The sequence below is a fragment of the Anopheles nili genome, chromosome 2 (assembly GCF_943737925.1).
Source record: "Anopheles nili chromosome 2, idAnoNiliSN_F5_01, whole genome shotgun sequence".
NCBI classification, from domain to species: Eukaryota; Metazoa; Arthropoda; class Insecta; order Diptera; family Culicidae; genus Anopheles; species Anopheles nili.
This window is the reverse complement of record NC_071291.1, coordinates 73,929,543-73,998,570: the sequence shown is the minus strand read 5'-3', so window position 1 is coordinate 73,998,570 and position 69,028 is coordinate 73,929,543. Positions and strand designations below refer to the sequence as shown.

General features: G+C 49.4%; 6 protein-coding genes across 6 annotated transcripts; 2 read left to right on the top strand and 4 right to left on the bottom strand.

The window, feature by feature from the left end:
• Positions 1 to 1,201: 1,201 nt before the first annotated feature.
• LOC128730149 (UDP-glycosyltransferase UGT5-like) lies at positions 1,202 to 2,975 on the bottom strand. Its single transcript, XM_053823182.1, has 4 exons — positions 2,963 to 2,975; positions 2,647 to 2,898; positions 2,167 to 2,584; positions 1,202 to 2,093 (listed from the first exon to the last, which is right to left on the bottom strand). Exons 1-4 carry the CDS (start codon positions 2,973 to 2,975, stop codon positions 1,202 to 1,204), a joined length of 1,575 nt encoding a protein of 524 aa, XP_053679157.1.
• A 14,057-nt stretch (positions 2,976 to 17,032) lies between these two features.
• LOC128720538 (protein yippee-like) lies at positions 17,033 to 18,287 on the top strand. The gene is made up of 4 exons (XM_053814212.1): positions 17,033 to 17,068; positions 17,743 to 17,960; positions 18,022 to 18,130; positions 18,198 to 18,287. The coding sequence occupies exons 1-4, from the start codon at positions 17,033 to 17,035 to the stop codon at positions 18,285 to 18,287; spliced, it is 453 nt and encodes a 150-aa protein (XP_053670187.1).
• Positions 18,288 to 25,850: 7,563 nt separating this feature from the next.
• LOC128731742 (WD repeat-containing protein 35) lies at positions 25,851 to 29,801 on the top strand. The gene is made up of 6 exons (XM_053824875.1): positions 25,851 to 25,874; positions 25,972 to 26,262; positions 26,328 to 26,897; positions 26,961 to 27,363; positions 27,427 to 27,530; positions 27,606 to 29,801. Exons 1-6 carry the CDS (start codon positions 25,851 to 25,853, stop codon positions 29,799 to 29,801), a joined length of 3,588 nt encoding a protein of 1,195 aa, XP_053680850.1.
• Positions 29,802 to 29,864: 63 nt separating this feature from the next.
• Positions 29,865 to 33,581, bottom strand: LOC128730148 (uncharacterized). Its single transcript, XM_053823181.1, has 7 exons — positions 33,142 to 33,581; positions 32,478 to 32,597; positions 31,479 to 32,316; positions 30,987 to 31,411; positions 30,677 to 30,914; positions 30,527 to 30,610; positions 29,865 to 30,452 (listed from the first exon to the last, which is right to left on the bottom strand). Exons 1-7 carry the CDS (start codon positions 33,579 to 33,581, stop codon positions 29,865 to 29,867), a joined length of 2,733 nt encoding a protein of 910 aa, XP_053679156.1.
• Positions 33,582 to 34,236: 655 nt separating this feature from the next.
• On the bottom strand, positions 34,237 to 40,676 carry LOC128730147 (uncharacterized). Its single transcript, XM_053823180.1, has 11 exons — positions 39,820 to 40,676; positions 38,282 to 38,584; positions 37,853 to 38,195; positions 37,534 to 37,785; positions 37,245 to 37,376; positions 36,372 to 36,807; positions 36,266 to 36,299; positions 35,617 to 35,857; positions 35,466 to 35,549; positions 34,572 to 34,946; positions 34,237 to 34,478 (listed from the first exon to the last, which is right to left on the bottom strand). The coding sequence occupies exons 1-11, from the start codon at positions 40,674 to 40,676 to the stop codon at positions 34,260 to 34,262; spliced, it is 3,276 nt and encodes a 1,091-aa protein (XP_053679155.1). The 3' UTR covers positions 34,237 to 34,259.
• A 1,768-nt stretch (positions 40,677 to 42,444) lies between these two features.
• Positions 42,445 to 47,328, bottom strand: LOC128720217 (uncharacterized). Its single transcript, XM_053813876.1, has 9 exons — positions 47,190 to 47,328; positions 46,777 to 47,116; positions 45,705 to 45,800; positions 45,519 to 45,632; positions 45,105 to 45,440; positions 44,434 to 45,019; positions 44,238 to 44,369; positions 42,899 to 44,155; positions 42,445 to 42,821 (listed from the first exon to the last, which is right to left on the bottom strand). Exons 1-9 carry the CDS (start codon positions 47,326 to 47,328, stop codon positions 42,579 to 42,581), a joined length of 3,243 nt encoding a protein of 1,080 aa, XP_053669851.1. The 3' UTR covers positions 42,445 to 42,578.
• Between the last annotated feature and the right edge of the window lie 21,700 nt (positions 47,329 to 69,028).

The following is a 69,028-nucleotide window of genomic DNA, read 5'->3' as shown; positions in this document are numbered from 1 at the left end:
GGTGTGATTATCATTTTCCACTCCCCCGACGAGGTTTCTCGGGAGGAAAAACCCAACCTGTCCGGTCGTTGACACTGTTTATTTACCGCTTACGTTCTAGCTGCCCGGTTGTGAGCACTCGAGGAGAAACCTTACCTCACCGGCTTAACAGCACTTTCCGAAACGGCCATTCACCCACATGTGTGTCAATCGATGGCGTCTTTATTTGTTTCACAGTAGAAGTCGGGAAGCTTTGTCGGGAAGCGGGGACCTAGACCAGGAACCAGGGCGTCGGGAAACCGGATTAGGCACTCGCATGTGTCACGTCAATCGCAAATCAACAACCACCGAAATAAAAACCCGTTCCCAATGGCCAATGGCTTCGGTGCTGCTTTCGTCGGTTCCGTCGCTGGCGGACACCTGATTCCACACGAATAAGCCCACACGCGAAAACCTTCATGGAACGCGGGCGGACTAATAACTCTCCCCGGTTTCGGCAAGGTGTCGAATGACTCCCGGCTGGAGGAGACAGCAGACCGGCGCCAGGCCCGATGGCAGGTGGGGCGAGTTATTCTACGCTATTCCTTTTTCGAGCTCCAAGCGATCGTCAAATTGCGACCGCGTTTTTTTTTTCTTTCGTCAATGCTTCACAGGTATTATTATTTCTATGATGCTCATCAAGAATTCATAGGTTCGCGCACCGTTCCGCGTTTAGGAAGTGGATTTAATAAGTGCCGCCCGGTTTGCGAACCGGTTTTGAGGGGCCCAATTTACAGTGCGGTTTTTGAGTAGTTGAGATGTTCGAGCCCTGGCAAGGGAAACGCACGAGAGGAGCAGCACACACGTACGAGGGGAGGTTCGAGTGTTTAATATTCGCCCGAAAACGGGAATAGCTTTTAGGGAGTTTTTGGTTTTGTGTGAGAAATGGCACACGTTCTTTTATTATTTTTTTTTGTGTGTCTCTCTCTCTCTCTCGGTTATACCTTTGCGAGGCTGCCTACCGGTTGTGAATGTTTAATTAAGTCTTCGCGCTGAATGCGAATCAAGTTTTTTTTTCATTGGATTAAAAATTACATGCGACGCGTTCGTGCTAATAAATCTAGAACGCCTGGATGGAGTCGCTAAAGCCGTTTTGCGCCGTGGCATACTTTGATCGTTGGAGCAAAATGACACGCGCGCGTTTAAGGGGGTTACAATTTGTTGTTAAGTCGTAGGGCATCATCTACTGCTGCTTCTTTTGTTTCGAAGGCTTTGTTCTCCTTCGCCAGCACCTGCGACAAGTGAAGGTGATAAGAGCACAGAACCCGAAGAACACACCCGCCAAAAACGCCAGCACATCCAGCGAATAAAGCTGCCAGAAGCTCATGTCGACTCCGGCGTACCGTAGATGAGGCGCTCCACGATGGCGGATGACATACTCCGTCCAGAAGACGGCCGTTTCCATCGCACTCGTGGGTCGATCGCGGAACAACGTGGACAATCGCTGTACGTTCTCGCGGTAACGGCCATCCTGGAGCACGGTATCGATGGCGTGGCCAAGCGTCTGCTCGGTGAGATTCGAGAACTGCAGCACGTACGCCCAGCCCTCTTCTTCGACCTTGGCCAGGTTCACCGGTTGATCACCAAACATGGGAATGCCAACGAGCGGTACACCGTGGTAAAGCGCCTCGGCGATTCCTCCCAGTCCACCGTGCATGATGAACAACCGCACGTTGGGATGCGCAAGGATATCGTCCTGAGGCAGCCAATCCCTTAGCATCACGTTCGCTGGCTTGTTGGGCATTTCCTGCACGTCCCACTTCCAGATGACACGTTGCTTGAGCTTGCGAAACGTTTCCAGGATCGCACCGAGCATTTCAACCGGCATCGATGAACCGTGCAGGTTGGTGCCGAGACTGAAGAGGATCACACCATGTTCGGCGCCCTCGATCCACTCGCGCACGTCTTCAGGCAGTGGGGATGGCTTTTCCTTGATCTGCAACCCACCGACTTCGACCATCGCCGGTATGTACGGTCTCGGTGAGCCTTTCGTGAAGTGGTGGTTTACGAACACAAGCGACACGTTGCTGCGGGCTGTCTCGTACGCTGGGTACTGATCCGGTGGGAACAGTTCTCTGGAGGTTACGTCAGAAAGCCACATCATCGCAACACCGTAATAGGGAATATCTTCAGAATGAACACACTTACTCGTACGTCACACGCTGATAGTACTTCCAGAGGGCGGCAAAGACCTCCTCCAACACGAAACCAGCAACGTTGGCCACTCGCTTCCCGAAGGACATTGGGCTTTGCAGCCCAAGCATCAAGTTGGGGGTGGTTGCCAAAGGTGCCGGGTTGCCAACCATTGAGTTAACCATCGCTACCGGGGCATTCGGACAGACGACGATCGTGGGACATTTCAGAGTGGCGACCAACCCGAGCACGGCATCACTCATAATGCCAGTGATCAGCAGATCGAATCCTTCCGGTTCACGCAGCAGACTCTGCACTTCGGGCGATAGGAGCGTCTTTTTGATGGGTATCGCACTGTTTTTCAACATTTGTGGCATGATGCGGAACATCGTCCAACGGGAGTTGCCATCCGCAAAGATGGTCTTGGTGAGATCTGTTTCGAGAAAGGGGTTTAATCGCCTAACTTTGGCCTTAAAGGGTTTGCAAAGAATCTACCTATTTCCAACGGATCGAGTGGGATCGTTATCTTGCGGTAGTTGGGCAGCTTTTCCGATTCGCTGTACGGACTAACCATCGTCACGTGGTGGCCTCGGCGAGCCAGCTCTTTCATTAGTGCATCCTGCACGATCACGTGGGATCGACTGAAGCTGGTGTTGATGCCCAATATCCTGTACCCGCTGGTGACCGTACATCCAAACGCAAACAACAAACACAGCGCCACAAACGGCACCGTTTTTTTCTCCATCACTGATATCGGAGAACAGCAGGATCAAGCACGTTGTCACACAATAAGAACTTACTATCAACTAACTGTCGGGATGCATGCTTTATAAGGTAGCTCGATCATCAAGTGTGTGCTTTTTTTATCAGTATCATTAGATTGCTCGACGCCACACTTGCTCTGATTATTCGCAATGGGTAGAGTGTGTTAGTGCGCCTGGAGTTCGTTTTTAAGAGACGTGATTTATTCATCTCAATGAGAAAAACACCAGTAGGTGGTTGTGTTTGGCGATGACTTGCAGATAACCACCACTTTGCTGACTCGTTTCCCCATTCGATTGACTGTAATCCTAGGCTCTGGCAACTGATATCTCAACGCTGCCTCGACGAAGCACTTCTCACTGTACGCTATCTAATCATACCCCACGAAGGTTATTGGCTAGCCACGCGTATGTTACCTGACGAGCAGCCAGCTGATCGTTTGACAGGTCTCGTTGCAATCGGCTTGCTTGGATGACTTTGCAAGATGGCGGCGAAGAAAATATTCCGTCAAATCATACCGGCTGGTGGTGGGAAATGCGAGCACCTTCAAGGTGCAAGCGGTGAAATTTTGTATTCTTTCGCTCGGTTAGACCCATCCATCGTTCCTTTATTGCTTGGTATGGCTGAACGATGGCCACACCGCTTCAAGATGGTACACCTGGCATGGCACGTTCAAGGCATCGGCATCTTCTACTGGAAGGATCCCTACCCGGTGGTTGGCAAACTAACCGGTACCAGCGGGAATGCATGAACGCACGATGCAAAGGATATGAAAGCCGCGTAACAAACGAATACCTCCCATGCGCATGCAATATCGATTTCACTTTCATGTGCCACACGCCCCGATTTCTACGAAAAGTGTCGTGGAGCCGCCGGTGTCTGCAGATATTGCGAGCAATTTACATGATTCGCATATTTGCAATCCCCGCTTCCATCGCTTGTACATTGTGCCGCTTTGTGCGACCACGTTGGGTTTCTTTTGTGCCTGGCAACATACCCGATCTGATCGCTGGTTCGAACGGTATACGTGCAAGGCACATAATGTGTATTAAGTTTTCCCATCCCCGAAGTGCCATGCGGGTGCCATTCTCGTCGTACGTGATGCGCTTATGGGTTCCTTTTTCCGTTTCGATTCGAGGATCATATCAAAACGGGCTCACATTGTAGAACGATGGTGCTTGAAAACAGTTGCAGCTCCGTTGTGCGATAATTATTCGAACCATCTGGCGTTGTGTGGTATTGCGTTGCGACCTACAACGGAACGTGGAAAACGACCACTTCGCTTAGGATAAACAGCAATAATAGCGTTCCGTCCTTTCCGGAATGGAAAAACAATCCAAAAGCGTGCAATCCTTCCACTCCAGCCAGTTCACTTGTTTGGCCTGGATTGAGCGTCCTTTCGCCCTCGTTGCGACTACCCACGAATGTCCCTGACCTGGACACGGCTGAGTGGCGGGTTTCGATTTCAACCGTCATCGTCTGTGTCCTGTATCGCACGTGCACAAGCAGCACAATTGGGCGCCCCCACAAGGAGCCACCTCCTGAGGCGTCTGAGGGGATTGCTCCAAATAAATCCATCAAACTCCAGCAGCTCCGAAAGCTCGAAATGAAAACGAAAACGAACGCCCACACCACCGGTTCATGCCGTGTCGAGTGCTCAACGTTCCGGTGTACTTGCGTTTTTGGAGCGCACCCCCAACGCGTTCCACCGTTTCCTTGCCGTGCACCCGTTAGCCCTTTAGCCTTTGGGCCGTTAATTGGATTACGTGATGCACTTTTGGGGAGTCGCCTGGTCTCCATTGCCGGTCCCGGGCCATCGTCAGCTGGTGGCGATAAAATTAGATAACTGTTGGCTTCTGCTACTACGCCGCAGTGCTATAAATGGGCAAGCTACACACAGAGAGAGTGAGAGAGAACGAGAGAGAACGAGAACAGGGGAATGTCCGCCGGACGTGGTGGCGTAACTGAATATTAGACTATTGGCCACTGCCCTATTTATACGCAGGCCCAGTCGCGACGACTATTAATAGAGCCCGGTTGGGTGGGCGATGCCAACCCAACGACGGTGCATTGCACGAGGCCCTTAAGGGTGTTTCCGTACCATTCTAATTACCCCCTGCACAAGGGGGGAAAAACGAGCAGAGTTGATAGTTGCTAGATTGTTGCTCGCTTTTCCCCCAAGCTTAACGCGGGATCGATTAAACCCAGCCCGTGACTCATAACGCACCCGCTTCGAGCCTAACGGGCTCACGTCGAAAGGGCATCCGGAGCATCTCGGTGTAAGAAGCTCGCACCACAAAGCGTCCCGTTTACGGTTGGATACCTTCGGCTGGACACCGTTACACCAGCCCCAGCGCCACTTCCTGACCACTGGCGAGCGAGCGGGCGTGGGAATTAAAAATTCCAATCAATTCCCAACAAATAAACACCGCTTCCCTCACGAGCAATCCTTGCTGGTGGCGTTGTTCCGTTAATGAGGCCCAGCGCCGGTTCGTTGATCTCATTCCGAGCGGAAAGCAGATTAGCACACGGCCGGCTGAGTTGGATGGTGCAGAAAGTCGCCGCCTACTGAGGATGTTCCAGTGAAAAGCGACACAATGACAGCGGTCGTTCGCTGTCATCCGGCTGTCATCTTTTGTTTGGAGTGATCTCTCTTTTTGCTTCTCCAGAATCCGCAAGGAGGGGGATTTTATTTTTGGACATCAACCGCCGGAGGTGTGTCCTTGTCGGCTCGTCGGCATGGTTGAGTGACGCCCCGGTGTAAAGTCCCCGCGTGACAGGGCCTCGGTGAACGACGCGTTAACGATACTTCCGAGTGTGACGGTCTGTTTCTGGGTCGGCAGGATGCAATTAGCGGTGTCACCACAAAAAAAGGATCGCAGGAAGTTTCACCAAGCTGCATAAGAATGAGATGTTACTGGTGAGTAGGATGTGTGCGCCAAACCACACGCGGTGCGATATGAATTTCCATCCCACAAGCCGTTCATTAATCATGTCCAACATCGTCGGTGAGCAGATAAGTCGCGCCCACCCACCCAGCCAACCCAGTGGTGTCAAACCAAAACCCCAGAACGTCATCAATCAGGGAGGCGATTGTTTCACTTTCACCGTACGGCTTGTGGCGCGTGATCGCACCACTGAGGCGTAATTACGCACACGTCCCGCTTCGGAACATTAATTCCGCTGCCTCTTCTCGGGCGCTTCATCATTTTATGGCCACTTTTTCTCGTTAGAGCGCCTCGTTTGCGGCTCTTGCTGAGGATCGGAACGTGCTTATTTTTTTGCGGCGTGATTTCCTCCGTTCGTATGGGTGATTTGCGTATCAACCGCCAATGCGATAATGGCGACGTCGTAGCAGCTGTTGCGATTCGTCCTCTTGATGCCGGCTATCTCACGGGGGCTTTTGGAAAGGATTTACAAAGTGCCGTTCTCGTTTGTGACGCTAGTCGCTAGTCGGAATAAGTACTAACCTTCCCTGCGTACTAACGCTCACTTTCCAGAACAGCCACCGTTGGGTCCTAAAACCGAAAGGCAGAGAATGTCCACACCGCCGTCCAACGGCTCTAGCGGGTGTGTTGCGAAACACGCACCGAAACCGGTTCCCAAATCCCATAAAATAGCACCACCGCAGGGTTAGGGTCCGTGAGTAGGCGGCCCGAGTCTAGGGCTCTCCTCGTCCGAGCCATTAGCGCCAAATCGAAAGGGCAAGTCCCCAGCGATATCGGTTAACCGTGTTTGTGTCGTAAAAAAACGGGTTTCTGTGGATAAAAAAAGAGCGGGCTTTTGGATTGAACGTACTAGGATGGTGGACGGAAAATAGAACTGTTGGCCGAGTTTTGGCGTTCGGTGGTTCGGTGGAAAAATAATAAGGACACCCCTGCCAAACGGTGGTGCATTTGCATTTCTTCGCCTCATAAGACTTGTTGAAGCATGCTGCGAGACAGCAACTGGAGGCCTTCGATCTCAGCTGGTCGGAATAAATTGAGTAGATCGGATTAAACCGCCTCGGTACCCCGGTGGAATTTGCATAAAGAGTGTGTAAATCGTTGGCATGATGCTGGAACCCATTAATCACCCTTCGGGGCTTTGACTTGCGTCACAATAATAGGTGCGATGTGTGACGTGCTTTTGCGGCATTATTTTACACGAGGTTAGTTCAACGAAAGCTCGAACGAGCTCACCTTCGCCGCTAGAAATTGATACTCTCCCCCTAAAATCCGTGGCCCTTTTGACTCACCAGAACTGTGTCATGTGGCGGACTGCCGGTGCCCTTCACGGTGCCGGTCGTGCCCTGGATTTTTTTCTGAACGTTCGCTTCCGCCTGTTCGGAACGGAATCGATTGCGACCTCGATGTGGTAATAAGGGCCCGTTAGGCGGACTGTTGCATCATAAAATAAACATGCTCCCGGGCGCGTATGTTTAATGTTGCGCAAAGCCGCTTCGGGAGAGGTGGACCTTGCCCAAGGTGCGCTTCCGTGGTGGGTAAGCATAAGCCACGGGTTTCTAAAATTAGTCGAGTATTTTACGAGCGCGCGGCGTACGTTGCCCAATCCCGTGCGAGGGTTGTGTATATTATTTTAATATTATTTCGAAACACCGTTTGGTTCTACATACGGCGCTGAGGGCATCGAGAACAAGATCTGAACTGCCTGCGCGACTGGAATTCCCCTGGGTTCGTGTTTCGTAAGACGATGAAAAACGCAACAACCTCAACTCGTGGTAAACGAGAACGTCCACCTCCTAATCGCATCGTGTCGTTCTAGTGGCGTTTATTTTTTTTTCTGGGTTTTATAACCTCCAACCGTGCTAGACGAAAGGGCGCACACTGGCCACGGTCAATTGTTTACCGGCGGAGTTCGCAGCTCGGATGGACGAAGTCGTCGGACATTAAATGCCAGAAGTGTCATCTAGCGCCGCGTGCTCCAGTTCCAAACTTTTGCCGCTCGGTTATAGCTTTACTTTTTAACAACCTAACTAGGACAGCAAAAACACTCAAGAACACACTTTATTCGTGTTGGCGCGCAGTCGTTGGTTGACATTTATGTGGCATTTCTGCTTCGGGATGAACTGATTCGTTAGTTCGTTGGTTTCACGCTTAAAAGCCATTGAAGGCGGCGGGATTTTTCCTTGCTCCGAAACACTATTTATTCTTCCAGCTCCAAGCGCAAATAACGTCAGAAAATACGCTTTCTATCTAATTACACGTCAATTAACCTTCTCGCAAACGCAACTCGTGCTGCGGAAACTGAAACCCGTAGGTAGATGAAGAAATTAGTGTCCTGATTGGCGGAACCGTGGCACAATCCCGTGGCGTGGCTTTCGGTGAAGGTTTACCAGCCGAGAGATCGGTTTCGTTTCCACCGAAAACGCCCGTGGGCCGTGATTGACGTGCCGTCGACGATGCGATGTCACAAATTTCCGTCCTCCATCGCTTCCCATTCCAGGCCGGTTACGCCGAATTGAGGTCGCGCTGGCGACACGATCTCGTACACGTGGAAAACAAATTTCGAACCAAATCAAGCCCTCCCTCTTTCTCATCCCGATCCACTTCACACTCACAAACCCCCTTTCGGGGAAACCCAGCGAACCCGGTGTGAAGTGTTGATTTTGTGTCTCGTGTGAATCGCCTTTTCGGAGCCGTCTTTTCGCTTCACGTATCTGTCCCGTGGGAGTCTCGAGTGCGAAGTGATGAGTTTAATTACTGCGTTTAGTTAACGAGGAAAACGGGGCGGGATAGAGATGGGAAGAGTTTCATCGAGCGTGCGGGCTCTAATTATTGACGGGTGTGTGATGGCGTTTTTCCATTTCGGAGAATATGTGTGTGTGCGAAAAAAGACCTAAATCTGGGGCAATCGCGTTGTTTTAATCCGGTGCCGATGAAATGTGGTTTAATTTCCTCCCCCAGGTGGAGAGCGGGTTAATTGAGGGGCGGAATTGCGTCTCCCATTCTCAGGACATGGTGCTTTTGGGAAGGCACGCCTGGAGGTGAATGTTGATGGCATGTTCTTGGAACCAAAACCACGCTTACTGCACGCCAGTGAGCTGATAGATAATGGAGGGAAAAAAAGGAAACTCTCCTCACGATAACCATTCACATCCCACATTAAATGCTCTTCAAAGCATCTGCTTGGAAGCAGGGTGAAATAACGATTCGTTGCATAAGAGAACCACCCTGTAAGGCCACCCTTCTTCCAACCTCGAGGCCGGCGGGTCCATGTGTGTATTTATAATTTGCATCCGCGCCAAGATCGTCTTATTTGGCGATCGGTGTTCGGATCAGTGCAGCCGCCGCCCACTAGCGAAAGAGTGAAAGGGCTTGGGTTTGGGTTGTCCGAATGTGACCAAAAATAGACGAAATCTAACCACGGGCGGTCTCCGGGGTGGCAAAAAGGGGGATAAAGCAACCACCCCATCCGAAAACATGGGGTGAGGAAATCTGCATCCGCCCAACGCGCCACCGAAGCCTTTCAACGGGTATCGTTCACTCGCGTAAAGTGGATCATCGCAGTTGTAAACCCCGCCTGGTAAGTGAATTAAGGGCACAACTAATAGAATAAAAAAAAACACACACGCACGCACGTAGAGGGAAAGCCAAAAACAACGCAAACAGCGCAACCGAGCGCTTGCCGCGTGTGTAGGCCAATGGCACAGCAAACAGCAATCGGCGTCCACCCTCGTGGGGTGGCGTTGCTTTGCGCGTGTCCCTCATGAGCGTGGGTGGGAGGGTCGGTGTGCGAGGGTGTGCGGGGAGGGCGAGAGGGTACAAAAATAACACACAAATCGCGAAACCGTACAAGAGCGTTTTGTTTGGTAAACAAACGGAACGAAAATACGGAATCGCCTGCAACCTGGTGTGTCTTCTTACCCGCGCGACAACGCGGTTGCTGATGGCGCAATTTTTATTTTCTTGAATCTCACACCTCCAACCCGCGGTTGGTGGTTTGTGGAAAGTGTGCCCGAGAAAGACGAGGAAAGGGGTTTGTTTTCTTAAGCCATCATCAATGGAGATGGCAACCCTCCCATGGCTGGGAAAACCGTTTCGGCCCGTCAGGGGGTGATGAAAATGCTTCCCGCGAGTGCCGGAATGAGATTTTATCTTCCACACACACACACGCACAGCAAGCAGTCGCACATTAGCGAGCCGTCAATTCGATCATTGCAAGGTGTGTTATTTCCATGTCGTTGGTTTATTGCCCACTTTAGGTGAAATCGGTCGCGATGAAGCTGTCACGAATCGCGCTTCCGGGGATGCCATTTTGTACACCGAAGGAGGCGCCCGAAAGGGTTAGACAGTTGCCATTGGCAACAGCACGGCCGCTCGGTGCTGTGACTAATGCGTGCCGTAAATACGCTTTCCTTCTGTTTGTATATACGCCAGCACCTTGCGCATTCGCTCCTTTCGTGCGTTGCAATGGGAGCGATATTCCATTACTAAAACAAACAGAAACGGTCATCAACATGCGCCGGTGGGTACGCATGACCGACCCCAAGGGCACGCGGCAGACCCGATTTACACACGCTTTTCTTTTATATGCTAATATTGCGTGTCTTTTTGTTTTGTTTAATTCGCCCCGCTACAATCGGGGGTAAAATGAAATTAAATTAAATTAAACCGCAACAGCTTTAGAGCGTAGTCGAACCCACGCGTCTGCAATGCGTAGTAGCAGCTGTTCGCTGCGCAACGTAAGAGTGGAGTTTTTTTTTTGTTGTTGTCCACCCTTGAGCGTCGCGTTATGTTTCTTATGTTTGGCCACGCGCGTGCATCGTCTCTGCTTCCCGCCATAATCAGCAGCGTCTTCCGCTCGCGCCCTACGGGATGACTTTTCGATCCTCGCGATCACCGGTTGTGCGCGATCGCGCGCTCATTCGCTATCAAGTCAAGGCCAACGTGTCTTCAACGCGCCCCAAATGAAGCCGTAGGGGTGAGTTCGGACGGGCGCTCGTTGGCTGGCTGTAAGGGCGCGTGGGGGCACAAGAGTAGAAGTGGAATAACATCAACAACAGCAAACCACAACAAGAGCCAGCCGTCGACGTCGTTGCCGCAAAACGAGCATATGTTTCGGAAAAGGCCATCAGCCGGCTGATCAACAAAGTTGTTTTAGGGGTGGAACAAGCGCGCAGAGAGGTGGAAAGGCATCAGCTCATCAACAGCGAACGCAATCGCCATTGACCTGACCGGCGGCGGTGCTGTAGTGTGTGGGCCAACGCATACACACGTGCAGCTGCGGTGGCCCATTTGGAGGACCTCGCATCGACCCAGTTATCAGCAGTCGTACTTGTGCGCGATATTACGCTTGGGTCCGTCTGTGCGGTTGCACTGACCGTGTGGTGGGATGTAAACAAAACGAGCTCTGAACGGAAACGGGAAGAAAAGCGTGGGCTTACCTACACGCACGCACGCCGTACGGACGCACGGTGAGCACGTGGAGGACGATGCTGATGACCCTAGACAAGCTTCCTGGCCTTCCCTTAGGAGCGTCTGTGGTGTAAGGAAATTAAAAAATGTAAAACCTCAGGAAACAAAGCGCTCCTAAGACGCGACACGTTCGCTGACCATGACCGGTGAGAAGTGACGCTGGGAATCCTCTTATCTTTGGGAAGGAAAACTGAGAACGACGAGACCGTCTTCCGTGACCGTTTTACGCCGCAAATAAAATGGCAAACAAACGGAGCGGCGGTAAACGTAAATAATCGCTCTCCACGCGAGTGATAAGAACGGCTGACGAGGCGAACGAGAAACGTCAAAACGCACCCCATACTTGACAGAAAGTGCATCTGTCTTGAGGTGACTCGGTTCTCCGTTGCACTCCGAGCTGCAGGATGGTCCAATTTCGTGTGCCATTTCCCGAGAGGTGCTAGAATGAAAACGTTCCCACACGGGGTGTCCTTCGGCCGAATGTGTGTGGAAAAGTACGAAGCGTGAGGAATCGAGATCACTTTTGATCACGGCGCCACTGCTGGACTGATGCCGTGATGTTAATTGCTCCCAAGCGATCAACACGAGCCCTTTGGCTGGTCGTTTTCCGTTTAGTGGGCGCCATTCGTTCAGCGTCTCAAGGGGAAGCTTTGTTCGCTGGGGGTAGGGGTTTGGTGCGCCTACACGTACACCGGACGGTGTCTGTCTCGCCTGCCCGACTGACGCACACCGGCAAACATTTAGGGGTGCGTAACGTAGCCCCATGCAGTCTCTCTTTGTGTGGCCGCTGAGAGAAGGAGCGCAAGCAAAAGGGGGTGGATTCTGGTGCGAAGGGAGACAAGGCGCAACCCAAACAACCTTTGCTTCGCTGTCTCGTTCCGCGTAGATCAAATGAGCGAGCAGGCGATGGTTTTCCGATCCCATCGGTAGTGTGGTTGTGTGGGATGTGAACATCGACCTCACTATGGGATGGTTCGTTTTCCTTCGTATAGGTCTGTAAGAGGGTCGTGGAAAATCTCGTCCTTGGTACAGGGGCCATCTTTGGATAGGTTTGACAGATGGACACAAATGTCAAACAACCATCCATTGATCTAGTATTCATTGAATGAAAGCAATATGGCGGATCAGCTTTCTAGAGCATGTTTGCTTCACTAGAATAGCACTTTCATGAACCTGTAAAGTAGGATGTATTTGGCAGGATTCAATCAGGATTCGAATGTTAATTTTTGACCACTTTTCTTACGCATCCACTGTGCCGCAGACGTCGTGGAATATACAAACAGCCATGCCACCACGATGGGGGCGCCGTTGTGTAAATGCACCCCAGACACGCACACTCTCACAAAATCTCCCCTACATCGCAACCACCCCAATTCCCAAACCACCCCTAGCGAAAGATGCTGGGCTGAGCATGGGGGGTTGCTGGCATTGTTGTTGATCGTGGTCGTGCGCGGTCTCGCTCGAGTGTTGGTGATGTTTTTGTTTGAGAACTCGCCTAGACGCGCTTCGAAGCCAGACGGGGGCCGTCCGTTGGGGGACGGATCGACAAACACAAACCGAGAGTGGTGTTACAACCGTTACAACCGTTGCCGTATGCAGTACGCGCGCACCAGGCAGTACGGAAAGCAGTTTTCGCTCGTTCTTCACCTTCATTCGCGTGCCCAATTGCGCGCCGCAAACGACGATCGTGTCCTGTCCGCTAAAGTGCCCTGCTGTCGCGAGATCGCCTCAAAACTCGAGTGTCCGTGGGGTAGTTACCTGCGGTCTGGCAAGAAGATCGCCACTTTTCTGCACCAGGCTCCAGGCTGACAGCTGTTTCGCGACTTTTATTGCGTTGCGGTCGGGTGAATTTCCGCTTTGGACACGCGTTTCGATGGAGTGAGCGTTGAGCGACGGATCGCAAGGATATACTAGAAGCAAACAATAGAACCTCTACCCTATACGGGAAAATCGTGTGCTAGTGTGGTAGAAGTGTGTCTCCGGTCATCCCATCCTCATCTCAAAAAAAGAAAAGCCACCCCTGGATCGACGTCAGCGGACGATGATCCTAAAGCTGGGCCGAAAACTCGCCCCCGAGATCACGAGCTTTGTCGGTGGTGCTCAGTGGTACCGGGCTCCGGTGTGGTGTTCCAGCCGTGGTGTTCCATTGACGTGCTCGAACGTGTTCGCTGAGGCTGGTCCGGTGTCTTGATGAACGTTCGCAAGTTCTCCCGTGCGTCCGGCAGTTGAGTGCCCTTATTTTCGGGGTCAATATCCGGTGGCGCTGCAGTTTGGCAGAGAATCTCCGGACGGCTTGGAGTGGAAACGGTCGCGTTTTCCGCGAGCGAACTGGTGGGAGAGCAACCTAGCACGTTAAGAGTAAGTTCTTCGCGTTACCCTCCGGCGCACGTCCGGTCTGTGGTGGGCTTTGTGTGTGAGTGTGTGGGTGGGGGAAGGGATGGTCGCTGAACCAGGGGACGAAGCGATGGGGGATGATCTCTTGCGCGTGAGGGTGCCTTACACTGGCGGTGGTCTATCCCACCTCGGATACCTGGGAAACCTGCGCGATCATTGGGTAGGAGTCGATCGTGGTCGTGGCTGTTCGTTTGCGATTTTTCGAGCTCTCCTTCTTCTTATCCGTTGGGCTGGGGGATCATCAGTAGTAGCCCCAGAAGCAGCAGCAGCAGCTTTGGGGTCCCAACCACCACACTCGGCTAGAGACTCGATCTGGTGGCGATGGCATTAGACTCCCGCGAGGTCTCGAAGGTGTTTCTTTTTGCGTTTCGAGCGCGGTTTTCGGTATCAGTCCGGAGGCAAACCAGTCCCAGGTTCCGTCGCCACCGCGTTGTGGGGCAAGTTTTTATTCCAACAGGGTGGTTAGAAAGAGCGAGAGAGTGAGAGAGAAAGGGAGTGCGAGCGAGAAGGAACCCACCGCGAAGGGTAGGTCGTCCGCCGACGAGACGAGAAATTGTGTCAGGCTTCTGGTGGGTTTAATACGTAATTTAGTGGCTCGAGCGCGGGCTCGCGCTCATGTGTGTGTGTGTGTGTGTGTGTATGTGGCCGTTCGATGGCGGCTGTGAGCGAGCACGACTTTACAGCTGATGGCAAATGATACGGTGCCCCGGTCGCGAGGGTCGCTTTGTGTTTGTTGCGATTTGTTGTGACGCGCGATATTCCACCCTTTTTTTTCTCTCCTGCGGTCGTGGTTTCGTTTCCTTCCTCCGTGCTCGCCTCCGGCAGTGCGGAGAAAGTTAATCACGGTCAAGTGGAGGGTGGGTTTTGAGTGGCGCACCAAAAGGGACCGTGTTATGGTTTTCTTTCTTCTGCTCGGGGGATGATTATCATCCCCCTGTGATATTATTGTGGTGGTGGCGTTTCGCACGCTGGTGTCGTTCTTGGGTTTCAATAGCTGCGCCAATGTCGTACTGCGCGTCTCTTTGCGGTCTTTTTTTGTTGTTTTACTACGCGCAATCACTTCCGGGCGGAGGATCTTTTCTCGCGATCGCCACCGGGGGGATTAAAGCTTATTTTTGTTGATTATTCCTCAATGGCGCACCGAGCACTCGTTTATGCGTGATACAACACAACGCAGAATAATATAATACACACTTTGCAACATTGTCCCACATTATTGCGTTGCCTGTGAATCCGCGTCGATCGAGATCGCGCAAAGCTTCTCACTGGGGTTGGTTGCGCAGCAAAAGAAAAACACACAACCCCCCCCCCCAGTTCAGCGAGAGAACATGCTCGATGGGAAACGGCACCGCAAAAGGCACCCGAGATTCCTTGCTTTGGAAGCCCGCACGGGAACACAGTTATGCCGTGGCGATCCAAACGTCGAAAGTTTGATGAACCCACGGTTTCCTCGTGCGAGCGTGTGAGCGTGCCCGGGAAGGAAATCAACCCGGTTGGAGGATGGGAAGAATTAGAAATTCATTCTTCGCTGTGCTCTGGCCGTTCGTTCGAGCGAATAAAAACCGCGACGAATGTGCAATCGCAGCCTGGTGATGGTGTTCTGGTTTTTCTTAGAGCTTTTTTTCAGCTTCCCAACCCCGTTCACGTAAAGTTACATTTATGTCATTCTTTTTGTTTTTGCTTCGTCAAAAAGTTGTTAAAATACCAATCGTCTTTATACCAGACGGATGGAATGCTCACAAGTCTTATGAACACCACTTGAGCTGAGTTGGGTGCTTTTGTTATTGAACAAAAATACAAATAAATTTCCACTTCGCACGACGACGACGGGCTTTCGCGAACGTTGAGTGGGTTAAATCATTCGAATTCCCCCCCACACCAGCTGGAACGTATTCTACGTCGCGTATAAACCAGTGTTTGCCTCAGTACGAGATAAGCTTTAAGCACACGATAACCGTTTCATCGGTGCCCTTTATTTTACCAATCTCCCCCGACAACGGTGCGCAGTGAAAGATATTTCATTTCCACTCCTTGACATTCACTGCCCGCTCGCGGTTATTACACAACGTGATTAAGCGCGAAAAAGTCTGCACAGAAATCGAAGGGGTTTGGAAGCAAAACAAAAAAACCTTGACACAGTGCGGAGTTGGTGACGGTCGAGCGGGGCCTACATTATTCCACCGGTGGGTGCATTGCAAGAAACTTTCCCACAGCTTTCGCTAGACGGCCGCATGTCCTCTATTTTGTCGGCCTGGGGGAGAGAGATGAAATATTGCACGGAATTTCGCGGGAGAAAAAAAACGGTTCCACCCGCGAAACCCTACGTCCTTGGACGTTAACGACTCAATGGATGGATAGTTTTCGCTCGGGAAGCAAGTTTTTTGCTGCCGTTTCTGAGCCGGATTTATGTGGAATTGTTTGTAATGATTTGTTGTTGTTTATTGGGTGGGGTATAATGGTCCATCGCCTTATCGCTGGATGGGCTCGATCGTACTTCACGAGGCAAGCAATCGATGTGTACCGGTCGGTTGTTTGTTTGTTTTTTTGCACGTAAACGTTGCTCTTATTTTTGTCCGTACACTGCACAATGTGATGCAATAGTCGCGGGTTGGTGTGGATAAGGTAACGCGGGTGAGAGAGCAGAGCCCATCCGTGAGAGTGCGGCGTCATAAGACGACATAAGGACGACGTGCGTCAGTTGTAATCCTGGCCCGGTTTCACTAAACATCTTTCCCGCTTCCTTTCATTGCAGATTTCCCGCACGGCGCAGAAGCTTTATCAGCAACAAAGTAGCAACGCCAGCAGCCATACAACCGCCCGTGAGCCGGGTGATGAGCAAGTTTTAAGCGAAACTGAGTAAAAACGAACGAGGTTTTTACTGTGCGCTAAATCTATCGACCCGGTTGCGTGTTTTTCGGGGCATTTCGAGCAAATCGTCCTCACGGGTTTGACGTTGGCGCGCGTTTGACATTTCGCCGATTTTTATGTCGATCGTAGTGTACGCTGGCCGAGCGTTGCCTAGAGACGGTGTTGTCGCAGCCGGTTTGCAGTTCAGCTAGCAAAACGAGTCGATCCTTCTCCGTGTGCTTGACTGGACGGGTGTCAGCTTTAACCGGGTAGCGAGTGAACCGGGCGCGATATACCCGGAGACAGAGAAAGACAGTACGAGTGGGGGAATTGGAAGCGTCCAACCGCGCGTTCCTACGAGTGTTCGTGATCGGATCGAACGTGTCACGAAATTTGCGGGCGTCTGGTACGACCCGCGGTCATCCTATTGCATCCTGCCAACCGTTCCAGGCAGGAGTCGAATGCGAATAACGTTCCTGTTCGATCTAATATTCCAGGTAGTTATCCATAACTTTAGAAAAGTTTCCTTACCACAGTTCTTTGGAGTGTGTTCCACAGTGTTCCAATAGAGCCGCCAACCTACGTACGGTGTGTAATGCTCATGGGTTCATAACCTCAAAATCATACCTTTTTACCACCCTAACCGTCTTCCGGTATATCCTTAACACCTCATTAACACTTCTGTATCTCTGTGTGGCCTACCAACCTCTAACCGTGCGAAAACACGAATCATTCGGTGCAGGAGAATAATCCGGGTCGAGGATCACAGGGTTTGGTGGACTTTGAGCGAGTAAGCGACCAACAGCGCCTCCAAACCGACGTTCGACGTCGGAAGCGACGAGCGTTCACCTGCGGTGGGTCCAATTTTCGCGCACGCACCGGTTACCCGTACCGTTTCCGGCCTGGAATCCAATCAAGAAAACGATCCTACCCAGGTACGAGCCGCGCGCAATTCGCTCATGCTCGCGTCCGCAGCTATAGCGGCTTTTGAGTTCTCCTTCATTTATTACCTTTGGCGTAGTAGTTGCAGCCCTATCCCCGTAGAATACCTTGTCTTGTTCCGTGCATGTGACGCTCCCTGTACTGTGTTGTACGCTAGATAGTAGGACCTCTAGGGAAGGTGTCGATAATCGTTTGCTATGACGGACTGTGTTCTTACTGTCCCCTTCAGGAGGCGGCCAACGGAGGGCACGCGAACGGGCAATCATCATCGGCGTCATCTTCATCGTCCGGAAGTGGCAACATGGTGAAGACATTCCAAGCCTACCTGCCGCCGACGAATCGAACGTACTCCTGTGTCCACTGCCGGGCACACCTAGCTAGTCACGATGAGCTTATATCGAAATCGTTCCAGGGCAGCCAGGGACGGGCGTATCTGTTCAACTCGGTGTAAGTAGCTCACGGTTGCGGTAGTACTTTGTGATATGCTAATCGGTATCATACCTTCCAGGGTTAACGTAGCCTGTGGCCAAGCCGAGGAACGTGTCCTGCTGACGGGATTACACGCCGTGGCCGATATCTACTGCGAATGCTGCAAGACGCCGCTCGGGTGGAAATATGTAAGTGAAAAAGGCTCCATTCACACTCCGGCTAACGGCAGATCACTGATCGTTCGTTCTTCCACAGGAGCATGCGTTCGAATCGAGCCAGAAGTACAAGGAGGGCAAGTACATCATTGAGCTGGCGCACATGATTAAAGAGAATGGGTGGGATTGATTTGCGTCGCCGGCGCGGCGCACCAGAACCAACAGCAACAGCAGTAGCAGCGGTGGCAGCTCGTCGGCAATCAACTAGCCCCGTACGAAACCGCCACCGCCGCCACCAGTGCGTCGCCGTTGTCGCCCGCCCGGTCCAGCCAACTTCAACCGCCAGGCTCCCCACGAGCCGCCAAGACCAACCGTTCAGGATTCGTTTCAGGACCACTCCGGGGTCCTCTCTGTCCGGGCTGCTAGCTGGTGAGGGAAAGAGAGAGTTAAAGTGAGGGACGCGTGAATAGAAGTCAGAGAGGGACAACCGTGTAGTGTCCCACCCGTCATTTTAGTTTACGGAAGCAACTTTCGCAATATACCAATCTGTGCGTACCTTATCATTTCGTTTAGGTTCATAGCCGTATAGTTTCGTTCGTGTGTTTTTGCCACCCTTCCGTATTAACGCGTAGCAATCCGTAAGAGTTTTATAATGCGCAGATAGCGGATAGCTGAAGAAGCAAAAAGGAATCGTTTACTTTTATCCCACCACGTTGAATTCCCCGGGATACCGTGTGGCGTGTACCCCAATTCATCAACTGCCCTTGCGTTTTTTGGAAGGTCGAGCGTGATAACTAAACTCTGCCTGTCGCCCAGGAGTGGTTTCTCTGTTTCCTTTCCAATTCAAACATGCTCGGAATGTGCTCCGGTGTGCCCGGATTTCGTCCTGGCTCGCAGAGGCTGTAGACAGAATGTTGCAATGTAGGTGAGACACACTACGAAAGAGGGGCGGTTAACGAATAATTGGCAAGAATTTCAATGCAAGATCGGATTTTTAGTAGAAAGCAGACGAAGTGTTAGGTAGTATGCGTGGACCGTGTGTCTGGCCGAGTGGGGTGTGGTGTGTTTGCGGAAGCGAGAGTGATATTAGATTTAGGTGAACTCGTGTGTGAGAGAGAAAAATCATTTAACATTTAACACGGGGCAACCCCAAATAGGAGCAGGGTAGGGCAGATCCGGGAAACAATATAAAGCGAAGGAGTACTACTACAAGCCGGGAGGAAATCGAGCAACACTCGGCGTATTTTAGTCGAATTATACACATACACACAGAGCGAAGTGCGCGCGATTTAAGATAAGCTTTAGTTAAAAAAAAAATCAGCAACCCATACGCAATGCGGAAACCGGCCAGCAGTAATGCCGCAGGTGTGAACCGCCGAAAAATTGAATGTGCGAGCGTATGTGCGAGCGAAGTGTGATTGCGGAACGCATAAGGATTCGATCTGTGACATGTGAAAAGAAAGAGAGAGAGAGAGAAAGAGCAGAACAGAAAATGATAGCAAAAATCAAATAATCAAAATTTAACTACATCCTCCCATCCTTCCCAGTGCTGCAAAAGTAAAAAAAAAGTAGAACGACGAAAACGAAGGGTGATCGAAGGGATATAAAACGTTCATAAAATCGCAGGATGCAACCAAAAATTAATCCACAGATCCTTAGGAAGAGTGCGCAAGCAAAGTGAGAAAGAGAAAGAGCGAGACAGCGAACGGAATGTAAGAGGGTTTTGAGTGTGATTGAAGGTGCGAATCGTACGGTTTGCTGCGGCTCGAGGAACAGCAGCTTTTCTGTCGTGCGGAATGTTTTGGTTCATGAAACCCTTCACGGGGATCCCCCTTACTTTCGATAGCGAATGTGATCTAGTAGTTATAGGTTAATTTTATTATGTTTTGTATGACGTAAAACGTAGGAGAAGTATCTTCAGATCAAAACACAAGTGCGGGCTGGGTGGAGGAATCCTTATAAACATTCAACAGTCAAGCAAAACAGCAAATCGTAGCAATGCAACTAAACATAGCCACAATCTGTCCACATTGTAGCAACCAGATCCACAGTAGTTAGTTGCAAGGGCTGGGACGAGTAGATACTGCCTGCGGTTGGCAGAACTCAAGGTGTTAAACATTTGCATCCCCTCCATTGTTGAAGCGAACAAACCCAACGTCAAACGTAGCGCGGAGACAGATACCCTCGTAAACTGGTGTAGTCGACGGGCAGGATCGAAAACATAATGATGCAAACTACTGCCAATAAACCCGATTCAATAGGGATGAGCTGTGTGTGTGTATAAACGAACACAACTCACCCGTGTCTTACCCGTGCGAAATCAACCAGCCTTCGCCTAGTTGAGAATATGGGTAGCTCAGGCAACACAGAACTCCGATTTTGGCCAGGCCGATCGATCGAACAGATCGGTCTGACGAAGCGTGATCCTGAAGTGTTGATACTTTTTTTTGTAAGAAAGACAGGCTTTCTGGCAGGTTGAGAGATGTTGATGCATCCAACGTCGATCGTGGATGAACCTTGGAAAAAATGAAGGTGTGCGCTAGCTGAAAGCATACGTTGGCGATCGATTTTGTTTTTTTGATCGGCCCTGAAGCAGTGGTATAAATTTACCAAAAAATTGTATAACAACATGATTGTTAGTTTGTCGTAGACGATATTTCCAAATTTGATCAAACCACCGGCAGATTGACTGACATTGCCTGTAACCGTTTATTCCATGATGCTTTGTTTTGGTGATTTTCCAATTTTCAGTCCCACGGCGAAAGCTTTTCCAGCAGTAGGTAGGTCTAGATCGTTTTTGCATTCGTTAGGTTTGTCCTGCAGGTTATTTCGGATGTGGATGTGCGAGATCGAGAGTGTAGCCTTTTCGATAGTGATTTGAATAATGTGATTGTGCGAGCGACGCGTGAATCGGTGTGATGATGTATGTGGCTGTATGTGAGTGAAAACATGACTTTAAGGCGGTTGATATAAATTTTAGATCAGGCAATGGGGCGATCGAGCAGCAGAAGAAGTGGATCAGGAGGTTATGGTAGAGAAATAGAGAGAGAGGGAGAGAGAGAGTACGTAGCAAACTGCAATGCAATTCCTAGTTATTTCTTTTCCCCCATGGAGTCGGACAAACAAAGGTAGAAGAACGATAGTGTGATGTGTGCCGTACAATACGCCGGCTAAAGTAGAATAAGTTTGCACATGGTAACGGCCGATGGGCGATGCATGAGGCGGTACGACGATGTACTCCTTTTTGCTCAATGTGTCGGTTTTCATGTCCATGTATTTTGTGTTTCGTTTTGTATGAAAGGATCCTTCTCATTCCCATTACCACCACCGCCAGAGAAATCGTTTTCGTAAGTTAATTTTAAGCTCGATTGCTGGTTAGAACACTCAAAACCGCACAGACGAGTATCTCGCTGTGTTGTGTTTAAGGCAACGTTCCCTTGTCGGTTTCATATGTTCGTATTTCCTACTATTCGGTGTTCGTCGAGTGGGTGTGCATGTCATGAACGAGAAGTAAGAAAGGTGAATGGAATGGAAAATGGAACGGCAATAGAATTCAACGTAGCGTAAACCGATTACATGTTCTATGTAATACGATAATGAAAAAAAAGATTAAACTGAAGTGATCGAAACTATACGCTAAAGAGAAGAAATGATGATAAAAATAAATAAACAACAGTAGAATAAGCAAAAAACGGTATAGAAAATCGGAGACGAAAAAAATACACACGACACACACGTAAAATAACTACAGAATAATTACTTTATACACTGTGTAGGCTGTAAGAGATATATACAAACGAGGTAATTACTAGATAATATGTTGATACTGCGATGCGAATAAGCAAGATAGATTGAGAGAGCGAGAGAGTTAGCGAGAGTGTGAGAGAGGAAGGGGGCGGAGAAAAAGTGAAGCGAATCGTGGAAGAGATAGTAAGAGAAAACTCGGAGAAAAATTTAAAAAAAAACTATCAAATAAAATCTTAACTGTTTCAGTAATTGTCAAATTATGTTTTATATTCTTTTTCTGCGTTTGTTTTGTTTTTCTTTTGTTTTTTTTAGCTAGGTTTATATGTTTGCTTTGTCATTATGTAACATGTCCTATGGTTACATAAAACCTGTTGGAGTGGTTTAGTATAGCTCATTTTCGAGCATTTGATTTATTTTTTTAGTTTAAGATTTCGGTTTTTTTGCTCATATTCTTGTTGAGTTTGTATTCTTTTGTATAATTTTTTATTCATTTTGCATTTCAAATGTGTCGTTTTTGTTTTGTTCAAACAGACACAGTATTGATAGAACAAGTGATGTCATTCATAACGCGCAAGAGTTACTCATAATCGTACTAATCATACCATAAAGCGACACTATCTCATATCGCGTAGGAACTTGCTACAATTTTGCATAATCGGTAGTTTTTGCAACAGTTTGGAGCACGCGTTTTGGTCCGTCGATGGCCACGCGGTGCTATTAGTCAAAGAAAAGGGTAATTAAGGCCACGTATCTTCGTCCATACGTCCGTAGTCGCTGTTTATACGTCGTCCGTCATCGTTCTCGTCGTCCTGCATCAGCGTCCGCTGTAGTTGTGCTTCGTCGTGCCACCCAAAAACTCCCGTATTCCCTCCCACATTCCCTTGCATTATCACCGACGTATTCACCGTAGCGTAATCGAATTTCCTAGCCTAACGAAGAGCAAGTAGAAGGACATACACTTCGTTCAGGACCTAGCTCCGTGGCATGGATGTTGTTTTCCTACTTGTCTCCTCTTTTGATAAACTAAAAACACACGAATTAACGTTAGAACCAAAAGGGAGTATAGCTTTCGCGATCGTGATAGGCTAGCGATAATCATTATGACAAAGAAAAATATCGAAAATTTTGCAAAACGTTGCTAGAAAAATGAATTCGAAGCGTAAAAATAGTTGGAAGAAATGAGTCTTTTATGGATTGCATTTTTAAGCTCCAAATAATCCTGTTTTTAGTTACACTTGTTTTTTTTTTATGAAAAGATGGTCGAAATCAGTTGGCTCACTAGCCTACAGAATTGTATTCTAAACCCTTGGAAAGACGGTTAATCTTTGTTCAATCTATATAAAAATACATGAAGTGCGTAATGCAGGAATGTTGCTTGCACAACACACGGTTATTGTGGTGGAAAATTGTGATATTTCAAGAAGAAACTGAATGAAGACAAGGACACGAAAGAGAGCGAGAGCAAGAGAGAGACAACTTTGACTAATTTAGAAGATGAAGAAACTGAGGCGACGAATCAATCCCGGTGGTGCTGCACATGATGCAAACGAAGTTATCAAAGTAAGCGAAGTAGAATGAACTTTAAAAAAAATAAGCTAAAATCAAGCATACCGCTACGATCGAAGTAGCCCATGGAAAGGAAAATGGGCACATTCGCTTGATACGTTTGTTCCCGGCATCTGCGAGGGTGCCGGTGGAGTCGCATGATAATAATAATATTCCCAATAATAGCGATAGCTCGTAGCGATTCATCGATTTATGATTGTCAGTGTGTTTTGTGTGTGCGTGTCTGTATGTTAGTGGTCCTCCGTCGGATCGGGAAAACGGATAACGATCGATCGATATTCCAGTGGCCAGCCAGTGGGAGGTGGTCGTATAATCGCACGTTATGGGGGTGGTTTTGAAGCGCACTCGCAGGGGTGAGTTGGTGCCTGGACCGGGTGGTTTTGGGGTTCTCCGAGTTGCGTTCGCTTGCTCCACGGCGCACGGCATATTAGGTCGGAAAAGTCAATTTAGAAATGGGATAGGGATATAAAATCTATATGGAAGTAACATGTAACACCCAATAACAAACTACAATCTGAAAAACTGAACCAAACAAGGAGCGATTATTTTACTCTAAACACGATCTCGTGCCCTATTCACTTGTGAAGAAAAGGAGAAAACACTCTCATACACTCATACACGGTAAACAAAGCAATGGAAAATCCCATGTCAAGGACGATTTTAGTGAAATATTTCGTGGAACTGAAATTTACTTTTTACACACCCACGCATCTAGCCACAAATGACCAACAACAAAAAATACTCAAAGAAACATAGTGATTATATCGGAGGATGAGATGGGGAAAAAAGCACGATATTGGAACAGAAAGTGAGCGAGAGAGAGTTTTAAATTCATTTGGCCGAACTACTAAACAAGATAGAAGCGAAACCGCGATAGAAGAAACATATTTACACCGAACGAGGACGGAAAAAGAGTAGCAAAACAAGTAGAAGCAAGCAAAGAGTGAGCATTAGAGAGGCGGAAACAGCTGAAAGAAACAAAATCACTTACACTTGAAACCGAAGAAGCAAAAGAGTTTTTATTCTATTTTTCTACAACAATTTGTTTCACATCAAGCGAGATCCAGAAAGGCAATAGGAAAAGGCTATAGAAAAAAGTACCATAAATCAATAGACAAGAAAATAAGCCGAATGGAGCGAAGCGAGAGGCATGGAAAACTACTTTTGTATGTGCATTTTCTGTGGCGAAAAAAACGAGTGCTCGGGAACAGGCGGCTGACTACTGGAATCGTTGGAATTTTTGAATGCGAGACAAATCACGGCGAAAAACGGACACGCAATTGCGAAGGGATGGAAGCGTGATGTGCGGAAAAACTCATCCAATTTGAAGACAACTGATCGATCGGATCGACACAAACGTAGCTACTGAAGTATTACGAGTTCCCCGACCCCCCGTGACCCAACGTGAGCGTCATTCGAGTAGGATGCGTTGTTTGAACTATTTGGAATCTACCAAAGAATGGGGAGAGAGAATACCCTTAATATAACCCAATTTGCATTTCCTATTTCACTTGACCGGCGACGCGATCAGTCGCGCGGTCTGAAGTAAGCTCGCCAGCGAACGTATCCTGGGTGAAGCGTCGATAAACAGAAAGTATTATTTACGTGACATTATGAAAGAGTTAAACAGGAACGATCACCATCTTGATCGTAGCGGAAGCGCATGCGCCGAATGCCGTTGCACGCATTAGCATCAACGGGAAGCGTCAATCCTAGTTAGAACAAATACAATGTGCGGAAAAAGCAGACAGGAGTTTAGGAGTGAATTTCGGAAAGGGACTCGCGTACGAGAGCAACCAAATACATTTGCAAAAGAAAAAAAAACATAACAGTCATACAGCCGCTTAGAAACGAGACCATTTTAGCCACCGAAGAAGAAAGAGCGAGGATGTGAAGGTAGAGGGTTTGACGCCCGGACTTAAGACAACATAACAACGTTTATTGCATTAACTAATCAATTTAATGAAAACATGATAATAATATAAGATAAAATAAAGGAAAAGTCTAATTTACAAAATTCCTTCCGCGTAATTCTTTGTGTTTGTGGCTTCGTTTGGTGCTGCTTCATCTTTTCATCCCCTAACGCAAAGGGGTGCAAGGGTCCGAATCAACAGGTGTGCGTGCGTACGCTGCGAAGGGCCACTTTGTTTACAAACAAGCCACCTGCAGTCATTGTCGGGGCGGTTGTGTGTGTACAGTCGACGGCACGCGGAACCGTAAACGTCAAAACGCATCGCCATGGCAACCTGCGCCTCGGCACAAAACAGGTCGCTGAAGCAACGGTTATTCTGGTTTTTCACCTTACCTCGGGTAGACTGACGTTTTTCGTGGGAAAAGGTGTGGAAAATTCGATGCTGAAAAACAGCTTCCTTCCGATGGTTTGCAAGTGTTTCGCGTGTGTGAGCCTTTTCGTTGCATAGTGGAAATTCGCGCGTTCAGAATGTTTATTTATCTCAGCAAGAAGGTAAGGTTTTCCGTCTGTTCACCAATTACCGTTCGTTCCCGTAACGGGTTTCTGTAATGACATTACATCGCTCACCATTCCAAAACACCCTATCTAGATTGCCATCCCAAACAACACGCGGTTGAACTGCATCGCTTGGAATAAGGAGCAAGGCTACGTGGCTGTCGGTGGCGAGGATGGGCTGCTGAAGGTGTTGAAGCTCGAACAGGCCAGCAGTTCGGCCGTGTCGGCACAACCAGGCAAAGCCCTGCAGGCGAGCAACTTGTCCATGAACCAGACCCTCGAGGGACACAAATCCGCCATCCAGGTGGTTACATGGAACGAATCCCAGCAGAAGCTGACATCCTCCGACAAGGATGGCATGATCATGGTTTGGATGCTGTACAAGGTGTGTAGTGTGATGGGCGGAGAAAAAAAATACCGTTGTTCTGAACCGTCTCATCCTTCCGTTAGGGCTCATGGTACGAGGAGATGACGAACGATCGCAAAAAATCCACCGTGAAGGGTATGGCTTGGACAAGTGATGGCCAGAAGATTTGCATCGTGTACGAAGACGGTACGGTGATCGTCGGTTCGGTTGATGGGAACCGCATCTGGGGCAAGGATCTTAAGAACGTCGCGCTTACGGGCGTTCAGTGGAGCCCAGACGGGCGGCTACTACTCTTCAGCATCAAGAACGGCGAAGTACACCTGTACGACAACCAGGGTGTGTTCGTGATGAAGCTGCAGATCCAGTGCGTCTATTTAACGCCAGCTAAAAGCATGACGGTGGTTGGATTGTGCTGGTTTCATCGAGGTAACTCCCCGAGCAGGCCTGTGCTGGCGATTTGCTACGAAAACGGCCGCATGCAGCTGATGCGCAACGAGAACGATGACACACCCGTCATAGTGGACACGGGACTGCAGGCGATCTCGTGCATGTGGAACCACGACGGCACGATCTTGGCCGTGTGTGGCATTAAGTCGAATCTCAGCAGCGACAAGGACAGCAGCCAGGTGCTTTTTTACTCCCCGTACGGTGTGGTAAGGATAAGTAAACTTGAAAGTTACGATCGATGTTTCATTGGGCACGCTTTCGATTTGCAGCACATCCGCACGTTGAAAATCCCGGGCAAAGAGATAACGTCTCTGTCTTGGGAAGGAAAATCCCTTCGGATTGCACTGTCGGTGGATTCGTTCATTTACTTTGCCAACATCCGGCCGGATTATAACTGGTGCTACTTTAATCGCACTGTTTGCTACCAAGAATCGACCGTTGGTGGTGGAGATGGCAACGTCGACACGGTAACGTTCTGGGATACGAACGCTAATCAGTGCTATACGAAACAAATCGACTCGATGATGTCGATGGCTGCGTCGGTAGACCACTGCGTGCTCGCAGTCGAAACGCGCATGACCGGGAAGGAGTTTAGTGTTGTCAGCGAGGGCAAAAGCAAGGATCTAATGTACCAGCTGCTTGTTTGCAATTCCATCAGCACCACGGTGGATTGTGAGTATATCGAAGTGTGCTGGATCGCGACGAAGAGCTAACAGTCCTTTATGATCATTTCAGCAAAGTACACTGACATACGACCAGAGTTTATCACCATGAACTCAACGCACGTGATCCTAGCGTCAAAGGACCATTTTATGCTCTGGCATTATCACACACCGAAGGTAGGTCTCTGATTGGTCGCGCTCTGATTGGACGTTTTAACTGACCATTGGGTGGCTTCTGTCGTTTGCTTTTAGGGTGCTTCAACGCTGCATGCGAATCTAAAGATTAAAGGCGATCGCAAGTACCACATCGACGATACGCCTGCACTGGAGGTGCTGAACGATCTCGACTCGAAGGTGGCCAACGAGATCCCACCAAAGGTCGACCCGAGTCTGGATCCGATCTGCTGCGTGGCTTCCTCGGAGAACCTGTTACTGGTGGGTCGTGAGAGTGGTCTCATTCACGAGTACACGCTGCCACATTTGGTGTTGCGTAATCGACACTACTTGCAGACGCGCAGCTACAAACTAGCGATCAACTGCAACTCGACCCGTGCCGCCATGATCGACTGCAATGGTGTCCTGACGACGTTAACGCTGCGTGACGATACGAGCGAGGTAGATCCGGCCTCGACGATGCCTCACATCGAGCGTAAGGATGTGTGGGCGATCTGTTGGGCTCGTGATAATCCGCAGCTGCTGGCGATTATGGAGAAAACGCGCATGTACATCTTCCGAGGGGCTGATCCTGAGGAACCGATCACCTGCTCGGGGTACATCTGCAACTTCGAGGAGCTCGAAATCACCGGCGTTCTGCTGGACGATATCGTGAAAGGTGGCGCAATGCCAAACACCAAGGAACACCTGCTACAGCTGCGAGTGAAGTCGCTGCGTGACACGGAGGATCTACTGGCGCATGTTGGAATCACCGAAGCGAAACAGTTCATCGAAGATAATCCCCATCCAAGGTTGTGGCGTTTGCTGGCGGAAGCGTCGCTTAAGAAGCTCGACCTTGACACGGCTGAGTCGGCGTTCGTGCGATGTAGCAACTACCCGGGCATTCAGCTGATTAAGCGGCTTAAGACGATCCAGCTGGAGGCGCTACAGCGGGCGGAGATTTGCGCATTCTTCGGCGAGTTCGATGAGGCTGAAAAGCTGTACCTGGACGTAGACCGAAGGGATTGCGCTATTCGACTCCGGCAGACGCTGTGCGATTGGTTTCGCACGGTGCAGCTGTACCGGCTGGGTCCGGGGATCTCTGATCAGCAGATGGAGAACGCGTGGCGCGAGATCGGACACCACTACATGAGCATGCGGGCCTGGGATAGCGCCAAGGAGTACTACGAGAAGGCGCACTACACCGAGGGTCTGATGGATGCTTTGTACGCGCTCGAGCAGTACGATGAGCTGGTCGGTTGCATGCATCGGCTACCGGAGAAGAGTCCTCACTTGGCGAAGTTGGGCCAACAGTTAGCTACGGTTGGGATGTACGAGCAATCGGTCGCGGCATACCTTAAGCTCGGTGATGTCAAATCGGCCGTATCGGCTTGCATCGGTCTTCGCCAGTGGGGGCTAGCGGTTGAGCTGGCACAGAAGTACAAGATGCCGCAAATCAACACGCTGCTCAGCAAGCATGCGGCTCAACTGCTGGAGGAGGGCAAACTACCGGAAGCGATCGAGATGCAGCGTAAAGGTGGCCGCTATCTAGATGCGGCACGACTACTCATGAAAATGGCTGAGGCGGAGGTCGAGAAGCGATCTGACTTCGTACGAATCAAGCAACTGTACGTGTTGTCTGGGATGCTGGCAGAGGAGCATATCGAGAAGCAGATAAGCATGCAGGCGGCCGGCAGTCGAGCGGTTATCCTGTCCCAGCTCAGTCCCGAGGATTCGATGTTGATCGATCAGATATGGCATCGGGCGGAAGCGTACCACTATATGTTGCTAGCTCAGCGCCAACTCCGATCTGGACTCCCACATACTGCCGTTGTGACAGCGCTTCGACTACGCGACTACGACGACGTGCTGGAGGTTGAGTCGGTGTACGGGTTACTAGCACTCGCCAGTTGCGCCGATCGATCCTTCGGGACGTGCTCGAAGGCCTTCATCAAGCTGGAGTCTTTGGAGCAAATTTCCGATGATCGAAGGCTGCGTTATGAGGAACTGGCCGTGGACATCTTTTCCCGCCACGAGCCGCAGGATGGCAAGATGAAGCACATGACCTGTTCGACGTGCGAGACACCGGTCGCTGACTACTGCACGATGTGTCCCAACTGTAGCGGGCGTTTTCCACCGTGTGTAGCGTCCGGTCAGCCGTTGACTAACCCGACCGCTGCCTGGCAGTGCACCGGGTGCTACCATCTAGCGAACCCGCTTGAGATTCACGGCCGCAAGACATGCCCGTTGTGTCATCGGCAAATAGCACCAGCCAAGGGTGCGATCGGGCTTTAGGTTTTGTTCACGCCAGAGGACGAGATAGATGATTAAATGCTAGCTATAAGACATGGGTGTTGTTCAATAAATCATTGTGTACCGGTTGATATAGTTGGTGTAGAATTTAGCCTGGTTCTGTGGGCCATCGAAATCAATCCGAAACTTGTGTCCATCGATGTGAAAGTTTAGCCTTTCGGAGCGTCGCTTGCTTTTGCGCATTCGCATCGGTGCTCCACGGCCTCCGAATGGGTCGAGGAACAGGACCTGGACGAATCGCTCCACCTGCCGACCGTGCTCGGGAATGTCCTGCACCTTCACGCATATCGCAGCACGTTCACACACAAACAAGCGACACGGACCGGCTTCCGTGTCACGCAATGGTTTGACGACTTTCGCACGATCGTTAAAGCACACCAACCCACAGTTTGGTGCCCGTTCATCGATGAGGAAAAGATCGTAGTTGAGTGTTAGATTGGCCCGGTAAGAGTTCAACCGCACCAGCACGTACGCGAGCCGCTGGAATAGTTCCTTGTCGATGGGGATGTTTAGTGAGCTGTCCTCCGAGTACTTCACAATTAGAACATCGAAGTAGCGGCTAAACTCCTGCAGGTGCTCTATGCACAGAAACGTGAACTGTTCCACCGTTGCGGCGACACGACTATGGAAGTTCTACGAATAAAGCAGAGCATCAAGTAAGCCAACCAAAATAAGGCATAGACCAGGTAGCACCCTCGTCCACTTACCGATGCTGTTTGGCGGTGTTGAATCCACTTCATCGCTTTGCGGAACTCACGGACGTATTCGAAGTAGGGGTCAAGAACCTCAGCCTGTAAGAACAAAGTCCCGTTAATTGTGGTTTGTCTCGATATTTTGTTGTCGTCTAATCGGCTTACCCTGAGATAACGGTCAAAACAACGGCACACGGTATCCGGACTTGTGGGTGGAACCATCAGTTCTTGCAGAATCATCCGGTGCAGATTCATAATAGCTTCGAATGCGCCGATAAATGTCGTCAGCTTACCTTTCAACTCAACGCTGAGTGTGTCGAGATAAAAGCGTCGATTTGCTACCAACACCTCAAGGAACTGTTGCTGAGCTTCAATCAAGGCGGTAGTTAACCGGTGATCATCCCTGGAAGAGTAAAGACAGTTGATTAATGAGATTTGATCGACAGATTTTGGTGTATTCTGCTTGCTTGATTACCAATTTTCAGTCGAACAACTTTCAGCCGTTCCGCTGACGGTCGATAGCTCTTCCTCCTCGCTATCAGGCACGTACATAGACGCACAAGTTTCTCCCGACGTTGACTCATATATCACAGCCTTAGTCATCGTTTGGAGTAACGCGAGAAGCGGTTGCAGCTCCGTGTTCGTATCTGACTGTATGACGATTTCCTGGGCACCTCGTGCACCCGCGTAAAGGATGAGGCGGTTTCTGCCCTCCTCCAGGTAGCACACCTCATTGTCGGTGTAATGGCCACGATATTCCAACCGATCGCGAAATACTTCCGCGTACACTAGCAGCCTTTCGAACACGAACAGCTTCCCGGTGTACTTCCATCGCACGGTCGCCTCATAAATGTCCACCAGAAAGAGCCGCTGGAACTTGCCCTGGTACAGCAGGTTGATCTGTGTGGTGTGAGGAGGTAACAACGTTAGAACAATGTGGCTGTAGGATCGATTTCCCGTGCCTTACCGGTGTATCTCGCGCAGGATCGCGATTGCCTTCCGGTTGCAGTATAAGCGTCAGCGGAAGATCCGAATTGTGCGTCGGAGCTGAGGTTGAACTGCTGCCACTGCACTGGTGAATATCGTGCACGTTGATCGCCTGATTGACGCGATCGATCAGAATGCTCAGTCGCTTGTCCACCTTGCACAACAGTGCTGTTAGCCGGTTCATGGTTCGCTTGCCGTCACCGTCTTTGAGCGCATCTTTGACCATTTCGTTTAACAGCAGCTTGTACCGTGGCAACCGCTGGATCGGTTGCAGCAGCAAACTATTCAACCCCAGCTTATCGTTAAGGTCGTGCTGAATCTTGAGAAAGTAATCCTTGTACCGGAGTTGCAGCTTCTCCGATTCTGGGTGATGCATTGCGTACTGAACGTAACAATAGAACCGATCGCTTTCGATGTACTCCAGGAACACTTCTGCAATGTTTCCCGCCATCCGATCGCCTCGAGTCGTCGAGAAGGTGTTTGCGACCCGCCGCAGATCAAGCAGCAGGTGGTCACGATGCATGCGCAGGATGTCCTCCAGGTTGATGAAGATGATGTTCCGCTGTCCACGCAGCGCCGCCGGGAGGTTTTGAGAGTACATCACGGGAATGTAGTTCTGGATTCCAAGTTCAAGGGTTTCGATGTACTTCTGCTCTTTCTCGATCAACTCATCGATCACCTTCCTAATGTGATCGCCCGTTGCTGGTGCTGGAGCAGGTGTAGCAATCGGAAGGTGTTCTTCGGGAGTTGGAGAAGGCGAACTGTGATTTTGGGCGGTGGGATGGTCCACCGGTTTTTCTACTTCCTCTTGGTCCGAGCTAGGATAGGAGAGAAGGCTAATCTAAATTCTGTTTGACATTTGGGATGGTGTAAATTGCACGGGGAACCCGCAACCAACTGCAAGGCAAAGCAAGGAGCACCACCAAGCACAGCCAAAGCTAACGCCAACAAAACAAGCAAGCTTTTCGGCTTTACTCACGATGACTCAAACGAAGAATAGCCATCTGTTAAGGTCGGATCGTTTAATTCTTTGTACAGTGGTTCGTCAAACTCGGCACGCGATTCTGGATCGCCATTTTGGCGCTCAGAAGGGCTATCGCTGTCACGGAAGTAGGTGCAAAAGGGAAGGAGGTACACGTTATTGAGAGGTGGCAGATGTTGCGTTATTGGTCACTTTAATCGTTCACGTTCTGTCTTTCTCTTTCTCTCTTTCTCTCCGTCTCTCTCTCTCTCTCGCTTGGAAATAAAAGCGAGAGAAGCGCAGCGTCTAACGGTTAGCACTGATATCGACCACAATCTCGAACCGTCCCAACCACTTGACGGAATTTTCCAACTTGGCAATTATTTATAGCCTTTTGAAAACGCAAACATCGCCATACCCTTCGCTTTAAATGGACGCGGCCATATCCAAGACTGCCGATTTGGGACGTGAGTCATTAGATTAAGAGAAAACATGGGCATTCACACTAATCCTTTGATTTTCTCCCTCCGAACTCAATGGTAGCTTATCTATCCGTTCCATCTTATCGGTTATCGCAAGGTCGAATAATTGCAAACCGTGGGGGCCTTTCGATATTTACACTTATGACTCACGCTCGATACTTGGGCGGTGGTTTTGTGTGTCGCTGTCTTCGAGTACCTACCTTTGACAAACGGCATCGTATATCCTTTCCTCCGGGACATTTGTCCGCAAAGCCAGCTCATTCGGATCGATGTTATGATGCCACGCGGGTTGTGAACCCAGGATGGATTTGCTCTCGATCTTCGTTTGCAGCTGCTGCGGCAACAGACCGTTGGAAGGTTTTCGCACACGAGGAATATCCACCTTCGGCAGTTCCGGTGGTTTTGGGCTGCTTTGACGTAGAGCGATCGTTTCGAACCTACTCGCTAATTGACGCACTCCACCGGGGATGTCTGTTGGTGAAATTTCGCATTCAGCAGCACGCTTCACTGTCACGGGTGCCGTCGTTGGATCCTCGGAAACGGAAATACCACTGTCCCGCAGATCCCGACTAGAGACGGCAATGGGAAGCTTCGGTTTCGGTGGCACCGGTGGCCGAATCGAAGGACGTTGCGGGTTCATTTTATCGGATGAAATCTCACCAAGGACTACTTGGATCGAATTTGACAGATGAGACAATCGAACACAATAGGAAAGCACCCTTGCACGGCCTACTCGTCGTGCCACAAATTGATTAGATAACGCATTGATTCACACCCGGACGGGACACGAAACGTGAACTATTCGCGACTTCTCGAGTGGCACTACGCTACAGGCAGATGGCCCAGGGAAATGCGCACCCGTTCGATCGGAAGACTCGTAGCCAACTGACCGTTATCGAGCATCGTATCAAACTTCGAAGTCCAGCGCTTGGGGCAGGGGGTCTTATCGTGCCGGAACGGAATTTAACTGCAGCTATCGCAAGCGGTGTTGTTTCGGCGTGGGTGTTTTGAAAGGTATCGAATGATAATTTATTCGCCGCCTGTTGACAGAACTTTTTCGCAGCGATAACTCTTCCGGATCGCATTAGCCTGAACGAAGGAAATCCCCGCTGCTTTGTGGTACGTGCTTTTCAGTGAAGAGAAAGTGGGCTTGTGGAATGTGGCGCATTGACCTAAGGGAGGGAAAAGAATTTCACGCTCGGCTGATTTCGGAAATCGGGTGTGAATAATACGTGCGAGTGTTTTTTTTATTAACTGCATTTATTTAAAGGGTCATAATGCTACCGGTACGTGTTCAGCGCTTGCGCTCAGAGGTTGCTTATTGGGTCTGACGGGCGAAAACGGTGCTGTATTGGCCGTAGAACTTGTCCCGGTTGGCCGTGTTGCCGAAGTCGATCGCGTGTTTAAGTTCGTTTTGCAGCACGTTCAAGCGCACCTCGGACTTCTTGCTGATGCGTACGTTTGAAGCTTTCCTGTTCCGGCTGAAACGATCGACAAAGGCGAGCCCTGTGTACTTTTCCGTTTGCCGCCCGAATTCCTGCGAAAGTGAGAGCGTGTTTGGTGAGGATTTTTTTGTTGAAAAATATTTACTGCCTAGCCGATGCGATTGACCGCTGGAAGGGTCTCTTACCCTTGCGAAACGGAATTTCACGCAAACAACCGCACGATCGCAGAGCAGCACTCGGTGGGAGCTAATCGTTTCGTTGTCGTACTTCACGCGGTCGGAGTAGACGACCAGTCCCAGCATGTCGGGGGTAACATTCACGTCCATGTTAAACAGCCGGTAGTTTTGAAACAGCTGCTTACGAAAGCCAGCAACCTGCACCTCGATGTAGGCGAGCTTCCGGAATAGGTCCTGGTTTTCCATGCTGTCAGCGTTTAGCTTGTCCGCAATTTGCACGACGAGCGCTTGAAAGAAGTGCTCCAGTTTGCTCCAGTGCTGCACGCACAGGAACGTAAACTCATCCATTGTTTGGGCGACCATGCTGTCGCTGATACTGGAGCGCTGCAATTGAAAGTTTGTTGAGAGATATTAGCACTGCAGGCAACGGAAAACACTAACCAGTCTGCGGTAAAGTAAACCGGTGTATTATCAGGCCATAAAAGAGCGTAATTGATTACGTACGCTTGATGTACGAGTATGATGGATGCTCCCAAGTATTGCTTATCGGCATGTGCTGCGTGATATGAAATATGGTTTGTTGTTACATATCAATTACCGGCGTTAAGCACGTTTACGAGGAAAGCAGTGCAATTGTAGGCTTGATAAATGGTCAAAACATCGTATTATTCAAAATAACGGTATGATTTTTCCAACTGTTATACGACGACCTTTTGTTGTACATGGAAAACTAATTGTATGCGATGAAACATTTCACAACGTGGTTGAATTATTTCATACATTTCAAATTTTTACAACTCAAACGGAGAATGGAGTATTATTTTGAAAACAGTAAGCATTTTGTGTATTTTAGTGCTATAGTATTCACATAATTAGAAATCCACGTCTAGAAGGTTTACTTACCGACACTTTGTGTATGTTTTTCAGCACCTCCGCGGCTGGTTTAAAGAGCCGAATGTAATCGTTGTACACATCGAATACGCCATCCTGCGAAGAACGCCAAACATCTCAGAGCCGTGTTCTGCACGTGCAACTTGCCCTCATCAAAACGTACCTTAAAGTATTCGATGAACATTTCACACACCTCGTCGATGGTGGTGTCGGGTCGTGACAAGTCCGTGTAAAGCCGCTTTGTGTGCACCTGCAAGATGCGGTCGTACGCGCGCATGAAATCATCCACTTTCGATGCCAGCTCTACCGGCAGCTCGTTGAAGTAGTGCCGCCGGTTTGCGGCCATTATGCGGCAGAAATTTTTCTGCATGGTCGCCAGCTGTGCGATCGGCTTGTCGGTGCTCCTGTAAGCGCCCTCAAGAGATGTTTAAATATGCCTTTCCTTTAGAGAGGTTCATTCAGGCTGTTCCTCCAACACCAGGGCTGTGGGAAAGCTTCCTGGCGTTCCAAATTCATCAACAGCGCAGAGATCATATTCAATATTGGGACGGACCACAACACAGACATTTATGAACACTCACACACGAGTACGTGAAGCGATAGCCAAGATCAAACTTAAGGACGAAAAACAACCCCTTTTCCGATCGTGAGTCTGATTTTATTTGCAATCCTCGCCACGAGAGCTCCAGCCGGACGGGGATGGACACTTATAGCATACTGAGCCTTAATCTAGGGGTATTTACAGTGGGAGTTTGGGTATTGACGAGTACAGACAGAACCCAACCGAAGCGTGCTTCTACAAGCTAACGTACCAGGTAGTTTGCGAGCTCGATTCGTAACTGTCACCTGGAAAGAGATCGCAGCCAAGAGAAACATAACAGAGTCCTTCAACGGTCGGCAGTTCGCTTTGGCACTTACGCATGCTGTTGACGGTGCTGATGGAGGACGTTGAGCTGGTGATGGTGGACCTCCGATTAAGCGTCATCACACTAGGTATCCGGGGCCGCACGAGGGTGTTGACACGATCACGCTCATTCACCGCAAAGTCCTGCATCATGCGCTCGACGTGATGTGAGAGGCGCTGAGCTTCGTTCAAATCACCGCATATCACCTCGATCTCCTGGAGGCCACGCTTCCGCGCGTACAAGTACACCTTGTTGCGGTTCTCGTTGTGTATGCCAACCTCGGACTCGTCGTACCGGCCCCGATACTCGAGATGGTCCCTCACCTTCTCCGTGTAGATCGCGCTCCGTTCGAACAGGAAGATCTTCGCCGGATAGCGCCTCCGGTGATCCCAGTCGTAGATGTCCACCTCGAACATCTTCCGGAACTTGCCCTGGCTGAAGAGGTTTATCTGGAATGGTGCGTGGGGTGATGCGAGTGTGTGAGATGGAGAATACTTCGCGATGGAAAGGGATTTGGATGCCAGCTTTGCAGGTGAAAGGTGTCGTCGTTTGGAGCCCACAACCCTAGTGAACCCGGTGAGCCCTCAGTGCGTAGTGAGTGGGTTAGTATCCATCACCGCGAACCCTCTTCTTCCATCCTGTCACCCGATAGTCAAACACACTCTCTCTCTCTCTCTCTCTCTCTCTCTCTCTATCTCGAAGTGAGCTTCGTGCGTGTTAGTTCCTTCCATGAGCCTTGGAATTTGTACACCGGTATGAGTCGCGATGTGCTCCCGAAGCACCAGAGAAGATATGAGTTCGAAAGACACACACAAATACACACACACGCGCACACACGCACGTCTCGCGGGGGTGGAAGAGGCGTGTTGCGCGGTGCTCCACTCACGGGTTTTCGTTTGGCCGGATTGTGATCCTTGTGGGTGCGCAGGATCAGCACCATCGGTGCGTTTAGCCCTGGGCCGAAGAGATTTATCGCGAGGTATTGATTCATCAGCTCCGTCTGCACACAGTTAGGTCCCTGCGTGGTACAAGCCAGGTAAAATCGTGCCAATTTAACACAAACACACACACACACACATACGCACGCACGCACCGCTTCCCTGTTTTCCCTGTGTGGAAGCCCCACGGGTCCTGCTGGAAAGGGCAAACCCCCTTCAGCAACGCACCATACGCACCTCGTAGCACTCCTGTATGTCGTTGATGCTCATCGCCTCGTTCACGATGTCGATGAACCGCTCGAGGCGTTTTTCCGCCTTGCAAAGGGTTGCGATTTCGTCCTTCACCGAGTCGAGCAGTGTGTCCTCCAGCTGCTTGAGGATCTCCTTGTTGATCTCGGCCAGCAGCAGCTTGTACCGAGGCAGCCGCTGGATCGGTGACAGCAGGAAGCTGTTCAGTCCAAGCATATCGCCAACCTCCAACTGACGGCGCTGTAGTAACGAACACGGGTTAGAGTTGCGATCGATGGGCACAGAAATGTTCCTGTGTCTACGCTACCTGAAAGAAGTCCAGGTTCCGGTTGCATATCCGCTCCGACTTTGGTCGGTTGAGCGCGAACATGATGTAGCAGTAGAACTTGTCACTCTCGAGAAACCGAATGAACGTTTCCGCGATCCCGGCAATGCTGGCCCGGTTGCTTTCGAGCATCGGTAGGAACTGGTTCTGGTGCAGGCTGTGGATCTTCTCGATGTTACCGAAGATGTGGAACTTCTGACCGCGTAGCCCCGGTGGCATGTCCCTACCGCCCATAAACCCGACGTAGTTCTCGATGCCGCGCCCAAGCGTCTGCACGTAGGCCGCCTCGTTTGCCAGCAGTTCCTGCAGGATGCTCGTTACGCGGCTGGAATTGCGCAACGATAATGTGGTAAAGCTTGAGGGAAACATCCCCGAACGTCCAAAGGTACGAATGCCGCCCCGTATACTAACGCCGTTTTGAGGGAACTATCCGAATCCGGTCGCACCGCGTATCCATCGTCTGAGTCACTGTCGAACGAACTGCTGCTGAACTCGTCATCTTCACCGTAGTATGGCGCTCCAGAATCGCCGAACTCGCCGGTGACCCCCGGAACGTGCACGTTGTGTGCCTCCGAGATGGGGCCTAGGTCTTCAGTCGCCTTTAGAGGTGCTCTTTCGCCAAACTCACCCTCGCTGGAAACATCAAACATAGCGTCAGCAGCAGCAGCAGTAGTAGAGCCATGGTTAAAAGCGTTAGAGCGGTTTGTCTGCACGCTGTGATTATTGTGCGAGTTATTTAGCGAGTATGATTAGGGTTTAGTTGCTAGGATGGACTTTCCCCGGCAAAAACTAACAAAATTCTTGTTTGGAACGTACTCTGCTTCCTCACGTGGGCTTTGATAAGGGCAAACAGCGAAATAATAAAAATAAATAATCCGAAATAAATAATTCGGAAAATAAATAATCCGAAATAAATCAGAGCGCGTTTAAAAATACGTTCTGTTATCAACTGTGGAATGTGTCATGTATGTTTTTGTGCGTATTATGATTTGTTGCCCCTTGAACCGTATAATGTTTGCAAATATTGGTAAGCAACATAAACGCCGGTCCTAAGCTGCCCAGCTGGGGAACTCCAGTAATGGAACTGCCGGAAAACGAGAGAAAAAGCGAGAGAAAGGTCCGGCTGCTCCCAGACTAAAGAACCTCGATGAATCACGCTACGGTTCGTTCTTGTGTACCGCGTGCGTGCTTGCGTGTCCGATTTAATGCAGCTAGTTTCTCAATCGTTTCAAACCTGATCGCTGCAGACAGATCGCAAGGGATGGATAGATCGTTTTGTTCCGCGTGTTCGCAAGCAAACCGCGTTGTGGGAGTGTTGTCTTCCCGCATCGACGCCGTTCTGCGTGTTCTGTCTCTCACCATTTCCAAGAACTCGACCAACCTCTTTATGCATTATTCATGCTGGCGCTGATAAAAGCGCACTCGCGTATATGCACTGGGGGGTATATACGAGCATATTGTCTCAATTGCATAACTGCAGCGTCGTCGGGTTCGAGGTCGCACCGTTTTTACAACCCAGTGCCGGTTTTCATTCGTCGCTTCCGGTACGGGGTCGACGACGCTGTTTCGCTCGTGTACCTTTAACGGTAGCCATTTAAAGTGAAAGGGAAAATGTCCTTAAAGACGGCCCAGATTTGACAGAATGTTTTCCATCAAAGTAGCCGATGGAAAGCAAGCTAGTTAGACGAAAGCAACGTCAAGTTGACAACCTTTTATTTCATTCACCATCGTCTAGCCGATAAATGAGGTTCCAAAAGCCTAGGTCTTTTCGCCTAGGTCCGCTCTAAGCCCACTTCAGATCCGTTGCACCGATACGAACTGATAAGCGCTATCAGATCCAACCTTCCCCGGGGGTGGTTTATGTTTGCGTTGTGTGTGGAACTCCACGAAACTAGAGTATTGTTCTTGACTCTTTCAGCACACTGTTTGCTGTTCGAAAGCGAACCTACCTTCCTGCGCTAGCTTCTTCGTCGTTGGTGTGATGCTCCTTGTTCGTCTCCATACCATCCGGCTCATCCTCGCTAGTATCGAACTCGTCGTCGTCGTACCCGTAATAGTCGGTTTCGTCTATCTTATCACTACCGTAGCTGAGCACTCGTGCACCACCACCAGCGGCCACCAACGGGTCCGGCTGTGCCGTTCGACGGCGACTGAGCCTTTTCCGGCCCCCGGCCACACCACCCTGACTCACGCGCGCACTCGATCTCACTCCCAGCGCCATTACGCGATCGGCCGCTTCGTTTTCGGACGGTGCTAATGCGTCTTGTGCAATTTCCACCTCACTGTGGTTTTCAACTTCCGCGGTCGGATTTTCACTTTCCTCGGTCACTACCAGCTCTGCTGGGCATTGCACTACCTGGCACGGAACAGCTCGCAAGAGAGCCACCGTTGGTTGATCGGACACTTCCGGTGAGGGTAGTTGGCCTTCTTCCGACATCTCCCGCAGCAACTCCCAGGGTGGATGATGTGCGATCACGGTTGAGGACATGACCTCTGGGTCGTGCGCACGTTCCTGGCGCAGCTCCTCGTGCGAAAGGTTCTCGAACAGCTGCATCAACCGGCGAACGTGGGACAACCCACCACCGGTGTCCTTCGGGCGACGTGTCACCGAGGACACGCTGGAGGTCGCTGTTAGTGCTGGATCCTCAACCGAGATGCCACTGTCACACGACACTCGATCACCGGCCACGTTCGCCTTCAAGTGCGTCTGCTTCTTCGACCGTGCGATCGATTGCTGCTGCTGCTGCTGCTGCTGCTGCTGTTGCTCGCCAACCGAATCGTTTTCGTCGTCACTGTGGTGGTACATTGCTACCCCTTCTCGAGCGTCGATGAAACCGCGAAACGAAAGCGCGAACACGCTTAACTACGCCCGGCCGCGTTTACGTCTTCTACTCGCGCTCAACTTCTCACCCGTGGTGAGCTGAAATGGGCCACTTTCTCACTACTCACTCACTCCTTTGTTTTATCACACATGCACGGTATGGGGGTGGGCTTTTTTTTGTGTGTTTATTCGCGCTATCGCTTATCGCTTCGCGTCTGGGGCACTTAAACGCATGCCGGACACTCACTCTCTCACACACACACACACTCGAACGGTCGCAAGGGGGTGGTTTGGGAGCGAGAAAAAGATTGCTGGCACGGTTTTCTGTTCGCGGAAATTCAAGCTACTCGCCCGACGGACTGACGTGCCCGTGCGATGAGGAAGCTGACTTTGGACATAAGTGGGCTTGTGATAACTTGGCTGTGGGGGAGTGTTTCTCTCTCTCTCGAACTCGATCGCAGCTGTGCAGCGTGGTGGAGCTCTAGTGCATCATGACGTTTGCGGGCACCATCGCGGTAGAGCCGTTGCTGATGATCACTAACATCTTCCCGTCGATCGAAGTCGATCTTCACTTCCTGCTGTGAAGTTTTCACCTTTCCACCCTCAGCTCGTTAGTGGGGAAAACGCAATGTTACTACAGTTTTTCGTGCGTGTTATTTTCGCTCTTTCTCTTCACTTAATTTTACGCCCGAAAACGCGGAGGAGCTACACCGGCACGCGTACTGGACACTGGAGCAGAACGAACGACACTGTGGGGCTCCGTGAGTCAGTTAAACGGTCACCCCCGATTAGGGTGTCAGCACATACCTGTCCGTCGGTGTGCGTTAGCTCCTATTACGGATGGGTCGTGCGAGCTTTTTTCACCTTTCCACCATACGGCCTATTACCAGGCCTGTAGACGTGAGCAAAGCTGACGTACACACGACCCGTACGATCGTTATCATGCGTGCGCGGTTTCGACCTCCAAACGGTGGTACATCTCTGGCTCGAACTACTGCCGAAAAGTAACAAGTGCATCTGGCCACGCGAGAGAACACGTGCGGCTATTGTAGAACGTGATCTTGCGCAATCGAGCGCATGAAGATCGTCTGATAATGATCGCTTGACGATGACGTAGGAGGCGATGTTATAGCTGCGATGTTCAACCAGCTGTTGTTACCAGCGTACACAACAACACAACCCACAATGCGGAGCTCTCGTTTGTTTTCACCCGATGAATAGTAATGCAAGTGAGCGGTTGGAAAAGCGACTGCCTCTTTACATCGCTTAGTTGAGTCGAGTGTTCAGCTTCCACGCGATAATCCAAATCCGGTTCAGGGATGATAAAAACCCACTCATGGCACACACACTCACCCTCGTGGAACCCATCCACCAACACGCTGCAGTGATCGGTTTGTAGCGCGCATTTTCATAAGCCACTAATACGGGACGAAACGAACGGAAAAGTCGAAGGGTTTGGCGGAGGGTTAGTCGAAATCGTCAACCGGCGTTAGTATCGGGTTTCGCGACTCAGTCCTTCAACCAACACTAGTACCCTAAACGGGACCACTTGTACACCCAACATTGCCTACCCTGCATCGATAACGACGTTCCGCGCTTTATCGCTGACTCAGCAAACCTCCACTGGAACTGGAGTAATTGATTTTCGACACCGCGGTATCTTTCTGCGTTCCAGTGTGATATCAGCACATTCGGGTGTTTGGAATGGTGAACCCCCATTACGACGTTGAGGAGCGTTTGCTCTTATCATCCCACACAGCGCACTACATCAAATGGAATAATTTATTGCCGACGATTTTCGTACATCGGTGAGCGGAAAACTCTGATCTGGTTGCACATTCCTGGTGGCTTCCCCTGGGACGAGTTACCCTTTGATCTGGCTGACCTTCATGTGACGTAGAAGAAGGATCGTTTCTTGACGCGCTCCTTCGTCTGGCGTCGCATCTGCTCCGACAGCACGTTGTACTGCTCGATCGTGAGGTAGCGCAGCTGGCGCGATGGAAAGGTCAGTGTCGTCTTCCGTTTGTCGAGGTAAACGTGCCAGATCGTCCCGTGTCGTTTGCTGGTCCGTGCCGTCGATTTCGTGTAGGGGCAGTAGAACGTGACGCTGCTGTACGTTTCGATTTTGTGCTGGAAAAAGGTGAAACAGCTCCTTAGCTCCTTAGATCAAATAGCCAAGAACCTAAGAGATCACGCGTATGACGTACCTGTTCCGCGTTGATTTTCATGCATAGTAGCCCGGTTTTGGTGAGCATCAACCGGAAGAGAGCGTACGAGCCCTCTAGCTTCACGATCTCGGAGTGTTTCACGAGCCCGATCTCGTTGAGGAACTCCACGTCGATGATGAGCTGTCGGATTTGGTAGTTCTCGTTCACTCGGCGCTGTACGAGCCTCATCTGCTCGTGGACGTAACGCAGCTGAGCGTCACTAATGGTGGCACAGTCCGACGATCGATTGTCCTCCTTCTGGGCAGATAGCACGCTGAAGAATTGGTTGCACCGGTTGATGTACTTTATCGGGAGGTAAAGAAATGCATCGACGGATAGCGTGCCCGAGCCGGTGATCGTTTTGGTCGGTCCGTTTGAGTACTGCTCGAAACTCATCAGCATCGATTCGACTGTTTTGACGTGCTCGACGTACCGTAGGAAAACGTCGAACTCACTACGCTGGCAGCAGTCCCGGAAGATGCTGCAGAAGTACTGTACATCGCTGTCATAGCTGAGCCGCTGGTATTCGTCCTCAAACAGTCGGTAGTTGACGGCACGCTGAAAGCGCAACATTTCGTCAAGGATCTCGGCCATCTCCTCAAGCTGCCCAACAACATCAGCTGGTAGCGCACGAATGTACAGCTTTACGCCTTCCTCGAGTGAGCGCTCGAACTGCTGCTGAAAGTGGAGCATCGAACCGATGGAGCTGCAGTCCGATAGAACGCTGCCCGTGCGGTGAGATGGCGAGCTTGGGGCGTCCTCTTCAATCGCGGTGCTGATCGTCATCGGAGTGCTAAACGCACTGCAGCTACTGGACACGCTGGTCATGCTGGAGAAGCTGCTGCGAAAGCTAGCGTTGCGGCATGAGAACGAGTCCCGTAACACGGACAGCGAGTCCCCGGTGTCGAGCGCAAAGCTTTCCCGTTGATCTCGCCGATCGATGATCGCTTTGATTGCCATCATGACGTCGGGTAGGTGTGTTTTTCCTGGGTTTTGGATGTTGACTTTAACCTCGATCTCGAGCCGATCGTGTCGCCGAGAGGAGAGTCGCAGGATCTGTCGATTGCTGAAGTCAAACTCGATCTCCTGGTGCGTGTAGTGACCGCGGTACGTGAGACACTTGAGATCGAGCTGTTCGGTGTAGATCACGCACCGCTCGAACACGAACAGCTGTCCTTGGTAGTGGCGCTTCAGCCGCAGCTCGTTGATGAACACCGGAAACACGCTGCGGAATTTCCCTTGATGTAGGACGTTTATCTGCGGAGTATGTGAAAAAAGAGAGTAAATTCGAAAGTATGCAACCGGTGAAATGGAAGGTGAAGGCGTAGAAAACACCTACAGGCTTATTGTGATCAACGTTATCGTTGTCCTTTGGGTAGAGAAACAACACCTGATTGTCGTGGTTCTGGTTTTTCAGCACGATCGCCGGCTTTGGAACACCGAAGCCTAGTTCTACCTCATCGTCTTCTGCCTGCAAGAGTAAAAAATAAAAGGATATCAGTGGCGAGTCCCTAGAGACAAGTGTTAAAGCTTACCTTCTCACACTGCAGGACGTCATTTATCGTGACAGACTCGTTCATGATGCCGATCAGCGTTTGGAGGCGTTTTTCTGCCACGCACACCTTGTGCAGCTGGGTGTTTCGACTGATCGCGCCCGGCTTTTTCACCAGCTGCTTGAACAGGCTGGCCAGCAGCATCTGGTACCGGGGCAACCGCTGGATCGGCTGAAGGATCAAACTCTTCACGCCCAGCTTATCACCGTGGAGTTGCTGGTGCGCACGAAAGAACTCGATGTGCTGCTCACACATGCGCTGAGACTTGGGATGGTACATCGAGTACAGAACGTACCCGTAGAAGCTATCGTTGTCGAGAAAGTGCACGAATGCATCCGCGATCAGTTCAACATCGGTACCCGCCGTCAGCAACCGGGGCAGGAAAGTGTTCCGGTGGAACTGATGGATGTACTGGAGGTTCCCGAAGAGGTGGTACTTTTTCCCGCACAGCTCAGGTGGCGTTTGATCGTTGAACACACCATCAATGTAGATTCCGATGCCCTTCTCCAGCGTGTCGATATAACTGCGCTCCGTATCGAGAAGTTCTTCGACGAGAAAGGCGATTTTCCTGTGTAACAAAATGGGTTTTAATGCCAGCAATCGATACGGTTATCGGGTTGATAAGCAAGCGAAATAATGAGGGAGAAGCGTACATGTCAATATCCCGCTGCAGCAGATGTGGTTCCGGTGATTCCACAGGGCTGTCCCTGAAGGCGACCCCTTCGTCGAGCGAATAAAGCGATGGGGTGACATTGACCGGTTCGAGTCCTTGCAGGGGAGCATCTTCGAAGACGCAATCGGAGTCGGATGAGGTGTTGGAGGATTGCGAGCGGGTGTCATCCTCCACGTCGCTGTTGTCATCCTGCTCGTGGTCTAGATAACCGTGGAGGATTTGGTGCAGCTCGTACGGTGTGAACTGCAGAGAGATGATCGTATTCGACGCTTCCGCTGATTGGTAGAACTCGTCGAATGAGGCCGTTTCGAAGTCTCTGTTCAAATGCAAAACAACGCTGTTATGGACTTCTGCAGGTTCGTTGAACGTGCACGATCGATGAGGGTCAACTTACGGATTGAAGGAGTTCAAATGCTTTGCATTTGCCTCTGACAGCCGGAGGTAAATGAACTCATTCCACGTATCACAAATGTCATCCACGTCCGGTAGAGAATCTTTTTCAAAGTCTCTGGAATTGTAATCATATGTAGGGATGACGATAAACATGCGTCTTTCAGGAGATGGACTCTGAGACACTTACGAACAAATGCTCCACCGGCCGGAATCTTCACGGTCAATGCTAGGGGTGCTCGGTGGTTTCATGTCGCCGATCTGCCCCGACTCATCGTTTGGTTCGCTGCAATAAAAGAATGATGAAGTGCACTTAACTCCGGTAGAAGTATGTCGCATTGTTGTGGTACAATGTTTGGGGTCTGGTTTTTGTTTTGACCAACTCACAAACCGATTGGTCAATGAGGATGAACATAACGTCTTGCACTTTTTGGGGTTAAAAATAAACGTTTTACTCATTCCGTCGGAATCGAAATCCGGTATTTCCGCATATTCGATCAAACTCAGCTACAGCTAAACGTTGCTAAAAACAACGCTGAATTTGGAGCTTCGACATTCGTGACATTTAAATAATTAAGGAGCACACCCAACCCCACTGGCCGCTATCGCAATGACTTGCCAATGACGCAACGGGATGGGATTGGTTTGGGTATTGTTTGCGTCATACACGTGCCAGACTGCCGGAAGGAAGTGTTCCTGTGCGGTTGCCAAGCGTTACCGGAAGGCTACTTTGACCCCAGCACTGTGTGGCGCGAATGTTGCTCTTTATTTTCTCACAGATTTCATAGTTCCTGACCTAGATCACTGCACTTGTGCCCGCGCCAAGTGGTGTCACAATCGAGTATTAACATTTTTGTGTAAACGGTTGGACTCGGTTGGGCACTTCACGATCGCCGTTCGTTCAACTCGCGTTACTTACGGATCACAGGGCGCTAGTTTGGTTTCAAATTGCTGCGAATTCATCATCTCTACAGGATGAACATTTCAAAGGATTTCTTTCACAAAATGGGGACGTTTTACGCATTCAACAGGGTGTCCACCTGCACAGTAAATTTCACACGCACTATCGGGATCAATATCACTGCCAAAGATCAAAGGAATATCACAGCAGCTAGCAATTTTCCCAACAGATATCGAACAATCGAAAAACGACGTTTCAGGAAGTAAAGTGCCCTCGCGATTCCGAATTCGCCCAGCACTCCACCTTGCGATTTGCGAACCAAAATAAACCGTTTGCGTTGCGGTACGTGTTGGTTCCTTACCGAGGGCTGCATTCCGCACTATCTGCGCCTATCTTATCGCACTCGATAAGGTCCCGCTGGTCGCCGTCCGTGGCGCTGAGTTCGAGCGAGAGAGCCGTCGTTGGGCTGGAATCGTGCAAGCGCACTATGTAACAGGTCCGCTCCGACGAATCCGTGGGGATTTTTGCAGGTTCCACCTTCTCTGGCTCACTGGTGCTCCCGGATGCGGATGGTTCATTTTCCTGCTTATCCCTGCGAAGGCGCCCCGAAAAACGTCCCCCGAAATTGCGCTCCAGTGATTCGACAGCTCGGTGCTCGATGCGATTAACCAGCTGGCGGACGCTGATCTTTCGAAGGCTATCTGCGCGGGAAAAACAGAGATATGAAGCCATACGCTTGGATGGCGACCTTACGGTGACACCATTGACACTGACCTCTTTTCCGCGTTCGTCTCGGTGGGACGGGATCGTCAGGCTCGGGAAGTATTTCCACCGCAAACTCGGACGAGTTGTTGGGTCCGTCGGGTGTGATGAAGCCCAGCAATCCACTGATTGTTCCGTACCGTGCACTCATTGCGATGGCGTTCGTTAGCAGTGCGCAGGGTGCATGACAGTGGTCTATAGAAATGACGCAGAAAGCGTCCCTCTGTCTGTACACTGCGACGTGGAGTGAGCTCAACTGCTCGTCTTCTCACCTTCAAAGTGTAATGATATCTGAGCAGAGTGGCTGCAGTGTAACAGACAACGGATTCGGGAGCGAACTAAGTAAGTTGGCGTGAATACGTTATCTGCCTCCACACCAGGAGGTGTGAGTGCTAGAACGAGAGGGAAAATTTGGCCGCAGATTTTTCCTAGAATGGTTCGCTTGTGCTCCTCTCTTTTAACTTCTTGCCGATATCTTTACACGGGTGGTGTGTTTTATCGTGACGCCAGGCCGCGTCTGTGCTTTGATAAGATATAAACACCCTAAACCTTCTCTCACGAGCTCCGAATACGTTGCATTTGCAATGCGGTTGCAAACAAACGAAGATTACTAATGCCAAAGCACACCAGTTAATTACAGGTGGCATCGTTGGATCCATAATATCTTGCCATAGATCCATTCAGGACGTGGCACACTGCTGGTAGGCATATCGAGAAATGTCTAATACATCAATTGGTTTGTCAAGCAAATGCCATTTGCCAGCCGTGTTTGGTGATATCAATAAAGATAATCTTATCCTCGTTGTTTTGTGTATCGGCGTTTCAGTGGAATTTGATTACAATGTTGTTTAGCTAGGTTTCGCTGCCAGTATGGTATCTCGAACTGAATTTGTACGTTCAATTTAACGGTTTTCATGAACATAACAACACGTGGTGAAATATTTCATTTAAATATGAAATATTTCACGAGACATGTGTTTACTTCTATTGATCACATACAGGTGACGCTTGATGATTGTAGCTGGGTTTTGAAACGTATATGTTTTAAATTTACGTTTTCTTTTATATTTTAACATAATTCACATAATAAAATAACAAAGAGAGCCTCATTAATTTGATACCATAGCTAATTCGAACAATAAATAATGTGCTTCAAAGATGCATCATTTTCTGAAGTGTATTTATGGCCCTCACAAACTCAGATTACTCTGCGAAAAACAAATTAAATACTGCGATAATTATCACTTCATGTTAGCAGTACGCCAACATGCCACTTTGCTAAACCGTTGTCAGTAAACATCGCTCCAATTCAGAGTCCGCCACCGGTATGGGCTTCACACGCCGCGAGGGGGCGCATATTTCCTACTCATATATTCATCCTTCAACCCTGCCATTGTGAGAAACGGATGCGAAAATACTACTTCCCCTCAAACCGAGCCCTTTTAGGATTCGTACTTCTCGAACGGGCAGTGGGAAAGGCAACCGGCGGGAAGCATAAGAAAACCCCATCAAGATGCTATTAAACCCGAATAAATCTTTTCCGCAAACCAATTTTCCTCGCACGGGAAACAAATTCACACTTAATTATTCATTAAAAGGATTAGACCACGGAGGGTGGGTTTTGCTTTCCTTCGCCGAAGGATCGCTCCACCGGAGCCTGTTGAGAAACCCACTGTCGAGCCGCTCAAGGGACGTTGCGTGCGAACCAAGTGTGAGGTTATGCTATCCGTTTTGGAAAGTAAACTCCCGCCGTGTGGCGAGGTGGATTAGACATTCCTAATGAGCTCTAACCCTGTTTGATGGTATCTCAAAGCCGATCTGAGGCAAGATCCCGGAGGACCTGGTTACTTATTGATTCCAGTCACATTCAGGCGACCAATTTTCGGCCGTCGAGCTGACCGGTTGCAGCTTGGATTCAGTCACAAAGAAAAGGGTTGTCCTTACGGGCGTTGTCCGGCGCGAAGGTGTGATTAGAAGCGGAGTGACCGATTGGAGGAAACTATTCCTTAGGCCAAGCTGACAAATGGGCCGGTAATGAGAGCCGCACAGACGTACGTCCATTGTTTCACGCCATCTCTCTGATGTGAGGGTTGTGGAAGCATCCTAGGACAGAGCAAGGGCTACTTGATTCGCCGAAGAAGCAGACAGGATTAGAAGGGCAGATACGTTTGAAGAATGTGAAATCGTTTCGAGTACGCCATGCGTCGAGCACATGGGACGCATTGGAAGCGGTAATTAATGAAGTTGTTTGGCAGTACTCACTGAGAAGGTGAGATTTAGTTTGACACTCTTTAGCTTAGGATCTTTTTATTGGGATTAAATCAGTGCCGGACGTTGGGTTGAATATTAAAATGAGCCCGTGAGTGCAGTAAACGAGTTTAGCATGTTCGTTTATAAATATTCAAGCAGAAAAGTCGATCTTAAATTTAAAATTTCACTCAGTACAATTAACATAACCTATCTTACTGGCGCGGAACCAGGATGCTCCGTCCACCGCATTGGTCGCATTACGAATTTTCCAGCCAGTCTCGAACGCGAAATAAAGTGCAATTGGTAAATTACGACCCGAATTCGTACCGTTCGTTTATGGAAAATTGTGAAACGAATTGAAATAGGCTCGAAGAAAAACAAAAAGGATCCTCTCGAAAATTAATATTCCACCAGCAACGCTGCCAGCTGCCGTGGTGACACGCAAAAAACGCATTCCTTCTGCAGTCATAGGCAATGCAAAAAGAGATAGAAAAAATGGAAGATCCGCGTCACTTCAGCCGGCTAGTTTTTGCTACGTTAACGTAAGTTAGCTTTGTGTGCCCTTTTTGTTGTTTTTGTTGTTATGTATCTTTCGGGGAAATGGCGAACATAATCAACTTGTTACCAGGCAGGAAAGGGCAACCGGAAGTGGATGAAAAGATGGATGGAAGCTGGACATAGGCGACGAGGTGCGATATTCGTCCGCTGTTGCGTCGCCCTAGTGCCCGATGTCGTCCAGTTTGGTCGCATCTTGGCCCCGGCCATGCCTTGTCTTGCTCTGCTGATGAGAGTTTCGTATGGTACGGTTCGTTTGCGTTTGGTTTGATATGGTGGTGTTGTTTTGGCCCATTTTTTTCTATGCCCTCGTTGATTGTATGCGAATGGAAATGTAAATGGAAAAATCACAGTATGGAAGTTTCCTGCTTCACGAACGTGGAGTTCTGTTCTGCTTGCTTTTCCACATCCTCTGTTTCGATTCCATCGGTATTTAGTAGTTTGTTTTCCGATGCAAGGAATGAGCTGTTTGTAGCTTTTTCAGTTTCGATGGTCAAACTAAAAAGTTTCCTTTGGTGTACGTGTTTTGTGTGCAACATTTTGAAGATATTCTTATTTCTCTAAATTTCTGCTGATTTATGAAGCTTTACGTCGCAAGATTGATCTGCTACAAGGAGCTGTTTGATATTCTGTTTTCTTGTGTATTACTAAAAACCCTGTGTTTCATTACATCGTTTTTCGTTTCTTTTCATTCCAATCCTAGACCTCTTTGCTTATGAATATCACATAAGGCCACGTTATGCATGTAAAACAACTCTATCTGCTTTGCAACTTCATCTCCAACCGGCACCTGATGGTGGTTTTTACCCGCTTTCCGCGCGCATATTTCTGAAGCTCAAACCGAATTTGCTAATTCCGTTGACAGTTGATTTTAATTTGATAATTTAACACCGTGGGTATGAGTCGTAGCCTGGCGTAAGGACGCTCGTAGTAGGCGACGCACGTACGCGTACCACCACCTTTCTTGGCTTGCTTGGTTTTGGAGGGCGATGGGAAATTAATGAATTTGAATGATATCCAGGGGCCGTTTAGAGCACAAAAAAAGGAACAAAGCAAACAAAGAACGGCAGACGGCCTGTGTATGGGTGGTTTTTTCTGGGTGGATTCTATTCCTACGGGAATCCGCGCCCTTACGTGTTGGGGGAATCAGCCGCTCTCGTAGCCTCACGGTAATCACCGTATAATCAATATCCATTTCATGTTCAATCAAAACAATCTGTCGTGGCGTGTGGGCATCCCTGCAGCCCGGATGCCGGCGGGCGCATAATCAAAAAGGTAAACGTGACAAACTTAATAAGCGCCGGGTGGAAAAAAAACTCACCGGCTCCCGGACGGAAGCCGGGCGGTTATTACCTCGCCCGCAACTCATCTTCATTTGCGGCGCTACGGAGCCGGCACGGACTCGATAAATGACGAACGGATGTCGTCAAATGCTTCGGTATCGCTCCCGGGACCGGCCGACCGGTCGGCGCAGCAGGCACCGAGGAAAATGGCTTCTGCTACTTGTTACATTCCTGTCACCCGGAGCTCGGTCTCCTTGCGCGTGGCAGGACTCTGGTGGGGAAAGGAAGAGGATTGGTTTCCCTATCGGGATGCGAGGCAATTTCCTCCGAATTAATACCGGAGAAAGTTTTACGATGAGATTTCCCGCCCACCGTGCTGGGAAGCTGGATGTATTTTTTTCCTCGCTCTCGTTCGGGTTCTTGCCTTGCCATCCTGCATGTCCTGACGTGCACCCGAAAGCAAATACCAATAAATAGGAAACTTTCAACGCTTACTCCCGTTTGTCCTCTCGGAGGTGGGTGAAAAGCGTTGGGCTTAAATTAAGCGCCCATGAAAATGCGGCACCGATCGGGCCGGGACCAAACCGGATTAGTAGCGTGCCAGTAGACGAGGTTTAATTGGTTAATTAGACGAGCCGCCGTTGGAGGGGAGAAAACAGAAACTGAGAAAAGAAAAAAACGACACATGCACGGGAAAAAGGAAAAACACAATCCAGTTCTTATTAAATCGTGGTAAAACTTTGTGTGACATTTAGCGGAGGGTCGCGTTGTTTGCGTTCGCGTGAACTGATGGGAAATGCCGCCTTATCAGTGTAATGACGATCGCATTAGCCGCAGATGTGAGGAAATGTCATCCGGATTAGAATCACCGGAACGTCGCAGGACAGCTGGTCAACCCAGCATTCCATGGAAAATGTGGCATGGGGCAAACTGAAAACAACGCCGCTTACAAAGTCACAGTTCTGGCAGATGAACGACATAAAACTTTACGATTTACTTTTTACAGTTTTTAACGTAAAGTTTTGCCAATTATCAATTCGGCTGGCAGCTGCTGAGGAGGGCGGTACAATTTTCGGTGCAATTTTGAGTGCTGTTGAAGTGGCTTCAATCAAATTTACGACATTTGACCCCAAACGCAGGACGAGCTACGGTGGGGGTGTTGGTGCGAATGAATCGGACAAATAAAATCAAATCACCAAACAGGGCAGCTGTTGCAGGAGAGATCTAATGTGCGTTTTAATCCCCCTGGCATTCGTTTCAAACAGGCTGATTTAACCTCCTTCTTTGGTGGTCTGTTTCATTCTTGAGCAATGAAATGGTGGTGACAATTGTTTTACATCCTGATTCAGTTGTGCAGAAACATGCGGTTTGAAAAGGACACTATTTTTGTTTATCCTATTTCACTTATCAAGCTTTTTTGGGATTTGCTGTTGCTTTTGAATTTGTTTAAATTCCCTTGAACAGTTTCTCTAGGCTGCATTCCAGGTTATCAATTCAAAATTAACAGAAGCCCTAGATCAATAACAGCGATACCAAAATGGTTGTCAATTGTCAACATTATAACAAAGATCATTGATTAAAAGTTCCGTAAAAACGCCGCTAATAAATTGTCATTTTTGTTCATTTCGCTCTGTAGCAATTTGTGCTGGTTTACGACTAAACGTCACTCCTAATTCGATTCAATTTAAAGCAAGCACAATAAAGCGAAAAATTACAGCTCATTTGTAGCCATCCAACAGAAACCCTCCCTCTCCGGAAGCACCGGAAGGGTTTCCGCATTTTTTACACCAATATCTTGCTTGTTTTAAAACGCGTTCCATCAAACCAGCCGACCAGGCGAGAGGGAGGAAATTTAATTGACTTAAGAGTTTTCCACCCCGGTTCCGTGGTCGACACGACGACAATCATTCGGCTCATTGTCGTCTGGCGGTGTTTGCATTTGCCAGCGTTGGCGGGATTTTTTTTGTGCTCGTTTTTTCGCTCATCCCTCACTCAAGCTGACGCGAACGGAGCAGCTTTTCTGGTTGGGGTAAACACGAGACGATCGGCCGTCAACGGCATGCCATTTAGCGTGGACGCAGTCCTCGGAGATACTCGCAGACGGAGACGGAAACCAACCCCGAGTTGCGAAGGGGTTGAAGCGTTATCCGAAAAGCAATAACCGAGAATGACTTACTGCAAACGTCCGCCGCACAAGACGTACGGACGCGTCATCGTGTTCGGGTGGGTTTTCCACGGAATGGTCCGCAGACGATTGGGTGGAAAGTGAAGCAGCATCAGTCCCTTCCCAGTTGTCGTCCTCTCTTTCTCCCACGGGCGAGGGAATGTAAATGATGGTGTTGATTATTATGATAGTTGTCGAAAACAGAACGGAAGTGGATGAATGGGCTGAATGGAGGCACAAAAAAAAACGACAAAGCGGCCCGCTCATATTTACTCGGCTGCACTTTATGAAAATCGAATTAAGATTCAGTGCGGGGAACACGTGCTCGGGCTCTGCTCGATTTGCATTTATTTTTTGAATCGGTATGTCACCCTTTTTTTGTTTGCTCCCTCGATTGCCCAAGAAAGCAAGCCAATTCGGGTGCTCAATAAGGAAATCGAGAGGGTGAGTGAAAAGGAGAAACGAAAGTGTCGCTTACAAGGACGTATGGATCGGTTCGAGTAAGATAAAGAACGATATCCATGAGGCAATAGGTCCTGCCAAGAGGGCAAACAATCCAGACGATCAAATCGAAGAGATAGCACTCTCAAAGACGCTCGTCGGCGACGAATAAATACACCCGCACATCCGCATTCGTCCCTCCGGGCATCATTTCTTCCTCAGGCGGGTGCCAAATGGCTTTATTTCATACGGATTTATTGTTATTAATATGATTATTTTGCTATTAGGTCGGAATTTTTGCGGGAAGTGGTCGTAGATCGAGGGATAATTGGTATCCAGCCGGTTGGCAGGATGATGTATCATGTTTGGGACTTAATTGCTGTGGAAGAAAAGCCACCCAGTGACGCGAAGAAAAATAGAATGAAAACTGCCCACTTTATTAATTAAACGATTCTGGAATGTTGCTTGTCAGGTTCACGGAGGGTTTAATTATCATCTCAATGTCCGTTTAAATGAGCGTAAGGTTCGAACAATTCACTCTGATATGACGAAAAACGTACTCCACATGTACTGAGACGTCATCTTCTAAGGCCTATTTGTTCCGGTCCTGGTTTCTGCCTCCTGTTGCATTAGCAAAAGAAAGCATTCTATCACACTTTTAATTTCCCTTAGGTATTTTCACCACAAGCCCACTCAATGCTATCCCCATCCTTGTCGGCGGACGGTCGTTGGGGCAAAATCGTCAGAGGAATTTCAAACATCATCCATCGTCATCGTTGGGGCCGGTACTTCCTTCAGGAGGTGGATCCTTAGGGAGGGTATTGACCGGGAAAGAAATTCATTCATTCCCGTTCCAAGCCGTATCTGCATACACGACATTAAAATCCTAGTCCTGTGGCGTCTCCATTCCACACCATTCCTCGGAAACCGTCCATCATCGCCGAGTTCCGGTAATAATAATTACCATATTTATTACAATATCTGTTGACGTGTAAAATACGTCTCCTGTTCGGGGAGGGAGTTTCTTCTAAGAACTGCTTCCGTCATCTCGGTGACGACGATTGGTCGCCTGGAAAAGATGTTTGCTGAGCACTTGGATTCTTTCATCCTTCGACATGCTAGGCGCCAACCGAACCGGGAATTCTCGATTCTGGCTCGACGGCTAACGCGGTCGGTATTTTACATTTCACCAGGTCAGAAAGCTGAACAAGAGGAGTGAGAGAGATAAAGAGAAAGCAAAAATGTGTCATTATAAGAAGTGAGTCATATCAGCTTGTTCGATGCCATGCCACACCGGCAAAAAGGCTCCAGGGAGTAATCGCCGATGGCGGCACAAATAGCCTTCGAGAGCGGGATTTCATCCCCGTGGCATCACGAGATGGAATTGAGATTTCCCTTATCAACAAATCACTTATCATCCGATCGGGTCTGGTCAGTTGGGAAACGGAAACGGATCGGCTTTCCGGTGGTCGGGCGAGGGCGAATTGATTATGCCACCACATCGGTCACTTGGCACGTCCCAAGGTGCGTCATCTTGGTGGAAGGGCGACAAAGAGGCCACATGTGTCTTCCGTTCCCGACCATCTGATAACCACAGCGTGACCTTTTGTCTGAAACGCGCCACGTTGGACGCATTTGTCGTGGCACTTTGGACCCTCTGGAATGGAGGCGCCTGGTGGTTTGTAGCGAATGGAGGCTCATGGTGCACTGCTTCTGGTTCCTGCCGCGACGCGATGGTCATAAATTAAATTTCGTTCACCACGTTGCTTGGTAATCACTCTAATTGCCCAGGTATTAGGCAAATTAAAAGGCCAGCGTAGGTTTGGGGATCCGAAATAATAAAAAATACGACTCTCGCTTCAACCCAGCAAGCCACCAGTTGGAGCCCGTACTTTTTTTGTTGGCTTCAATTCGCAGGTCATTCTGCTGGCTTGGAAACGCATTCAAAACGCTGGATGGCCACGGAATTGTGCTTTGTCATTCGGAGTGGTGATGGCGTCCAGTTGGCCAGTCCCGTTGGCGGCCGTACGATTCAATTACGGTGGACCTCGGCATCGCACGTACCGTAGTCGGGCGTTTTTCACACTTTCAGCCATGCGGTTGGTGGAAAATGGAGGCTTAAATTATGACCACGATGGGCCACGGCGAGCAGCAATTATCGGTATGGATTTGGCGACATCATGTAAATGGGGCGTCGTCGCGACCACCCGAGAAGCACAATTGATGCACTTTTGTGTGGGGGAAAACCCCGTGTTCGTGAAACGCCGCCAACGTTTGGGCTTCAATTAACGTAAATTCCACGCCCGGGCTGCAACCAAATGAAATTGGGATGGGCAGTAAGTGGCAAATTTGTAGTCGAAACTAACGTGCGGTAAAGTCGTGCAATTGTCGCTTACGAGTGCCAGAGCAGTAGATAAAAACGTGGTGGATATTAAATATAAAGTTTTTCTACAAATGATTCGTTATAGGGTAGCGTAGTTTCTGGCGTGGTGTCAAATTGGGCCAAAGGCCTATAAATTAGCGAGCTGGAAAAAACAGTCATGAAAGTGCACTTCTACCAGATTAACGTGTTGAATTTTTATGTAGTTTATGGTGAGTGCATTGCTTGCACAACTGCAATTCCTTTTTGTGGGGCATGGAGTAGTTGTTTTTACTTCAAATAAATATCAATCAATAGTGATGTTGATGAATATTGCATAAATTCAAAATTGCGCAAGGGTAAGAGAAATATGAATTTGATGACCAATACAAATCAAAAAGCTGGTTTATATTTTATATCAAAATTTCAGGAATCAGTACCGACACAATTTTTGCCAATTTCCCATTCGAAAGGATCAACAGCACGTATTGCTGATACTTTAAAAACTATTCTCCAAATCCACCGCACAAGAACACGAGGGCATCATGTGCCACCAATTCGATGCCAACCTTTGTTGTTTCAAGTTCTTGGCTCCATTGAAGCGCACCGGAGAAGAAAATCGGGAATTTGCCACCAAAAGAACAAAGTGGCTTATTATGCCCGCGCCCATTACCCCTCGGCCAGGAGGTTGCATCGATTGGCTGGCACGCAAGGGGAATGTTTTTTGCCGCTCAATTGAATTTCACCTTCCGCACCCAACACAGAACAGAGTCCCTTTCGAAGGGGCAAAAAAGTGCAAATGAGTTTGAGACCTTTGCCGAGAAGGAGGAAAGTGGAGGCTTTCCTGTGTGTTCCTTTCGGCATTCTGTGTCAGCCTGAAAATGACATGCATATTTGGCGAATTTGGCTGGCGAACACCAAATTCTATTCCATTCTTAGGGAGTGCGCGCGATTTCCATCGTTGTCGGGCTCGTTCCGTTACCGGCAGGACACGAGGAGTCTCATCTGGCAGCGTAATAGCATCTTGGGTTGTTAGTCTTTTCTTTTTTACGATTCCTTTCGACCGGCTCCCTTCGAAACACGTATGCGTTAGCCCTAATGCGTGCCGTAATGCAATAAGTTGAGGGCGAACACACAATCGGACCTGTTTGGGGCCACAAAAAGCGGCCCGATTCGCGAAGGCGTAAAATGGCGCACGCAACTCGTACGTGTCCGTGTGGGGTTTGAAATTGGCACTCCCACACCCGGGACGAGTGACGTCGTTTGTCAATTTGGTGGATAAACTCGTTAAGTGAATATTTTGACACGTGAAGAAAAATTTAGTGTCGGCTGGTCGGCTTGGTGGAAAAAGGAAAAAGCGTGCGAAAAAAGTTTGTGATAGAAAAAAAACGGAGACGAGCCCGTGACATTAGACAGCCTAATGGCATGGGTGGAACTGGCAAGGAAACACACATCAATGCATCAGTTGTCATGTCGTGCGCAAATTGGAGGGTAATTTAACTATAATGTGATGTAGATAACGCACTGCTCGATGTGCTGAATGCTGATGAAGGGCATGTGACGAGGCAGTGGTAGAATCGGGCTGCAGAATGTGGTGTAGCACAAACATGGAGATGAATAAAAAAATACCATAAATGCAGTATTATCAAAAATATTCATAAATCATTATCCTTATCCCCAACAGAAAGCTACGAGTGAAAGTGAATCGTTTTGTAGGGCAAACTCTCGCTACAAAACATTTTCCTAAAAGTCACCTTCATCTTTACATTCGTTTGGTGCTTGGCTTGAAATCGAAACATTCCCATCACGTCGTTGCTTTACCTTATTTGCTGCACCTTTGCCAACGGGTAAATCGACTCCGACAGCATCCGTCGAGGTCGACCTCCATTGGCTGATCAATGACCCATTGGGCTAAAGATTTCCCAGCCTCATGACAAACCCCGTGTCAGAGAAGGGCGTTGCCATCATTCACTTTCATTTGAGACCATTTTCCTAGCGGGAAGCGCAAAAAAAAACAAGGAGCAAAAGCAGCATGCAACAGTCGACGCGCGAGGGTGGAAACATCAAAAAAAAGCGCACATAAAAAATTCGACCACTACGACGCACGCGGTCTCAACGGTTTTTCCCACATTTTTCACGCTAGACAGACCGTCGTTAGCCTTGCTGGTGGTGGGTGAAAGAAGAAACCAAACCCCAAAAAAAACATTCCCCAAAAGATGTCCTGACCGAGTAGGAATAAATAAAAATCGCGCAGGCTGGAACGACCGGCCCGTTATCGGTGATAACTCGCTCGCCCAGCCTATGTAATAATTAAAGGAAACGCCTTTTCCAGCGGTGAAGGAGTTTTTTGTTATCGCTGTCAGATGAATTTTACAAAGGTGAGCTGAATAATGCACCGGTAGATGAGAAAAGGACGCAAAACAAATAAAGAAAATAAATGCTATAAAGTCCTTGCCGTAAAAAGGAACAAGAGAGCAATATTCGGCGGCGGAAAAATGCCTCATATAAGCTCCATGGTGTGAGCGAGAGCGTTAGTCCGAAAAGTAGGCGGAAACCTGGGTTCGAGTTTATGTACATTCTGCTTCCCCCCAAAAAGCGCTATATGTATCGCAGCATATTTTTCTCTCACCGGCAGCTCTCCCGGATCGGTTTGGCTCTCGTAGCGCAGTTGGGGAGGGAGATTTTTCCAGCCCAGCCATTTTTCCCGAGCAGCGAACCATCGTCGGTCGGGTCTTGTTCGTGGCGCGATCCTCTTGCTGGGAAGGGTCCTGCTCTAGGGCAAGGCCGAGCCGATCCGGATTTTCCATGTTTTATGCTCCAACCGGGGAGGATTTTTTTATGTACAGTAACGCGGTGCTTTGCCGGTTTTACGATCAACCAGGCTCGTCCCGGCACGCATCAGGTTGGCTGGAGTGTGCTTTTGGCTGCGTCTATGTACCGTGGGTTGACAGCAAAACAAAAAATCTAGGACCTGCCAACAAGCACGCCCGTGTGCGTACACGTGTTCGTATATATGTGGTTGCGCCTCACTTTGCGACTAATGCATCTCGTGGTAGGTTTTTCGAGAGGATTTTTATGGAGGCGTTCTTGGGTTCTTTTTACTCTTCTTGTATTCTGTGTTTTGGTAGGAAAAAAGCGCGTACATAAACCATAAAACCACGCACGCACGCACGCAATTATGCTCATGTAACGCCGTTATTTAACTTCACCCGCATCTAGGTAGGCTTTGCGAGCGGTTCGTCAAGCGCGCGCCTCCGAAATGCCCATCCAAGCAAGCGGTTTTATGTGCCCCGGACGAAGTGTCACATTATGTTTCTCCACGCACAGCGCCTGGGCCAGCAGGGCCGGTGTAAATGGGCAAGTAAAATGACGACCCCCGAGGACGTCAGGGCTTGCGGTCGTAAATGTGTCCTTTCAGTCAGCGGTTTTTCCGCGATGGCGGATCTCGTACCCCCGTGCCCAGCCCAGGGAGGTGGTTTGTCTGCTTGGGAGCGGGAAAAATGGTCGTGGCTACGGTGGCTTCGCGTTGGGTTTTATGTATTTTTGTGCGTATACGGGCCCACGAAACGATCGCGCGCCATCTCGGTGATTCCAATGCCGGTGAATGCGTGCGTGGATTGACGATTTAGACGGGACGCGTCTTGGGCGATGAAAAAAGTGCGTTGTCGGCACATTACGGTGGGTTTTGTGAAGGAACACACTTCATCATTAGAGCGCAATTAGTGCGGCAAGTGCGCGAGTGGGCGTACGTGAGATCGTCTGATCGTTGATTAGCTCCGCGATGATGGCGAATTCTGATTCCCATTTATTAGGTTTCAGGTTTACGGCAGCAATATGTTTGGCGGTAAAATGTACGCTGCTGTTTCGAGTAGAATAATATTTTATCGGCACTTGCGGTTTACTGACAAGTCTGCGGGAGTTCTTCTGTGATTATGAGTTCATCACACTAAACAAACTGCGTAAAAATAGAATGCTACGAATAATGCTGCTTTTCCTCCACATGAGACTCTATTCGACAGAAGAATGTCTTGAATAAATTCAAATTTCAACTCTAATTTATTTGAAAATTAGATTTCTCATTGTTTAATTCAACCAGCGGAATATACGATCTGTGGTTTTTAAAATATTGGATCATAAAATAATGTTTTATTTTGAGCTCAACGCTTATGTTACTTCATAACATGTTTAAGAAAATACATGGAAACTGAAACAATTTCTTATCACGTACATTTGTGAGCATTTTCTAATAACACACAGTTTAAATCACTCCAAAGGTTTCTGTAGCTAGCAAAAAGGCGTTGTCAGTATTGTTCAGCCACCAAGCGACGCTTGTTTGCATTTGAATCAGAGTAAATCAAAGATCGAAATCGATATCCGGTGGGTTCCGGCTTTAACATGCTCCATTTGCGTGATTGGATGCGTCTTGCAAGTACAACGTACAACTAATTTCCGATAAATTAGTTTCGATCTCGCTCCGAGCTCATTGTTCCGGCTGCGCCAGTAACGGTAATCAAATTAGCCGGGTACAGTTGTAATTAGCCCGCAGCGTGGAACACCAGACCGGAGCATCGAGTGGACTCGCTCGGTGCGCCAGTGTACCTTTGTGCTGCCTTAACCCAGCCTCGCCGTAAAGGTTGTAAAGGATATTCCATTTCCCCGGGGCGGATGCGTTTCGTTCAACGGATGCTGGTGAGGCGGGAATGCCTCGATCCGTGCTGGCCAGCTCGGAGAAGCGCTCCCGGAAAACCTGCAGAAAGTGCAGAGAAAACAATAGCCGCTCGGACTCGGTGCTGTGCGGAATGATTAAAAATGCATGCAGCATTTTGATTATTTCTCGCACGTTTTCACTTTTTCCACCCGAGATGGGGCAACGGCGTTCCTGCTCGGGCCCGAAAATGAAGGAAGTCTTCCAAAACGTGCGGAACAATTGTGCCGCGAGGGTGAGATGTGAAACATGCATCCCTTGGAATGTGCGCGCTGCGCGAAAACGGAGCGAAAATTACTTCTTTTCCGGGATAATAATTTTCAAATTAGTTTTCGTGCCATGGCGCGTTCTAGGGGCCCCGTGGCGTGGACGTGAGCGCTCAATGGTGGGTTTTCCGTGATTTTTCGCTGACCGTCCACGTTCGCGAGGAAAATGTAAACCTTAGTTGAAGAGCCCCAAAAGGAGGTGGGATGCATTTTCCCGCCTCTTAAAAGTGGATTAGGTGTTTTAAATATTGTTCGTCTGTTAGTAATAAATAGTTTAGAGTTGAATATGCTTTTAAGATGCATGTATTTGATGCACTGATGTGATTTTCCGTAGCCAGATACCAGATTTTCCGTACACTCAAGTGATGACAGAATCAAAGCAATCACCGCTTGGCCGATGTTAGCCGTTGCTAGGCAGCACTGCTCTTTTTCCGCCACGACGGACGTGTTGCGGAGACTTTCATAAGAATTCGACAGCCAAAACCTATGCCACCTTATTTACGTAACACCGGAATGAGACCTACGCCGGATCGGTAATTTCGACGTGATGAGACATCGGTCGGTTCGGAAAAATCTCTCTCCAGTGCGAGCTTTTCCCACTAAAGGGGATTACGCAACCGAACGAGACCTTCCAGGTTACAAGGTGGCAGAAACAAAAGAATTGAATTGAGCCTACTATATGGCAAAGAGCGGAAAAAGAGCTTGATAAAAATTACGCCTGTTTGCGCAATGGGCGAAGTAAAAAAAACGTAAGATGAAGCATTTGTGCTGGGTAGGAGTAAAATAAATTACGCAAACTTATTAAATTACGCGCCTAGACGGGCAAAAGTCGACCGCTCCCGGTCGGCACGTGTTGCCTGATTCAGCACGAAACTGGGCGCAGATGAGCGGCCAGATGATACGCCAGGCTGGCTGTGGCATCGGAAGTCTTAATCATCGAGGCAACATCCTAATCGTTCGCCCTTGCCGAGGCCGATACGGCGCACTGGCCACTGGACGGCTTTGTATCTATAGTTTGATTTATGCGTTTCACTACGTTTGTATCGCATGCGAATCACCTTCACGTGCGTCCTTTGGGTGAGTTTTGCCACTGCCACTTCCGGCTGCCCTAATCAAGAGGCTTCCACTCTGACCCGCCAACCGAAAGTCACGCCAGCTCGTACGCCAGTTGGCACCGGGCCAGGCGAGCAAACTCGAGTGCCACGTTGCCAACAAGCCGGACCGGGCCAATGCGGCAATAAATGAGACTATAAATAATTGGATTTATCAAACTCCTGGGCCCGGTCGAGGCCACGCAAGAGGCCCCGGACAATTAGTCCGAAGACAACTCAGGTCTGCAGGTCTGGGCCGGAAGTTAATGATTGATATTTACTTAAAGACGACCTCTGGCAGATGTGCTCCAGTTTCTGCGAGCTGAGACCTCCGTCGAACGGTGGCTGGTTAGAATTATGACACAAACCGGTCGCATGCAGACCGGCGCATTGTAGCCATCCGAGGTGGCCCACCCACACATACGCGCACGTGAGCCCCGGGTGATGACCACACATTTGTTAGGAGAATTATGTGATTCAGCAAGATTCATCCTCGGGCAGCGTGGCGAAGGAAGCGTTCTAGTGGAAAGTTTTCGCAATGCTTGATCGAGCGGAATTAAGGACAGAGCGCGCCCTGTACGGGCGTAATTTGTGTAATTAATCAAACCGTCGCAACCGAGAGGGGTTTGCGGGTGTAGAGCGGGGGTGTACATGCACCTTGGAATTAAGCAATCGAACGAAAGGACGATTTGGTGGGAGTCGTCCGTAATAGCGCTTATTGATGAAGCCGTGAGGTGTGTGATGTAATAATGGCTCGTTTGCGTTGTTTGGCGCAATGATATAATTAATGGGCTCAGCTTTTCGCACACGCGGTTTATAGTGGTGTTTGGTGTGGAAGGAGTCGAAAATTAAGCTAATGCCACTTATCCGCGGGCAAATCTCGCTTTCACGACAAATGACCGGTCACTAGCTGATCCGGCATAGATCAGACGGAGTACAATTGGGCTTTCGTGTGTTGTAGAACACGCGCTAAAGGGTCCTGTTTTTCACAAACAACAGTAGAATGGGAGCCAAAAAAAAAGCATCACCCATTGGTGGACCTCAGCTATTCAGAGCGCCTCGTTGCGAGGATAATTTATTCGGAATGGTTTGATTGCAATCGTAAAAATTCACGGCAGGCAAAGGCGCGCCCGCACCGTGATCGTTATCCTGGTTTACGGTTCAATCATTTTAAGCTGCCTTCCGGTGACGGTGAATGCATTTTTTCTTTTTCTCATTTCCCAGCCCTTCACCAAGCGGGCCGTCGATAACTTCATCCTAATGAATATCCGTTTCTCTTTGACGAGCCACCCGGAGGAATGGGGGTTTTTTATGAAATTTTATACTCGTAGGAAGTGAACATACACAAAAAACACAACCGCACATACACACTCAAGCGAGGCATGCAAAATTGTCCCAACTTGTGGCCGGACGGGTACACGAGGCCAAAGGCGCGCCACCGACGCCAGAGTCATATAATTTTCATGCGGAAAGAATGACAACGGCCCGCAACATTCCTGATCGACGGCGGCGGGCTCTTTTGGCACATGAGTCATAATTTTATCCACACTCCCACCACGCTGCCACCAGAGAGCGCAGTTTTACTGTCATTTTCCCATAATCCAGACATTCAGAGTTGCGTTGGTTGGCGGAAGAAGCTCGCTCTCTCTCTCTCTCTTGCTTAACCGAAAAAAAGGATGCGCGATGGCCACATAAACGGAACCGATGGCTCGATGCAGCGTGTAAAGCTTTAAGACGCCATAAATCCTTGTGACGATTGGCCGTAATGGAGGGGGCAAGGGAGGGGAGTGTATGTCCTCGCTCCGCGGTCGACATAATTTTTCGCGCATCAACCAACTTCTGCAGAGCCTGCGTGTTTTTGCCTTCCTGTAACAAAAACCACCACTCGCTTACGAACAAAGACGTATTTATGCTGCCATTTTGTTGCTATTTCGCTTATCCCTTATCCCGATCCTCCTGCCGGAGGGATAAAGTACGCCATCATTACGCCAGAAGATGTGGGTGATTCGTTTTTGGGCAATTTTTTTACGAGTCACTCCTATTAATGCCCCTTCCCGTGCGGTCTCTGTACGCTTTCGCGGTGGAAATTTTTATGCTTACGATTATTTTCAATTTTGAAACTAATTTCCCACCCCCTTACGCCATGGTGCACGGGACGCTCTCGCTTCCCATCACACGAGCAAATTGAAATGCTCCATTCCGTTCGGAGCTCTCCCCCGAGGGTCCTAGCCGGCGTCCCGGAGGCAATTATCGGAGGCACGTAGCCGGTGGATACGTCGGCAAATTAGTGTTGCGGGTTTGGTGCACCGGAAGCGTTCCCGTACTGGTGGCGAGGAGTTCTGGGGTTGGAAAGAATCCTTGCCCGTGGTGGGGCTGGCGCATTTCCGACAAACAGGGGCGTCTGGCGCCACGGCAAGGACCGCAGTGCGCCTTAAGCCCTGGAGGCAGGTGCATGTCAGCGGGCCGTTTCGTGCCGGCGCCCGGGAGCCGCTCGGTAATGATGGGCCCTTTCCTTTGCCTAGGGATGATGTTGGGGGTGAGCGAAATAACATGGTCATTCTTTGGGACCTCGGGACGTCTGGGGGCTTCCGTGTGGTCGTCGTCTCCTCGGTTGGTCTGGCTGGTGCCGGTTGAGCTGGAGAAGGTACCACGTGATAAGGGAGCTTCCTTGCCGTAATTGATGCCTGTTGGTGCGGGCGAATAACCGCGAGGACAGCGAGTAGATATGTGATCGCATCTGCACAGCTATTAATTTTAAAGCAGAAAATGTCTCATTCCGTGGCTTAATGTCTTCATCGTGCACCTTTGGAGTTGAAGTCGGTGGAAATTACTAGCTTTACAGGGTAGAGTCAGCGTTAGTGCCAGCCATTTAGCCTACTGTGATGAAAAGGGTTGCTAAGCTACGTTTCTTTTTAAACCGAACCCGGAACGACACCTATTTCCACAAGGAATAAATAATACCTTCAAGGATGATTGGTTTTGACCATTGTCATTGCATTGGGGCGTACGAATAAATAAATGAGATTCTACTGACAGCGATAATCCTGCTTCGGTTTCGTTGATAGAACTAATTTGCACTTTCCACGTCACCCAGCGCGTTCCAGTCAGGCCGGAAGTAAGAGGAAAGAGCATTTTCCTGTAAGTAAACACTGCGCCTCTGTTCCTGTTCCAGTAAAAGGCAAACTACGCAGCCCGGTCCGGGTATAAATACTCCTTCGAAAGCCGATCGTTACGGGAATCTTGAGCAAACTTTCGCCCTCCTTATTAGCCTGCACACGCACACCGGCGAGACGCATACCTTACGCACGGTTCGCTTCCCAGCCCGTGTCCGTGGAGTTGTGTAATGGCGAAATCTTCACCACCGGCAGAACGGCACGTTCGAACGGGCCAGGAATGGCTTTGGGAGTAGCGTAACCAGTTGCACCATCAGTGCGTTCGGATTGCACAGGATAAAAGGGTCCAAAGCGGCAAAAAAGCAGCTCGAAGAAGCGAACGTATCTAGCCTTTTTTTTGCGAAAGTTTCCATCCATCCGTTGCACTTTGCAAAGGGAGTGCATGGGGTGGAAAATTTCATCAAACCAAACCAGCCAATCTCGGTGCTCTTCCAACCCAAGGCGCCATTAAGAAGGGCGCACTGTAAACTTCTACAGCTGAACCCGGCCCATGTGGGAGCGTGTGATTGGAAGCCCAAGACGCGAGTCCTTTGGAAAACTTGTTCCTCTTACATGCGGAACGCGGCGTGCTATTTGTTCGATAATTTGTTTTTCATGTGTTCGCCTCAGCCAGGGGGAAGCAAGACGACAGCACAAAAAAAAGTCCTCCAAAATTGTCGCCTGCTGTGATCCGATGCATTCATATAAAATCTTTTATCTTCGTGGGTTTGTGTTTGTTTCCCGGCGCGAAGCCACTCAACGCGGATGACTAAAACGTCCTTTACGGCATAAGAGGTTCGTTTTCGTTTTTATTTGTTTTACCCAACTCATCTCGCAATTCGTACAACCCCCGAGCGAGGCGGCGTAAATTGCGTTATGCAATTTGGGATCCGCGCTAAAGTGAATTTTCGCAAACGCGTAATTTCGTAGGGCGAGCAAAAAATAAGAAATCGTTTCACATCTCTGCGTGTGCGGATGCATTACGCGTTTGGGGGTGGGTGTTATTGCTTGGGTGAGAAAATTTAGCAAAGGTGCGTCGCCGTTGGCGTAAAATTCAATCATGGCGAGTGTAAAGCCCTGTGCGACCGAATAAGACGCATTAGCCGGTTTCGAGAGGATGGTTTGCAAAAGTTTAGGAATTCGACCCGGAACGGAATGGCGAACGCATACCGAGTGGCGCAGGAAAACAATTTGCGCTTTGCTCGAACTTCTCTCTCCATGGAGTGTTTTTGTTTTCGACCACTCAACTCCTCGCTAGGGGCAGGCAAATCGGGTTTGGTTGCATTTGGGAAAACTTTGCGCCATCCAAATCCGGGAAATTGGGTAGGAGGACCGTTTGTAAAACGTGTTTGGAAAACATAACAATTAACGCTAGCCTTTTTCGCAGCGGTATTTAAGGTGGCTTTCAATGAGAAATCATTTTGAGAGCTCGTGGTTTTGTTTGAAGTTCGTTAGGGGTTTTAAATCCATCGACTGCGTACACCGCAGCTACCGCTGGTGAATATATTTATTCATTTTCTCCAAATAGCTGCGTAATTACTGCCCATAAAGAGATGCATCCCAGTGATTAATTTTGCATCACGGTGCCCTTCTCCTGGAGTGCGGGCACTTTTATCTCCTTTTTCGATCGAATCTCGCCTGCTGAAACGTGTTTGGAAAACGTTAAAATTAATCACCCCTCAACGCCTAGGAGGGTGGAAGGAAAACGAAACAAACAAAAAATCCATTCAACATTACCGTCGCATATTTGGTGTCTTTATTTCGCTCGAACTGAGACGGTTAACTTCCGCGTTTCGAAAGGGTTACGCAAACACCCGGCCACCTTTCGGCGAGTTGAGTGGAACCAAAAACAAACGGCGAGCCGGTTGGCGTTCTCCTTTCCCGGGGAAAAAAATGTGCGACCATCGGCAAAAAGTGATATGTTTGAATTAATAAGCCCCAACCCCCGATCGGAGGGGGTCTCGCTTTGGTATGCAAATTCGCTTCGTTTCCGTTGGCGAAAGGAAAGCGAAAATCTCCCCCTTCGCAGCCCGGGCGAGCCATAAATAATATTGCCAATGTGGAAAAGAACTTCCCTCACCCCCAATTCGCAGTGGTCGCGAAATGTCCTTTTCTTGGGTTGGTTCTGCTTTTTTTTTCTTCACGCTTTCTTCCCCACCACTCGACCGGTGCTCGGGTTAAATGTGGCCAAGTGTAACCGCTGCCACGTGCGAGTTTTTCCTCGTTTGGGCTTCTTCCCTGGAGAAGCGTGGGTGGGGGTGAGGAGCAAGGAATGCTTGAAACAAAACAAAAAATCGACAGAAAGAAGGAACGCAGACAGACGGCATTCGACACGGGAAGGGTGAAATAAATTCGAGCCATCTCGAACGGGGTTGGCTGACTCAAACGAGCAAACGGGGGGATAAGTTACGGTCGAGGAGGTAAAGGGGTTCAACTCGAGAAAAACTCGAGCGCCTTCGAGAGGGTTGGATTGTGGTTTTTATTTTCCGCCTCTTTTCTGCCCGCATTTCACCAGCCCGAGGTGGGAAGCCGGGAAACAGAGCCGCGAAGGTGGGATTTACGTGTGTCGTTTTCAGGACGGTGACTACGGTGACATTCTTCGGTTCGGCCAGCCGGAAACCCGAACGGCCGGCACATAAACCAGGCGCCATAAACGCGCGCGCGGGAGCACTCTTTGCAGCTGAGGTCCAACTGCTGCACGGCCTGCTGAGACCTCCCTGGCATCGCTACTGCAATGGCGCATGGGAAGAGAAGAGAAGTTCTTCCACCTTCAGGAAGGCGACCGGCTACCCGGCCCTCTACCACGCCAGGACTATGCAGATGAACCCGTGTCCTGTGGGCCGTGAGTCGGCTGGACTGCGGAAGCCAAGGTGGGACCATATTTATGCTGCTGTCCTTCAAGCGGACCCGTTTGTCGTGCCGGTGCTGTCCCCGGACATATGTGCCCGGTGTGTTTTTGTCGGGAAAACTTCGCGCTCCTTCACGCTTCCCTCAAGTGCGACCTAATGATGTTTTCTCCACCGCAGTCGCGTGGGTGTGAGGGAAGAAACATGCCACCCCATCGGCCGTGGCCGGTGTGTGCTGCATGCAAATATTAAGACGTGCTGCCACGGCACCGTAAAGGAAGCCCGGGTCGGGACTTTTCTGTAAATGTGCTTAGAATAAATTAGGTGGTTTTATTGGCGTGCGGGTTTGCCACGCTGCAGTCCACCGGTTGGCCATCGTCCTGGACGGGGTCGGGAAGGCAGTGGGCCGGCGAGCAATCAGCTAGTTTGGCAATTTATTGAAGAACTTTCACACTGCAGCTTAATGCAGCTTAATCGATACCGACCGGGGTGGGCTTTGCAGTTGACACTATTTTATGATTTCCTTCTTTTCGGGAGCTTTCGGTTCGGGGCCTGGTTCGGTTGATAATTAGCTTTCCGGGGGTGGTGCGAGAAGACGATTCTCAAGTTTCCGTCGTTTTGTATGCCTGACATGGTGGTGGTGTTTGGAAGTTTGACTATTTTAAAACAGAAGGAGCTTAAATGGGGACTAAATTTAAGACTCTTCATCTGAGAGTTCTTCGGAGTAGAGTATTCGCTT

Coding starts and splice junctions, on each gene's coding strand:
- LOC128720538 (XM_053814212.1), top strand. CDS start 17,033: ATGCGAATAACGTTCCTGTTCGATCTAATATTCCAG. Junction 17,069..17,742: donor TGTTCGATCTAATATTCCAG/GTAGTTATCCAT, acceptor TGTCCCCTTCAG/GAGGCGGCCAACGGAGGGCA. Junction 18,131..18,197: donor CGCCGCTCGGGTGGAAATAT/GTAAGTGAAAAA, acceptor GTTCTTCCACAG/GAGCATGCGTTCGAATCGAG.
- LOC128730148 (XM_053823181.1), bottom strand. CDS start 33,581: ATGAACCCGCAACGTCCTTCGATTCGGCCACCGGTGCCACCGAAACCG. Junction 30,915..30,986: donor AGTTGTTCGACTGAAAATTG/GTAATCAAGCAA, acceptor TTACTCTTCCAG/GGATGATCACCGGTTAACTA. Junction 30,611..30,676: donor GTTTTGACCGTTATCTCAGG/GTAAGCCGATTA, acceptor TTGTTCTTACAG/GCTGAGGTTCTTGACCCCTA.
- LOC128730149 (XM_053823182.1), bottom strand. Junction 2,585..2,646: donor ACTCGATCCGTTGGAAATAG/GTAGATTCTTTG, acceptor TTCTCGAAACAG/ATCTCACCAAGACCATCTTT. Junction 2,094..2,166: donor TATCAGCGTGTGACGTACGA/GTAAGTGTGTTC, acceptor CGTAACCTCCAG/AGAACTGTTCCCACCGGATC.
- LOC128720217 (XM_053813876.1), bottom strand. CDS start 47,328: ATGAGTGCACGGTACGGAACAATCAGTGGATTGCTGGGCTTCATCACA. Junction 47,117..47,189: donor GAGACGAACGCGGAAAAGAG/GTCAGTGTCAAT, acceptor TTTCCCGCGCAG/ATAGCCTTCGAAAGATCAGC. Junction 42,822..42,898: donor TGAAAATCAACGCGGAACAG/GTACGTCATACG, acceptor ACCTTTTTCCAG/CACAAAATCGAAACGTACAG.
- LOC128731742 (XM_053824875.1), top strand. CDS start 25,851: ATGTTTATTTATCTCAGCAAGAAG. Junction 26,898..26,960: donor TTTACTCCCCGTACGGTGTG/GTAAGGATAAGT, acceptor TTCGATTTGCAG/CACATCCGCACGTTGAAAAT. Junction 27,531..27,605: donor GGCATTATCACACACCGAAG/GTAGGTCTCTGA, acceptor GTTTGCTTTTAG/GGTGCTTCAACGCTGCATGC.
- LOC128730147 (XM_053823180.1), bottom strand. CDS start 40,676: ATGTACCACCACAGTGACGACGAAAACGATTCGGTTGGCGAGCAACAG. Junction 38,585..39,819: donor GAAGAAGCTAGCGCAGGAAG/GTAGGTTCGCTT, acceptor CAATAATCACAG/CGTGCAGACAAACCGCTCTA. Junction 34,479..34,571: donor TGAAATTCCGTTTCGCAAGG/GTAAGAGACCCT, acceptor TCACTTTCGCAG/GAATTCGGGCGGCAAACGGA.